Source organism: Salvelinus fontinalis, chromosome 5 (genome assembly GCF_029448725.1).
Source record: "Salvelinus fontinalis isolate EN_2023a chromosome 5, ASM2944872v1, whole genome shotgun sequence".
Lineage (NCBI taxonomy): Eukaryota > Metazoa > Chordata > Actinopteri > Salmoniformes > Salmonidae > Salvelinus > Salvelinus fontinalis.
In genome coordinates, this window is record NC_074669.1 from 38,684,173 (window position 1) to 38,755,758 (window position 71,586).

The 71,586-nt window shown below is 45.7% G+C and overlaps 2 protein-coding genes across 4 annotated transcripts in view; both read right to left on the minus strand.

Moving 5' to 3' along the window:
- Positions 1-3,359: 3,359 nt before the first annotated feature.
- Positions 3,360-34,616, minus strand: fbxl8 (F-box and leucine-rich repeat protein 8). Its single transcript, XM_055923345.1, has 5 exons — positions 34,072-34,616; positions 24,134-24,339; positions 8,950-9,214; positions 8,049-8,199; positions 3,360-4,057 (listed from the first exon to the last, which is right to left on the minus strand). Exons 1-5 carry the CDS (start codon positions 34,206-34,208, stop codon positions 3,692-3,694), a joined length of 1,125 nt encoding a protein of 374 aa, XP_055779320.1. The 5' UTR covers positions 34,209-34,616; the 3' UTR covers positions 3,360-3,691.
- A 10,895-nt stretch (positions 34,617-45,511) lies between these two features.
- Positions 45,512-71,586, minus strand: part of mccc2 (methylcrotonyl-CoA carboxylase subunit 2) — a 47,013-nt gene continuing 20,938 nt past the window's right edge. The window contains exons 10-18 of one of the 3 annotated variants that reach the window (XR_008759525.1): positions 70,778-70,873; positions 70,529-70,601; positions 65,229-65,305; positions 65,044-65,110; positions 63,939-64,095; positions 63,307-63,421; positions 48,158-48,243; positions 47,212-47,412; positions 45,512-47,169 (exon numbers count right to left, since the gene is read on the minus strand). Coding sequence is in view for 1 of the 3 variants with exons in the window: in XM_055923347.1 (XP_055779322.1) it covers positions 47,295-47,412; positions 48,158-48,243; positions 63,307-63,421; positions 63,939-64,095; positions 65,044-65,110; positions 65,229-65,305; positions 70,529-70,601; positions 70,778-70,873 (789 nt within the window). In the remaining 2 variants the exon portion in view is untranslated. Of the gene's footprint in view, positions 47,413-48,157; positions 48,244-63,306; positions 63,422-63,938; positions 64,096-65,043; positions 65,111-65,228; positions 65,306-70,528; positions 70,602-70,777; positions 70,874-71,586 lie in introns of all 3 variants that reach the window. The other 2 variants (XR_008759526.1, XM_055923347.1) reach the window with 2 other exon arrangements.

Here is a 71,586-nt window from a genome sequence, read left to right on the forward strand (position 1 = left end):
AGAGGAAACAGGTACAAAAGTATCTATTTCCACAACAACAACAAAAAAAGAGTCCTATATCGACAACCTGAAATTCCGCTCAGCAAGGAAGAAGCCACTGCTCCAAAACTACCATAAAAAAGCCAGACTACGGTTTGCGTCTGCACATGGGGACAAGGATCGTACTTTTTGGAGAAATGTCCTCTGGTCTGATGAAACAAAAATAGAACTGTTTGGCCATAATGACCATCGTTATGTTTGGAGGAAAAAGGGGGAGGCTTGCAAGCCGAAGAACACCATCCCAACCGTGAAGCACAGGGGTGGCACCATCAGGTTGTGGGGGTGCTTTGCTGCAGGAGGGACTGGTGCACTTCACAAAATAGATGGCATCATGAGGAAAGGAAAATTAGGTGGATATATTGAAGTAACATCTCAAGACATCAGTCAGGAAGTTAAAGCTTGGTCGCAGATGGGTGTTACAAATGGACAATGATCCAAACATACTTCCAAAATTGTGGCAAAATGGCTTAAGGACAACAAAGTCAAGGTACTGGAGTGGCCATCACAAAGCCCTGACCTCAATCCTATAGAACATTTGTGGGCAGAACTGAAAAAGCGTGTGCGAGCAAGGAGGCCTACAAACCTGACTCAGTTACACCAGCTCTGTCAGGAGGAATGGGCCAAAATTCACCCAACTTATTGTGGGAAGCTTGTGGAAGGCTCCCGGAAACGTTTGACCCAAGTTAAACAATTTAAAGGGAATGCTACCAAATACTAATTGAGTGTATGTAAACTTCTGACCCACTGGGAATGTGATGAAAGAAATAAAAGCTGAAATAAATCACTCTACTATTATTCTGACATTTCACATTCTTAAAATAAAGTGGTGATCCTAACTGACCTAAGACAGGGAATTTTTAAAAGTATGAAATGTCAGGAATTGTGAAAAACAGTTTAAATGTATTTGGCTAAGGTGTATGTAAACTTCCGACTTCAACTGTAGCTGCACACACATAGTTGGGCATAAGAGATTTACACAACCGGTCAAAAGTTATAGAACACCTACTAATTCCAGGATTTTATCTTTATTTTTTACTATTTTCTATTGTAGAATAGCAGTGGTCCCGTGTGGCTCAGTTGGTAGAGCATGGTGCTTGCAACGCCAGGGTTGTGAGTTCAATTCCCACGGGGGGACCAGGGTTCAATTCCCACGGGGGGACCAGGATGAATATGTATGAACTTTCCAATTTGTAAGTCGCTCTGGATAAGAGCGTCTGCTAAATGACTTAAATGTAAATGTAATGAAGCCATCAAAACTATGAAATAACACATGGAATCATGTAGTAACCAAAAAAGTGTTAATCAAAATACATATTAAATTTTAGATTTTTCAAATAGCCACCCTTTGCCTTGATGACAGCTTTGCACACTCTCAACCAGCTTCACCTGGAATGCTTTTCCAACAGTCATGAAGGAGTTCCCACATATGCTGAGCACTTGTTGGCTGCTTTTCCTTCACTCTGCGGTCCAACTCATCCCAAACCATCTCAATTGGGTTGAGGTCGGGGGATTGTGGAGGCCAGGTCATCTGATGCAGCGCTCCATCACTCTCCTACTTGGTGAAATAGCCCTTACACAGCCTGGAGGTGTGATGGGTCATTGTCCTGTTTAAAAACAAATGATAGTCCCACTAAGCACAAACCAGATGGGATGGTGTATTGCTGCAGAATGCTGTGGTAGCCATGCTGGTTAAGTGTGACTTGAATTATAAATAAATCACAGACAGTGTCACCAGCAAAGCACCCCCACACCATCACACCATCACACCTCCTCCTCCATGCTTCACGGTGGGAACCACACATGCGGAGATCATCCCTTCACCTACTCTGCATCTCTCTGCAAACACATAGCTGTTGGAACCAAAAATCTCAAATTTGGACTCATCAAACCAAAGGACAGATTTCCACCGGTCTAATGTTCATTGCTTGTGTTTCTTGCCCACAGCAAGTCTCTTCTTATTATTGGTGTCCTTTAGTAGTGGTTTCTTTGCAACAATTCAACCATGAAGGCCTGATTCACACAGTCTACTCTCAACAGTTGATGTTGAGATGTGTCTGTTACTTGAACTCTGTGAAGCATTTATTTGGGCTGCAATTTCTGAGGCTGATAACTCCAATGAACCTTTCGTCTGCAGCAGAGAAAACTCTGGGTCTTCCTTTCCTGTGGCGGTCCTCATGAGAGCCAGTTCCATCATAGCACTTGATGGTTTTTGCGACTGACCTTAAAGAAACTTTCAAAGTTCTTGAAATGTTCCATATTGACTGACCTTCATGTCTTAAAGTAATGATGGACTGTCGTTTTTCTTTGCTTATTTGAGCTGTTCTTGCCATAATATGGACTTGGTCTTTTACCAAATAGGGCTATCTTCTGTATACCAACCCTATCTTGTCACAACACAACTGATTGGCTCAAACGCATTAAGGAAAAATATTCCGCAAATTAACTTTTAAGAAGGCACACCTGTTAAATGCAATGCATTCCAGGTGACTACCTCATGAAGCTGGTTGAGAGAATGCCAAGAGTGTGCAAAGCTGTCATGAAGGCAAAGGGTGGCTACTTTGAAGAATCTCAAATTAAAATTATTTATATTTAGATTTGTTTAACACTTTTTTGGATACTACATGATTCCATATGTGTTATTGCATAGTTTTGATGTCTTCACTATTATTCTACAATGTAGAAAATACTAAAAATAAAGAAAAACCTTTGAATGAGTAGGTGTTCTAAAACTTTTGACAGGTAGTGTAAATCTTTTTTTTTTAACAGGACAAATCTGAGGGGGCATGTGTTTTAACAGTGGCTGGTGTAACATGTCTGATTATAATAACAGGTAACGTGTCTGATTATAATAACAGGTAACGTGTCTGATTATAATAACAGTCTGGTGTAACATGTCTGATTATAATAACAGTCTGGTGTAACATTGTCTGATTATAATAACAGTCTGATTATAATAACAGTCTGGTGTAACATGTCTGATTATAATAACAGTCTGATTATAATAACAGTCTGGTGTAACATGTCTGATTATAATAACAGTCTGGTGTAACATGTCTGATTATAATAACAGTCTGATTATAATAACAGTCTGATTATAATAACAGTCTGATTATAATAACAGTCTAATTATAATAACAGTCTAATTATAATAACAGTCTGGTGTAACATGTCTGATTATAATAACAGTGCATCTCCAGTGGTGTGATTGGTTGTCATTTAATAACAGTGGATCTCCAGTGGTGTGATTGGTTGTCATTTAATAACAGTGGATCTCCAGGGGTGTGATTGGTTGTCATTTAATAACAGTGCATCTCCAGCGGTGTGATTGGTTGTCATTTAATAACAGTGCATCTCCAGTGGTGTGATTGGTTGTCATTTAATAACAGTGCATCTCCAGGGGTGTGATTGGTTGTCATTTAATAACAGTGCATCTCCAGGGGTGTGATTGGTTGTCATTTAATAACAGTGCATCTCCAGGGGTGTGATTGGTTGTCATTTAATAACAGTGGATCTCCAGGTGTGTGATTGGTTGTCATTTAATAACAGTGCATCTCCAGGTGTGTGATTGGTTGTCATTTAATAACAGTGCATCTCCAGGGGTGTGATTGGTTGTCATTTAATAACAGTGGATCTCCAGGTGTGTGATTGGTTGTCATTTAATAACAGTGCATCTCCAGGGGTGTGGCTCTTTGCGTGTCTTCAGTGTGTATCTCCACAGCAGAGGGCAGCAGTCTTTAAAGGTCCTGATGACATCACACGACACCACACAGTAACAGTGGACCTCTCTGAGGAGGCTGCAGGCTGCGGCCAGGGAGCGCAGGGCGGCGTCCAGCTCTGGAGACGAGGTGGTCTGCAGTATGATTGTCTCCAGGGCGTGGCTGTAGCTCTGGGTGACCAGGTGTGTCTGCTGGACCAGGTCAGTAAATGTGAGGAGTTCCAGGTGCTGCAGAGGAACGCTGGGCTGCAATACGGAGCTGAAATGATCCATGGGAAGAGTGTGGTCCAATATCAGGCTGACCTGGAATATAATACACACATTAATAGAACATAATACTACAACATAATACACATTACTACAACAGACATTACTACAACATATTACACATTAATACAACATAATACACATTAATACAACATATTACATATTACTACAACATAATACACATTACTACAACATAATACTACAACATATTACACATTACTACAACAGACATTAATACAACATAATACACATTAATACAACATATTACACATTACTACAACAGACATTAATACAACATATTACACATTAATACAACATATTACACATTAATACAACATATTACACATTAATACAACATATTACTACAACATATTACACATTAATACAACATATTACACATTAATACAACATATTACACATTACTACAACATATTACACATTAATACAACATAATACACATTAATACAACATATTACACATTAATACAACATATTACTACAACATATTACACATTAATACAACATATTACACATTAATACAACATATTACACATTACTACAACATATTACACATTACTACAACATATTACACATTAATACAACATAATACACATTAATACAACATATTACTACAACATATTACACATTAATACAACATAATACACATTAATACAACATATTACTACAACATATTACACATTAATACAACATAATACACATTAATACAACATATTACACATTAATACAACATATTACACATTACTACAACATATTACACATTACTACAACATATTACACATTAATACAACATAATACACATTAATACAACATATTACTACAACATATTACACATTAATACAACATAACACATATACAGTTCATTCAGAAAGTATTCAGACCCCTTGACTTTTTCCACATTGTTACATTACAGCCTTAATCTAAATGATTCAATTGTTTTTTTCCTCATCAATCTACACACAATACCCCATAATGAGCAAGCAAAAACAGGTTTAGATATTTTTGCAAATGTAAAAAAAAAAAAAAAGAAATATCACATTTACATAAGTATTCAGACCCTTTACTCTGTACTTTGTTGAAGCACCTTTGGCAGCGAATACAGGCACACCTGTATTTGGTGAGTTTCTCCCATTCTTCTCTGCAGATCCTCTCAAGCTCTGTCAGGTTGGATGGGGAGCTATTTGCAGGTTTCTACAGAGATGTTCGATCGGGTTCAAGTCCGGGCTCTGGCTGGGCCACTCAAGGACATTCATAGACTTGTCCCGAAGCCACTCCTGCGTTGTCTTGGCTGTGTGCTTAGGTTCGATGTCCTGTTGGAGAGTGAACTTTTGCCCCAGTCTGAAGTCCTGAGTGCTCTGGAGCAGGTTTTTATCAAGGATCTCTCTGTACTTCTCTCCATTCATCTTTCCATCGATCCTGATTAGTCTCCCAGTCCCTGCCACTGAAAAACATCCCCACAGCATGATACTGCCACCACCATGCTTCACCGTAGGAATGGTTTCAGGTTCCCGCCAGACGTGATGCTTGGCATTCAGGCCAGAGGTCAATCTTGGTTTCATCAGACCAGAGAATCTTGTTTCTGATGGTCTGAGAGTCTTTAGGTGCCTTTTGGCACAAACTCCAAGCAGGCTGTCGTGTGCCTTTTACTACACTGCTCAAAAAAATAAAGGGAACACTTAAACAACACAATGTAACTCCAAGTCAATCACACTTCTGTGAAATCAAACTGTCCACTTAGGAAGCAACACTGATTGACAATAAATTTCACATGCTGTTGTGCAAATGGAATAGACAAAAGGTGGAAATTATAGGCAATTAGCAAGATACCCCCCGAAACAGGAGTGATTCTGCAGGTGGTGACCACAGACCACTTCTCAGTTCCTATGCTTCCTGGCTGATGTTTTGGTCACTTTTGAATGCTGGCGGTGCTCTCACTCTAGTGGTAGCATGAGACGGAGTCTACAACCCACACAAGTGGCTCAGGTAGTGCAGTTCATCCACGATGGCACATCAACGCGAACTGTGGCAAAAAGGTTTGCTGTGTCTGTCAGCGTAGTGTCCAGAGCATGCAGGCGCTACCAGGAGACAGGCCAGTACATCAGGAGATGTGGAGGAGGCCGTAGAAGGGCAACAACCCAGCAGCAGGACCGCTACCTCCGCCTTTGTGCAAGGAGGAGCACTACCAGAGCCCTGCAAAATGACCTCCAGCAGGCCACAGGTTACATTGTGTTGTTTAAGTGTTCCCTTTATTTTTTTGAGCAGTGTATATATATATATATTAGGGGTTACTTAGAAATGTCCTTGTTTTGGAAAGAAAAGCACATTTTTTGTTAATTAAAATAATACAAAATTGATCAGAAATACAGTGTAGACATTGTTAATGTTGTAAATGACTATTGTAGCTGGATATACAGTGTATATACTACACATTCTAATAGAATATACTACACACTCTAATAGAATATACTACACATTCTAATAGAATATACTACACACTCTAATAGAATATACTACACATTCTAATAGAATATAAAACACATTCTAATAGAATATACTACACATTCTAATAGAATATACTACACATTCTAATAGAATATAAAACACATTCTAATAGAATATACTACACATTCTAATAGAATATACTACACACTCTAATAGAATATACTACACACTCTAATAGAATATACTACACATTCTAATAGAATATACTACACATTCTAATAGAATATACTACACATTCTAATAGAATATACTACACATTCTAATAGAATATACTACACATTCTAATAAAATATACTACACATTCTAATAGAATATACTACACATTCTAATAGAATATAAAACACATTCTAATAGAATATACTACACATTCTAATAGAATATACTACACATTCTAATAGAATATACTACACATTCTAATAGAATATACTACACATTCTAATAGAATATAAAACACATTCTAATAGAATATAAAACACATTCTAATAGAATATACTACACATTCTAATAGAATATAAAACACATTCTAATAGAATATACTAGACATTCTAATAGAATATACTAGACATTCTAATAGAATATACTAGACATTCTAATAGAATATACTAGACATTCTAATAGAATATACTAGACATTCTAATAGAATATACTACACATTCTAATAGAATATAAAACACATTCTAATAGAATATAAAACACATTCTAATAGAATATACTACACATTCTAATAGAATATACTACACATTCTAATAGAATATACTACACACTCTAATAGAATATAAAACACATTCTAATAGAATATACTACACATTCTAATAGAATATAAAACACATTCTAATAGAATATAAAACACATTCTAATAGAATATAAAACACATTCTAATAGAATATAAAACACATTCTAATAGAATATACTACACATTCTAATAGAATATACTAGACATTCTAATAGAATATACTACACACTAATAGAATATACTACACACTCTAATAGAATATACTACACACTCTAATAGAATATACTAGACATTCTAATAGAATATACTACACATTCTAATAGAATATACTACACACTCTAATAGAATATACTACACATTCTAATAGAATATACTACACATTCTAATAGAATATACTACACATTCTAATAGAATATACTACACACTCTAATAGAATATAAAACACATTCTAATATAATATAAAACAACTTATCAGACATTAGTCTTCAAACATGGCTGGGTGCGGGGATCCTTGTTAGTAAAACCCATAGAAAAAAAACCCGGACAGACAGCATTCCAAAGGACCATCTTCAATCACTCATGGTCCCAGATCTGTTTGTCTCTCCACAATAACTATAGGAGTTGGCATTGTCACACCAGAATAACCATATGAGTTGACAAGCCAGCACCCACAGATGTGAGACGAGGCTACCATCACGTTACATTTTCATTTCCCAATAAATTAATGATATAAATGATTGTTTGGAGTTTCCTCCTCAAGGCACCTTTAACTGACCTTTAACCCCGGGTGTCTGTGCTTCAGCCCAGCCCACACGCTGTCCTCCAGAGAGGGGATGTATTTGGCAAAGCGCTCGCAGTACAGCTCCATGGCCAGGAGGGGGCAGCGTTGAGGCAACAGCAGCTCATCCACCACCTTCTGGGACAGGCTGGAGAAGAAGAATGTAGCTACAATTATACACTTAGAATCAAGGGAGTGCCTGGTCTCTTTTTCATTTCTGATGGGATCAACTGTTGACTTCAAGCATCCTTCATTCATTTACACATGAGGATAAGCCTGCGTCCCAAATGACCAGAGCCATTGTCTAAAGTAGTGCACTACATAGGGAATAGGGGCCCTGGTCTAAAGTAGTGCACTATATAGGGAATAAGGGCTCTGGTCTATAGTAGTGCACTATATAGGGAATAGGGGCTCTGGTCTAAAATAGTGCACTACATAGGAAATAGGGCTCTGGTCTAAAGTAGTGCACTACATAGGGAATAGGGCTCTGGTCTAAAGTAGTGCACTATATAGGGAATAGGGCTCTGGTCTAAAGTAGTGCACTATATAGGGAATAGGGCTCTGGTCTAAAGCAGTGCACTATATAGGGAATAGGGCTCTGGTCTATAGTAGTGCACTATATAGGGAATAGGGCTCTGGTCTAAAGCAGTGCACTATATAGGGAATAGGGCTCTGGTCTATAGTAGTGCACTATATAGGGAATAGGGCTCTGATCTAAAGTAGTGCACTATATAGGGAATAGGGCTCTGATCTAAAGTAGTGCACTATATAGGGAATAGGGCTCTGGTCTAAAGTAGTGCACTATATAGGGAATAGGGCTGTAGTATAAAGTAGTGCACTATATAGGGAATAGGGGGCCATTTGGAACGCAGCCCAAGCACCATGGTTCTCTCCATACCTGGTATAGAACAGCCCTAGTGTGTTGAGAAGTGGACACAGTCCCAGTACCTCCACCACAGCCTCTGGCTCCACCTTACACACCAGTGTCTGATTGTTGACCAATAGACTCCTCAGGTTGGGGCTCTGCCGGGCCAAGACCCTCACCAGGGATTGGCTGAGGGTGAAGGGCACGCCCCTCAGGTCCAGGTGGGAGAGGAAGGCTCCTCCCACGTGTTCCGGCGCTGCAGTAAGAGCAGCCTCTAACCCTTCCTCCAGGTCGTGACCTATAGTCACATCAGTGTCATTTAGCATGGTGGTTCTAAACTCAAGGCCTCCCAACAGTACTCATTCTTGTTGTAGTCCCAGACTTACTGTAGCCGATTTGAAATGGCTAGCTAGTTAGCGGTGCGCTAGTAGCGTTCAAATCAGTGACGTCATTCGCTCGGAGACCTCTTGAAGTAGTTGATTTTCGTCGAGCGGTCTAAACCACTGCCTTGCTGCAGCATGGCTTCCAAAACAGTTATCTTATAAAATGTCTGTGTTCCGTTGCAGGTGGTTCCACAAACACCGGAGAAAACTCAGAAAGAAAATACATCCATGTTTTTGTATTGTGTGAGATATGCCTCTTGCATGTGTGTAGACGTTGGTATTGGTAGCACTGTGTGTGACGAGCTGTCATCTATTTCTGCATGTGTCCGCATCACATAGAAAACGACTAGTTCCTGTAAAGATGCTGGGAAATGCAAGATGTGCGACAGCTAAGATGGCGAGGAATGCAAGATGTGCGACAGCTAAGATGGCGAAAAACCTCCTTGGTGTGGTACACATTTTGTATTTACGTTCTTTCTGATTTCTCTGTTTGTAGAACCACCTGCAACTGGACATGGACATTTTATAAAGATAACTGTTTTATAAAGATAACTGTTTTATAAAGATAACTGTTTTATAAAGATAACTGTTTTATAAAGGTAACTATTTTATAAAGGTAACTATTTTATAAGGTAACTATTTTATAAAGATAACTATTTTATAAAGATAACTATTTTATAAAGATAACTATTTTATAAAGATAACTGTTTTATAAGGTAACTATTTTATAAAGATAACTGTTTTCCAGAATCGAGAAGGAAGAGAGTACTGCCAATACCAGGTTAGTTGAAGAATCTATGACTGCGTTTTGGCAAACCTGTAACGTCCAGTAATGTATACCAGACATCTTTGGTTATAACATATTATCTGGTGTACAAACTGTAGCTACCCTCATGAAGAACTACTACTGAACTTGTGCAGTAGAGACTTGCAGTGAATGTCTAGTTGATGCACTACTCAACTAGAGTGTTATAGTGTTCAGTAGGAAAACAGTAGTGTTTCTGTAGTAATCAGGTAGTTTTATAGTGTTTCTGTAGTAATCAGGTAGTTTTATAGTGTTTCTGTAGTAATCAGGTAGTTTTATAGTGTTCAGTAGGAAAACAGTAGTGTTTCTGTAGTAATCAGGTAGTTTTATAGTGTTTCTGTAGTAATCAGGTAGTTTTATAGTGTTTCTGTAGTAATCAGGTAGTTTTATAGTGTTCAGTAGGAAAACAGTAGTGTTTCCAGTAGTAATCAGGTAGTTTTATAGTGTTTCTGTAGTAATCAGGTAGTTTTATAGTGTTTCTGTAGTAATCAGGTAGTTTTATAGTGTTTCTGTAGTAATCAGGTAGTTTTATAGTGTTTCTGTAGTAATCAGGTAGTTTTATAGTGTTCAGTAGGAAAACAGTAGTGTTTCCTGTAGTAATCAGGTAGTTTTATAGTGTTTCCTGTAGTAATCAGGTAGTTTTACAGTGTTTCTGTAGTAATCAGGTAGTTTTACAGTGTTTCTGTAGTAATCAGGTAGTTTTATAGTGTTTCTGTAGTAATCAGGTAGTTTTATAGTGTTTCTGTAGTAATCAGGTAGTTTTATAGTGTTTCTGTAGTAATCAGGTAGTTTTATAGTGTTTCTGTAGTAATCAGGTAGTTTTATAGTGTTTCTGTAGTAATCAGGTAGTTTTATAGTGTTTCTGTAGTAATCAGGTAGTTTTATAGTGTTTCTGTAGTAATCAGGTAGTTTTATAGTGTTTCTGTAGTAATCAGGTAGTTTTATAGTGTTCAGTAGGAAAACAGTAGTGTTTCTGTAGTAATCAGGTAGTTTTATAGTGTTTCTGTAGTAATCAGGTAGTTTTATAGTGTTCAGTAGGAAAACAGTAGTGTTTCCTGTAGTAATCAGGTAGTTTTATAGTGTTTCCTGTAGTAATCAGGTAGTTTTACAGTGTTTCTGTAGTAATCAGGTAGTTTTACAGTGTTTCTGTAGTAATCAGGTAGTTTTATAGTGTTTCTGTAGTAATCAGGTAGTTTTATAGTGTTTCTGTAGTAATCAGGTAGTTTTATAGTGTTTCTGTAGTAATCAGGTAGTTTTATAGTGTTTCTGTAGTAATCAGGTAGTTTTATAGTGTTTCTGTAGTAATCAGGTAGTTTTATAGTGTTTCTGTAGTAATCAGGTAGTTTTATAGTGTTTCTGTAGTAATCAGGTAGTTTTATAGTGTTTCTGTAGTAATCAGGTAGTTTTATAGTGTTCAGTAGGAAAACAGTAGTGTTTCTGTAGTAATCAGGTAGTTTTATAGTGTTCAGTAGGAAGACAGTAGTGTTTCTGTAGTAATCAGGTAGTTTTATAGTGTTTCTGTAGTAATCAGGTAGTTTTATAGTGTTTCTGTAGTAATCAGGTAGTTTTATAGTGTTTCCTGTAGTAATCAGGTAGTTTTATAGTGTTCAGTAGGAAGACAGTAGTGTTTCTGTAGTAATCAGGTAGTTTTATAGTGTTTCTGTAGTAATCAGGTAGTTTTATAGAGTTTCTGTAGTAATCAGGTAGTTTTATAGTGTTCAGTAGGAAAACAGTAGTGTTTCTGTAGTAATCAGGTAGTTTTATAGTGTTTCTGTAGTAATCAGGTAGTTTTATAGTGTTTCCTGTAGTAATCAGGTAGTTTTATAGTGTTTCTGTAGTAATCAGGTAGTTTTATAGTGTTTCTGTAGTAATCAGGTAGTTTTATAGTGTTTCTGTAGTAATCAGGTAGTTTTATAGTGTTTCTGTAGTAATCAGGTAGTTTTATAGTGTTCAGTAGGAAAACAGTAGTGTTTCTGTAGTAATCAGGTAGTTTTATAGTGTTTCTGTAGTAATCAGGTAGTTTTATAGTGTTTCTGTAGTAATCAGGTAGTTTTATAGTGTTTCTGTAGCAATCAGGTAGTTTTATAGTGTTTCCTGTAGTAATCAGGTAGTTTTATAGTGTTCAGTAGGAAAACAGTAGTGTTTCTGTAGTAATCAGGTAGTTTTATAGTGTTTCTGTAGTAATCAGGTAGTTTTATAGTGTTTCTGTAGTAATCTGGTAGTTTTACAGTGTTTCTGTAGTAATCAGGTAGTTTTATAGTGTTTCTGTAGTAATCAGGTAGTTTTATAGTGTTTCTGTAGTAATCAGGTAGTTTTATAGTGTTCAGTAGGAAAACAGTAGTGTTTCTGTAGTAATCAGGTAGTTTTATAGTGTTTCTGTAGTAATCTGGTAGTTTTACAGTGTTTCTGTAGTAATCAGGTAGTTTTATAGTGTTTCTGTAGTAATCAGGTAGTTTTATAGTGTTTCTGTAGTAATCAGGTAGTTTTATAGTGTTCAGTAGGAAAACAGTAGTGTTTCTGTAGTAATCAGGTAGTTTTATAGTGTTTCTGTAGTAATCAGGTAGTTTTATAGTGTTTCTGTAGTAATCAGGTAGTTTTATAGTGTTCAGTAGGAAAACAGTAGTGTTTCTGTAGTAATCAGGTAGTTTTATAGTGTTTCTGTAGTAATCAGGTAGTTTTATAGTGTTCAGTAGGAAAACAGTAGTGTTTCTGTAGTAATCAGGTAGTTTTATAGTGTTTCTGTAGTAATCAGGTAGTTTTATAGTGTTCAGTAGGAAAACAGTAGTGTTTCCTGTAGTAATCAGGTAGTTTTATAGTGTTTCCTGTAGTAATCAGGTAGTTTTACAGTGTTTCTGTAGTAATCAGGTAGTTTTACAGTGTTTCTGTAGTAATCAGGTAGTTTTATAGTGTTTCTGTAGTAATCAGGTAGTTTTATAGTGTTTCTGTAGTAATCAGGTAGTTTTATAGTGTTCAGTAGGAAAACAGTAGTGTTTCTGTAGTAATCAGGTAGTTTTATAGTGTTCAGTAGGAAGACAGTAGTGTTTCTGTAGTAATCAGGTAGTTTTATAGTGTTTCTGTAGTAATCAGGTAGTTTTATAGTGTTTCTGTAGTAATCAGGTAGTTTTATAGTGTTTCCTGTAGTAATCAGGTAGTTTTATAGTGTTCAGTAGGAAGACAGTAGTGTTTCTGTAGTAATCAGGTAGTTTTATAGTGTTTCTGTAGTAATCAGGTAGTTTTATAGTGTTTCTGTAGCAATCAGGTAGTTTTATAGTGTTCAGTAGGAAAACAGTAGTGTTTCTGTAGTAATCAGGTAGTTTTATAGTGTTTCTGTAGTAATCAGGTAGTTTTATAGTGTTTCCTGTAGTAATCAGGTAGTTTTATAGTGTTTCTGTAGTAATCAGGTAGTTTTATAGTGTTTCTGTAGTAATCAGGTAGTTTTATAGTGTTTCTGTAGTAATCAGGTAGTTTTATAGTGTTCAGTAGGAAAACAGTAGTGTTTCCTGTAGTAATCAGGTAGTTTTATAGTGTTTCTGTAGTAATCAGGTAGTTTTATAGTGTTTCTGTAGTAATCAGGTAGTTTTATAGTGTTTCTGTAGTAATCAGGTAGTTTTATAGTGTTTCCTGTAGTAATCAGGTAGTTTTATAGTGTTCAGTAGGAAAACAGTAGTGTTTCTGTAGTAATCAGGTAGTTTTATAGTGTTTCTGTAGTAATCAGGTAGTTTTATAGTGTTTCTGTAGTAATCTGGTAGTTTTACAGTGTTTCTGTAGTAATCAGGTAGTTTTATAGTGTTTCTGTAGTAATCAGGTAGTTTTATAGTGTTTCTGTAGTAATCAGGTAGTTTTATAGTGTTCAGTAGGAAAACAGTAGTGTTTCTGTAGTAATCAGGTAGTTTTATAGTGTTTCTGTAGTAATCTGGTAGTTTTACAGTGTTTCTGTAGTAATCAGGTAGTTTTATAGTGTTTCTGTAGTAATCAGGTAGTTTTATAGTGTTTCTGTAGTAATCAGGTAGTTTTATAGTGTTCAGTAGGAAAACAGTAGTGTTTCTGTAGTAATCAGGTAGTTTTATAGTGTTTCTGTAGTAATCAGGTAGTTTTATAGTGTTTCTGTAGTAATCAGGTAGTTTTATAGTGTTCAGTAGGAAAACAGTAGTGTTTCTGTAGTAATCAGGTAGTTTTATAGTGTTTCTGTAGTAATCAGGTAGTTTTATAGTGTTCAGTAGGAAAACAGTAGTCTTTCTGTAGTAATCAGGTAGTTTTATAGTGTTTCTGTAGTAATCAGGTAGTTTTAGTGTTCAGTAGGAAGACAGTAGTGTTTCTGTAGTAATCAGGTAGTTTTATAGTGTTTCTGTAGTAATCAGGTAGTTTTATAGTGTTTCCTGTAGTAATCAGGTAGTATTATAGTGTTTCTGTAGTAATCAGGTAGTTTTATAGTGTTTCCTGTAGTAATCAGGTAGTATTATAGTGTTTCTGTAGTAATCAGGTAGTTTTATAGTGTTTCCTGTAGTAATCAGGTAGTTTTATAGTGTTTCTGCAGTAATCAGGTAGTTTTATAGTGTTTCTGTAGTAATCAGGTAGTTTTATAGTGTTTCTGTAGTAATCAGGTAGTTTTATAGTGTTTCTGTAGTAATCAGGTAGTTTTATAGTGTTTCTGTAGTAATCTGGTAGTTTTATAGTGTTTCTGTAGTAATCTGGTAGTTTTACAGTGTTTCTGTAGTAATCAGGTAGTTTTATAGTGTTTCTGTAGTAATCAGGTAGTTTTATAGTGTTTCTGTAGTAATCAGGTAGTTTTATAGTGTTTCTGTAGTAATCAGGTAGTTTTATAGTGTTTCTGTAGTAATCAGGTAGTTTTAGTGTTTCTGTAGTAATCAGGTAGTTTTATAGTGTTCCTGTAGTAATCAGGTAGTTTTATAGTGTTTCTGTAGTAATCAGGTAGTTTTATAGTGTTCCTGTAGTAATCTGGTAGTTTTATAGTGTTTCTGTAGTAATCTGGTAGTTTTACAGTGTTTCTGTAGTAATCAGGTAGTTTTATAGTGTTTCTGTAGTAATCAGGTAGTTTTATAGTGTTTCTGTAGTAATCAGGTAGTTTTATAGTGTTTCTGTAGTAATCAGGTAGTTTTATAGTGTTTCTGTAGTAATCAGGTAGTTTTATAGTGTTTCTGTAGTAATCAGGTAGTTTTATAGTGTTTCTGTAGTAATCAGGTAGTTTTATAGTGTTTCTGTAGTAATCAGGTAGTTTTATAGTGTTCCTGTAGTAATCAGGTAGTTTTATAGTGTTCCTGTAGTAATCAGGTAGTTTTATAGTATTTCCAGTAGAGAACAGGTAGAGTAAATAAGTAGTCACAACACTACAGACAGACTACACCAGCGTTTTGTGACCGCAGAAGACAAAACAGGAAGTAGCTGGTTGTTGTTAGCTAGCTCGTGTTTCTGACAATCCTCTGCCACTCTTCTTCATCCTGTCTTTTATAGCCCTTTATGCTGGAACCATCTGGAAGTTTAACTTTCTTTTACGATTTATGAAAACTTTCATGTCGTCGTCTAGCCGTTTATATAACTTTTTACCACGTCGAAAAGATTGCTAGCCAAAACGCCCCGTTGAAATGTAACTACGTCACCTCTGTTTTCATCACGCTAGCTAATAAGTATTCATGTTCGTATGCAAATATACAGTACGTTCACATTGGTATACCCACTCTAATTACCTCTTTTGACCCGTTGCCAAGGTGACACTGTAATTGACGAAATGCTCAAATTTATCAGTGTTTTAGAATGAGTTGCTTATTAGGCTATATGTATATATGTATATATATGTTTATATGTATATATTATATATATATATATATCAATGTGTGACCGATGCCGAACCCTCATCTCTGATTCTTCCCTGGACACGCAATATCAAGTGCCACTATCGGCTATTTAGTGTGGTCTCAAACAAATGATCCAAAGCCTATAGGCTACGAAGTGCATGCTGGGAGAAGCACAGGAGAAAAAGTTATATTTTTAAGATAGCTGCCGGGATGGTGTTAATAAAACTAGGCTGCATTAATGAATATTCCAACCCTGAGCGCCGCCTGCTATGGTGTGCTGGGTAGGACTACGGTGGCCTATTTGTTCATATTTAAGAAATAAGAGGTGGGCCTACCTGTTTGACAGACTAAATTAGGCTATAGGATGCTATACGTAGATATGCCGGGCCATTCCTCCATCTACTCTTTAAATAGCCTACCTCCGTATCAATTAAGAGCTATACAGTTAAAACCAGGCTATAGGGCTACCTTTTATTAACGAAAAAATGGCACATAGACCTCTAGATTGAAGAAAATAAAACCGTTCTGATTATATAAAGCGATCTTTAACAGCGCTTTGGTTCCGCGATGCTTTATGCTAGAAACAAGCTGTGAAATACCCGGGAAAGACGTGACTCCGATGAATTGTGGGAATATCTTTATTTAGTTTCTATGACATTCATTAACGGATCTACAACCTTCTATAGCCGAAGAGACAACACATCGACGTTGCTTGGGAAGTCAGCAAATTCTGTCACTATTAATTAAGCTATTCACTTCCCGTATAATAGATGTTTAAATCCCAGGCAGCTTTTAGGGAAACACCTGTGACCTTCTCTCATTGGGTTAAACCACAGAAGAAGAGTATACAGCGGTTAAATCTGAAAATGTTCCGCGTCGGTAGACCCTACTCTGTCTGGGGTGGAAAGGTAGGTCTACTCTGTCTGGGGTGGAAAGGTAGGTCCTACTCTGTCTGGGGTGGAAAGGTAGGTCCTACTCTGTCTGGGGTGGAAAGGTAGGTCCTACTCTGTCTGGGGTGGAAAGGTAGACCCTACTCTGTCTGGGGTGGAAAGGTAGAGCCTACTCTGTCTGGGGTGGAAAGGTAGGCCCTACTCTGTCTGGGGTGGAAAGGTAGGTCCTACTCTGTCTGGGGTGGAAAGGTAGAGCCTACTCTGTCTGGGGTGGAAAGGTAGACCCTACTCTGTCTGGGGTGGAAAGGTAGGCCCTACTCTGTCTGGGGTGGAAAGGTAGGCCCTACTCTGTCTGGGGTGGAAAGGTAGAGCCTACTCTGTCTGGGGTGGAAAGGTAGGCCCTACTCTGTCTGGGGTGGAAAGGTAGACCCTACTCTGTCTGGGGTGGAAAGGTAGACCCTACTCTGTCTGGGGTGGAAAGGTAGACCCTACTCTGTCTGGGGTGGAAAGGTAGACCCTACTCTGTCTGGGGTGGAAAGGTAGACCCTACTCTGTCTGGGGTGGAAAGGTAGAGCCTACTCTGTCTGGGGTGGAAAGGTAGAGCCTACTCTGTCTGGGGTGGAAAGGTAGAGCCTACTCTGTCTGGGGTGGAAAGGTAGGTCCTACTCTGTCTGGGGTGGAAAGGTAGAGCCTACTCTGTCTGGGGTGGAAAGGTAGAGCCTACTCTGTCTGGGGTGGAAAGGTAGGACTACTCTGTCTGGGGTGGAAAGGTAGACCCTACTCTGTCTGGGGTGGAAAGGTAGGTCCTACTCCGTCTGGGGTGGAAAGGTAGACCCTACTCTGTCTGGGGTGGAAAGGTAGAGCCTACTCTGTCTGGGGTGGAAAGGTAGACCCTACTCTGTCTGGGGTGGAAAGGTAGACCCTACTCTGTCTGGGGTGGAAAGGTAGACCCTACTCTGTCTGGGGTGGAAAGGTAGACCCTACTCTGTCTGGGGTGGAAAGGTAGAGCCTACTCTGTCTGGGGTGGAAAGGTAGGTCCTACTCTGTCTGGGGTGGAAAGGTAGGTCCTACTCTGTCTGGGGTGGAAAGGTAGGTCCTACTCTGTCTGGGGTGGAAAGGTAGACCCTACTCTGTCTGGGGTGGAAAGGTAGGCCTACTCTGTCTGGGGTGGAAAGGTAGGACTACTCTGTCTGGGGTGGAAAGGTAGACCCTACTCTGTCTGGGGTGGAAAGGTAGGCCTACTCTGTCTGGGGTGGAAAGGTAGGACTACTCTGTCTGGGGTGGAAAGGTAGGTCTACTCTGTCTGGGGTGGAAAGGTAGACCCTACTCTGTCTGGGGTGGAAAGGTAGGTCTACTCTGTCTGGGGTGGAAAGGTAGGTCCTACTCTGTCTGGGGTGGAAAGGTAGGTCCTACTCTGTCTGGGGTGGAAAGGTAGGCCCTACTCTGTCTGGGGTGGAAAGGTAGGTCCTACTCTGTCTGGGGTGGAAAGGTAGAGCCTACTCTGTCTGGGGTGGAAAGGTAGGCCCTACTCTGTCTGGGGTGGAAAGGTAGGCCCTACTCTGTCTGGGGTGGAAAGGTCGAGCCTACTCTGTCTGGGGTGGAAAGGTAGGCCCTACTCTGTCTGGGGTGGAAAGGTAGAGCCTACTCTGTCTGGGGTGGAAAGGTAGAGCCTACTCTGTCTGGGGTGGAAAGGTAGGCCCTACTCTGTCTGGGGTGGAAAGGTAGAGCCTACTCTGTCTGGGGTGGAAAGGTAGGCCCTACTCTGTCTGGGGTGGAAAGGTAGGCCCTACTCTGTCTGGGGTGGAAAGGTAGACCCTACTCTGTCTGGGGTGGAAAGGTAGAGCCTACTCTGTCTGGGGTGGAAAGGTAGACCCTACTCTGTCTGGGGTGGAAAGGTAGACCCTACTCTGTCTGGGGTGGAAAGGTAGACCCTACTCTGTCTGGGGTGGAAAGGTAGACCCTACTCTGTCTGGGGTGGAAAGGTAGACCCTACTCTGTCTGGGGTGGAAAGGTAGACCCTACTCCGTCTGGGGTGGAAAGGTAGACCCTACTCCGTCTGGGGTGGAAAGGTAGACCCTACTCCGTCTGGGGTGGAAAGGTAGACCCTACTCCGTCTGGGGTGGAAAGGTAGGTCCTACTCCGTCTGGGGTGGAAAGGTAGGTCCTACTCCGTCTGGGGTGGAAAGGTAGGTCCTACTCCGTCTGGGGTGGAAAGGTAGGTCTACTCTGTCTGGGGTGGAAAGGTAGGTCTACTCTGTCTGGGGTGGAAAGGTAGGCCTACTCTGTCTGGGGTGGAAAGGTAGGTCCTACTCTGTCTGGGGTGGAAAGGTAGGTCTACTCTGTCTGGGGTGGAAAGGTAGACCTACTCTGTCTGGGGTGGAAAGGTAGGCCTACTCTGTCTGGGGTGGAAAGGTAGGTCCTACTCTGTCTGGGGTGGAAAGGTAGGTCCTACTCTGTCTGGGGTGGAAAGGTAGGTCCTACTCTGTCTGGGGTGGAAAGGTAGGTCCTACTCTGTCTGGGGTGGAAAGGTAGGTCCTACTCTGTCTGGGGTGGAAAGGTAGGTCCTACTCTGTCTGGGGTGGAAAGGTAGGTCCTACTCTGTCTGGGGTGGAAAGGTAGGCCTACTCTGTCTGGGGTGGAAAGGTAGGTCTACTCTGTCTGGGGTGGAAAGGTAGGTCCTACTCTGTCTGGGGTGGAGAGGTAGGTCCTACTCTGTCTGGGGTGGAAAGGTAGGTCCTACTCTGTCTGGGGTGGAAAGGTAGGTCTACTCTGTCTGGGGTGGAAAGGTAGGTCTACTCTGTCTGGGGTGGAAAGGTAGGCCTACTCTGTCTGGGGTGGAAAGGTAGGTCCTACTCTGTCTGGGGTGGAAAGGTAGGACTACTCTGTCTGGGGTGGAAAGGTAGGTCTACTCTGTCTGGGGTGGAAAGGTAGGTCCTACTCTGTCTGGGGTGGAAAGGTAGGTCTACTCTGTCTGGGGTGGAAAGGTAGGCCTACTCTGTCTGGGGTGTAAAGGTAGGTCCTACTCTGTCTGGGGTGGAAAGGTAGGACTACTCTGTCTGGGGTGGAAAGGTAGGTCTACTCTGTCTGGGGTGGAAAGGTAGGTCTACTCTGTCTGGTGTGGAAAGGTAGGTCTACTCTGTCTGGGGTGGAAAGGTAGGCCTACTCTGTCTGGGGTGGAAAGGTAGGTCCACTCTGTCTAGGGTGGAAAGGTAGACCCTACTCTGTCTGGGGTGGAAAGGTAGGCCTACTCTGTCTGGGGTGGAAAGGTAGGTCTACTCTGTCTGGGGTGGAAAGGTAGGTCCTACTCTGTCTGGGGTGGAAAGGTAGGTCCTACTCTGTCTGGGGTGGAAAGGTAGGTCTACTCTGTCTGGGGTAGAAAGGTAGGCCTACTCTGTCTGGGGTGGAAAGGTAGGTCCTACTCTGTCTGGGGTGGAAAGGTAGGTCCTACTCTGTCTGGGGTGGAAAGGTAGGTCCTACTCTGTCTGGGGTGGAAAGGTAGGTCCTACTCTGTCTGGGGTGGAAAGGTAGGTCCTACTCTGTCTGGGGTGGAAAGGTAGGTCCTACTCTGTCTGGGGTGGAAAGGTAGGTCCTACTCTGTCTGGGGTGGAAAGGTAGACCCTACTCTGTCTGGGGTGGAAAGGTAGGTCCTACTCTGTCTGGGGTGGAAAGGTAGGTCCTACTCTGTCTGGGGTGGAAAGGTAGGTCCTACTCTGTCTGGGGTGGAAAGGTAGGTCCTACTCTGTCTGGGGTGGAAAGGTAGGTCCTACTCTGTCTGGGGTGGAAAGGTAGGTCCTACTCTGTCTGGGGTGGAAAGGTAGACCCTACTCTGTCTGGGGTGGAAAGGTAGACCCTACTCTGTCTGGGGTGGAAAGGTAGGTCTACTCTGTCTGGGGTGGAAAGGTAGGTCCTACTCTGTCTGGGGTGGAAAGGTAGGTCCTACTCCGTCTGGGGTGGAAAGGTAGGTCCTACTCCGTCTGGGGTGGAAAGGTAGGTCCTACTCCGTCTGGGGTGGAAAGGTAGGTCCTACTCCGTCTGGGGTGGAAAGGTAGGTCCTACTCCGTCTGGGGTGGAAAGGTAGGTCCTACTCCGTCTGGGGTGGAAAGGTAGGTCTACTCCGTCTGGGGTGGAAAGGTAGGTCCTACTCTGTCTGGGGTGGAAAGGTAGGACTACTCTGTCTGGGGTGGAAAGGTAGGTCCTACTTTGTCTGGGGTGGAAAGGTAGGTCCTACTCTGTCTGGGGTGGAAAGGTAGGTCCTACTCTGTCTGGGGTGGAAAGGTAGGTCCTACTCTGTCTGGGGTGGAAAGGTAGGTCCTACTCTGTCTGGGGTGGAAAGGTAGGTCTACTCTGTCTGGGGTGGAAAGGTAGGTCCTACTCTGTCTGGGGTGGAAAGGTAGGTCCTACTCTGTCTGGGGTGGAAAGGTAGGTCCTACTCTGTCTGGGGTGGAAAGGTAGGTCCTACTCTGTCTGGGGTGGAAAGGTAGGACTACTCTGTCTGGGGTGGAAAGGTAGGTCTACTCTGTCTGGGGTGGAAAGGTAGGTCTACTCTGTCTGGGGTGGAAAGGTAGGTCCTACTCTGTCTGGGGTGGAAAGGTAGATCTACTCTGTCTGGGGTGGAAAGGTAGGTCCTACTCTGTCTGGGGTGGAAAGGTAGGTCTACTCTGTCTGGGGTAGAAAGGTAGGTCCTACTCTGTCTGGGGTGGAAAGGTAGGTCCTACTCTGTCTGGGGTGGAAAGGTAGGTCCTACTCTGTCTGGGGTGGAAAGGTAGGTCCTACTCTGTCTGGGGTGGAAAGGTAGGTCCTACTCTGTCTGGGGTGGAAAGGTAGGTCCTACTCTGTCTGGGGTGGAAAGGTAGGTCCTACTCTGTCTGGGGTGGAAAGGTAGGTCCTACTCTGTCTGGGGTGGAAAGGTAGGTCCTACTCTGTCTGGGGTGGAAAGGTAGGTCCTACTCTGTCTGGGGTGGAAAGGTAGGTCCTACTCTGTCTGGGGTGGAAAGGTAGGTCCTACTCTGTCTGGGGTGGAAAGGTAGGTCCTACTCTGTCTGGGGTGGAAAGGTAGGTCCTACTCTGTCTGGGGTGGAAAGGTAGACCCTACTCTGTCTGGGGTGGAAAGGTAGGTCCTACTCTGTCTGGGGTGGAAAGGTAGGTCCTACTCTGTCTGGGGTGGAAAGGTAGGTCCTACTCTGTCTGGGGTGGAAAGGTAGGTCCTACTCTGTCTGGGGTGGAAAGGTAGGTCCTACTCTGTCTGGGGTGGAAAGGTAGACCCTACTCTGTCTGGGGTGGAAAGGTAGACCCTACTCTGTCTGGGGTGGAAAGGTAGACCCTACTCTGTCTGGGGTGGAAAGGTAGGTCTACTCTGTCTGGGGTGGAAAGGTAGGTCCTACTCCGTCTGGGGTGGAAAGGTAGGTCCTACTCCGTCTGGGGTGGAAAGGTAGGTCCTACTCCGTCTGGGGTGGAAAGGTAGGTCCTACTCCGTCTGGGGTGGAAAGGTAGGTCCTACTCCGTCTGGGGTGGAAAGGTAGGTCCTACTCCGTCTGGGGTGGAAAGGTAGGTCTACTCCGTCTGGGGTGGAAAGGTAGGTCCTACTCTGTCTGGGGTGGAAAGGTAGGACTACTCTGTCTGGGGTGGAAAGGTAGGTCCTACTTTGTCTGGGGTGGAAAGGTAGGTCCTACTCTGTCTGGGGTGGAAAGGTAGGTCCTACTCTGTCTGGGGTGGAAAGGTAGGTCCTACTCTGTCTGGGGTGGAAAGGTAGGTCCTACTCTGTCTGGGGTGGAAAGGTAGGTCTACTCTGTCTGGGGTGGAAAGGTAGGTCCTACTCTGTCTGGGGTGGAAAGGTAGGTCCTACTCTGTCTGGGGTGGAAAGGTAGGTCCTACTCTGTCTGGGGTGGAAAGGTAGGTCCTACTCTGTCTGGGGTGGAAAGGTAGGACTACTCTGTCTGGGGTGGAAAGGTAGGTCCTACTTTGTCTGGGGTGGAAAGGTAGGTCCTACTCTGTCTGGGGTGGAAAGGTAGGTCCTACTCTGTCTGGGGTGGAAAGGTAGGTCCTACTCTGTCTGGGGTGGAAAGGTAGGTCCTACTCTGTCTGGGGTGGAAAGGTAGGTCCTACTCTGTCTGGGGTGGAAAGGTAGGTCCTACTCTGTCTGGGGTGGAAAGGTAGGTCCTACTCTGTCTGGGGTGGAAAGGTAGGTCCTACTCTGTCTGGGGTGGAAAGGTAGGTCCTACTCTGTCTGGGGTGGAAAGGTAGGTCCTACTCTGTCTGGGGTGGAAAGGTAGGACTACTCTGTCTGGGGTGGAAAGGTAGGTCTACTCTGTCTGGGGTGGAAAGGTAGGTCTACTCTGTCTGGGGTGGAAAGGTAGGTCCTACTCTGTCTGGGGTGGAAAGGTAGGTCCTACTCTGTCTGGGGTGGAAAGGTAGATCTACTCTGTCTGGGGTGGAAAGGTAGGTCCTACTCTGTCTGGGGTGGAAAGGTAGGTCTACTCTGTCTGGGGTAGAAAGGTAGGTCCTACTCTGTCTGGGGTGGAAAGGTAGGTCCTACTCTGTCTGGGGTGGAAAGGTAGGTCCTACTCTGTCTGGGGTGGAAAGGTAGGTCCTACTCTGTCTGGGGTGGAAAGGTAGGTCCTACTCTGTCTGGGGTGGAAAGGTAGGTCCTACTCTGTCTGGGGTGGAAAGGTAGGTCCTACTCTGTCTGGGGTGGAAAGGTAGGTCTACTCTGTCTGGGGTAGAAAGGTAGGTCCTACTCTGTCTGGGGTGGAAAGGTAGGTCCTACTCTGTCTGGGGTGGAAAGGTAGGTCTACTCTGTCTGGGGTAGAAAGGTAGGTCCTACTCTGTCTGGGGTGGAAAGGTAGGTCCTACTCTGTCTGGGGTGGAAAGGTAGGTCCTACTCTGTCTGGGGTGGAAAGGTAGCAGTGACACGTCTCAATGTATCTCTCATTACTACTAAAATCACAACTGATTTATTACACATCTCAGTAGCAAACCATTAGTGTAGATCCTGTGTAGTAATGATGATTCGGTAGTATTTTTACATGAGGGTGCAAGCCTAGGATGGGGATGGAAGCAATACTCCTGATTCAACTAACTAACTAACTTCAACCAACTAACTAATCATCAATCCCTTTGATGAGTTGAACCAGGTGAGTTAGTTTGGGGCGACAACAACAAAAGTGTGCTATCGGGAGAAACTTGAGGACCGGAGTTGAGAAACACTGATTTAGCAGACGCTCTTGTCTAGAGCGACTGAGGCTGCCCAGTTCTTTTGGTCTTTTGACCAATCACATCAGATTTATTTCTCATTAGATTTTGTTCAGAGCTGATCTGATTGGTTGTTGTTTACCTGAGTAGAAGAGAGGGACTCCTCCAGAGCAGGACAGGATCAGGGTCCGCAGGGGACCGCTGGTGGCCAGGCGGAGGACGGACAGGGCAGCGCTGCGATTGGCTGGATCGCTCAGCGAACTGACGGTGATCTTCAGGTGACGGACCAATGGCAGGAGAGAGGAGAAATGCTGCAGAGCAGGGTCCTCCTGTTCCCCGGTCTCACACCTGTAGAGAGAGAGAACAGGTTACTATCAGACTCACACCTGTAGAGAGAGAGAACAGGTTACTATCAGACTCACACCTGTAGAGAGAGAGAACAGGTTACTATCAGACTCACACCTGCAGAGAGAGAGAACAGGTTACTATCAGACTCACACCTGTAGAGAGAGAGAACAGGTTACTATCAGACTCACACCTGCAGAGAGAGAGAACAGGTTACTATCAGACTCACACCTGTAGAGAGAGAGAACAGGTTACTATCAGACTCACACCTGCAGAGAGAGAGAACAGGTTACTATCAGACTCACACCTGTAGAGAGAGAGAACAGGTTACTATCAGACTCACACCTGCAGAGAGAGAGAACAGGTTACTATCAGACTCACACCTGCAGAGAGAGAGAACAGGTTACTATCAGACTCACACCTGCAGAGAGAGAGAACAGGTTACTATCAGACTCACACCTGCAGAGAGAGACAGTTCTTTCAGAGAGAGACAGTTACTATCAGACTCGCACCTTTTTTAGATAGTTCTTTTTAGACAGGCCCTTTTTAGACAGGCCCTTTTTAGACCGTTCTTTTTTAGACCGTTCTTTTTTAGACCGTTCTTTTTTAGACCGTTCTTTTTTAGACCGTTCTTTTTTAGACCGTTCTTTTTTAGACCGTTCTTTTTTAGACCGTTCTTTTTAGACCGTTCTTTTTAGACCGTTCTTTTTAGACCGTTATTTTTAGACAGGCCTTTTTAGACAGGCCTTTTTAGACAGGCCTTTTTAGACAGGCCTTTTTAGACAGGCCTTTTTAGATAGTTATTTTTAGACAGGCCTTTTTAGACAGGCCTTTTTAGACAGGCCTTTTTAGACAGGCCTTTTTAGACAGGCCTTTTTAGACAGTTCTTTTTAGACAGGCCTTTTTAGACAGTTCTTTTTAGACAGGCCTTTTTAGACAGGCCTTTTTAGACAGGCCTTTTTAGACAGGCCTTTTTAGACAGTCATTTTTAGACAGGCCTTTTTAGACAGGCCTTTTTAGACAGTTCTTTTTAGACAGGCCTTTTTTAGATAGTTATTTTTAGACAGGCCTTTTTAGACAGGCCTTTTTAGACAGGCCTTTTTTAGATAGTTATTTTTAGACAGGCCTTTTTAGACAGGCCTTTTTTAGACAGTTCTTTTTAGACAGTTCTTTTTAGACAGTTCTTTTTAGACAGGCCTTTTTAGACAGGCCTTTTTAGACAGGCCTTTTTAGACAGGCCTTTTTAGACAGGCCTTTTTAGACAGGCCTTTTTAGACAGGCCTTTTTAGACAGTTCTTTTTAGACAGGCCTTTTTAGACAGGCCTTTTTAGACAGGCCTTTTTAGACAGGCCTTTTTAGACAGGCCTTTTTAGACAGGCCTTTTTAGACAGGCCTTTTTAGACAGTTCTTTTTAGACAGTTCTTTTTAGACAGTTCTTTTTAGACAGTTCTTTTTAGACAGTTCTTTTTTAGACAGTTCTTTTTAGACAGGCCTTTTTTAGATAGTTATTTTTAGACAGGCCTTTTTAGACAGGCCTTTTTAGACAGTTCTTTTTAGACAGTTCTTTTTAGACAGTTCTTTTTAGACAGTTCTTTTTTAGACAGTTCTTTTTAGACAGGCCTTTTTTAGACAGTTCTTTTTTAGACAGTTCTTTTTTAGACAGGCCTTTTTAGACAGGCCTTTTTAGACAGGCCTTTTTAGACAGGCCTTTTTAGACAGGCCTTTTTAGACAGGCCTTTTTAGACAGGCCTTTTTAGACAGGCCTTTTTAGACAGTTCTTTTTAGACAGTTCTTTTTAGACAGTTCTTTTTAGACAGTTCTTTTTAGACAGGCCTTTTTAGACAGGCCTTTTTAGACAGGCCTTTTTAGACAGGCCTTTTTAGACAGTTCTTTTTAGACAGTTCTTTTTAGACAGTTCTTTTTAGACAGGCCTTTTTTAGACAGGCCTTTTTTAGACAGGCCTTTTTTAGACAGGCCTTTTTTAGACAGGCCTTTTTAGACAGTTCTTTTTAGACAGTTCTTTTTAGACAGTTCTTTTTAGACAGTTCTTTTTAGACAGGCCTTTTTTAGACAGTTCTTTTTAGACAGTTCTTTTTAGACAGTTCTTTTTAGACAGTTCTTTTTAGACAGTTCTTTTTTAGACAGGCCTTTTTTAGATAGTTATTTTTAGACAGGCCTTTTTAGACAGGCCTTTTTTAGATAGTTATTTTTAGACAGGCCTTTATAGACAGGCCTTTTTAGACAGGCCTTTTTTAGATAGTTATTTTTAGACAGGCCTTTATAGACAGGCCTTTTTAGACAGGCCTTTTTAGACAGGCCTTTTTAGACAGGCCTTTTTAGACAGGCCTTTTTAGACAGGCCTTTTTAGACAGGCCTTTTTAGACAGTTCTTTTTAGACAGTTCTTTTTAGACAGGCCTTTTTAGACAGGCCTTTTTAGACAGGCCTTTTTAGACAGGCCTTTTTAGACAGGCCTTTTTAGACAGGCCTTTTTAGACAGGCCTTTTTAGACAGGCCTTTTTAGACAGGCCTTTTTAGACAGGCCTTTTTAGACAGGCCTTTTTTAGACAGGCCTTTTTTAGACAGGCCTTTTCAGACAGGCCTTTTCAGACAGGCCTTTTTAGACAGGCCTTTTTAGACAGTTCTTTTTAGACAGTTCTTTTTAGACAGTTCTTTTTAGACAGTTCTTTTTAGACAGTTCTTTTTAGACAGTTCTTTTTAGACAGTTCTTTTTAGACAGTTCTTTTTAGACAGTTCTTTTTAGACAGTTCTTTTTAGACAGTTCTTTTTAGACAGTTCTTTTTAGACAGTTCTTTTTTAGACAGTTCTTTTTAGACAGTTCTTTTTAGACAGTTCTTTTTAGACAGTTCTTTTTAGACAGTTCTTTTTAGACAGTTCTTTTTAGACAGTTCTTTTTAGACAGTTCTTTTTAGACAGTTCTTTTTAGACAGTTCTTTTTAGACAGTTCTTTTTAGACAGTTCTTTTTAGACAGTTCTTTTTAGACAGTTCTTTTTTAGACAGGCCTTTTTTAGACAGGCCTTTTTTAGACAGGCCTTTTTTAGACAGGCCTTTTTTAGACAGGCCTTTTTAGACAGGCCTTTTTAGACAGGCCTTTTTAGACAGGCCTTTTTAGACAGGCCTTTTTAGACAGGCCTTTTTAGACAGGCCTTTTTAGACAGGCCTTTTTAGACAGGCCTTTTTAGACAGGCCTTTTTAGACAGGCCTTTTTAGACAGGCCTTTTTAGACAGGCCTTTTTAGACAGGCCTTTTTAGACAGGCCTTTTTAGACAGGCCTTTTTAGACAGGCCTTTTTAGACAGGCCTTTTTAGACAGGCCTTTTTTAGACAGGCCTTTTTAGACAGGCCTTTTTTAGACAGGCCTTTTTTAGACAGTTCTTTTTAGACAGGCCTTTTTTAGACAGGCCTTTTTTAGATAGTTATTTTTAGACAGGCCTTTTTTAGACAGGCCTTTTTAGACAGGCCTTTTTAGACAGGCCTTTTTAGACAGGCCTTTTTAGACAGGCCTTTTTAGACAGGCCTTTTTAGACAGGCCTTTTTAGACAGGCCTTTTTAGACAGGCCTTTTTAGACAGGCCTTTTTTAGACAGGCCTTTTTTAGACAGGCCTTTTTTAGACAGGCCTTTTTTAGACAGGCCTTTTTTAGACAGGCCTTTTTTAGACAGGCCTTTTTTAGACAGGCCTTTTTTAGACAGACCTTTTTTAGACAGGCCTTTTTTAGACAGTTCTTTTTTAGACAGTTCTTTTTTAGACAGGCCTTTTTTAGACAGGCCTTTTTTAGACAGGCCTTTTTAGACAGGCCTTTTTTAGACAGGCCTTTTTAGACAGGCCTTTTTAGACAGGCATTTTTTAGACAGGCCTTTTTAGATAGTTATTTTTAGACAGGCCTTTTTTAGACAGGCCTTTTTAGATAGTTATTTTTAGACAGGCCTTTTTTAGACAGGCCTTTTTACACAGGCCTTTTTAGACAGGCCTTTTTTAGACAGGCCTTTTTTAGACAGGCCTTTTTTAGACAGGCCTTTTTTAGACAGGCCTTTTTAGACAGGCCTTTTTAGACAGGCCTTTTTAGACAGTTCTTTTTAGACAGTTCTTTTTAGACAGTTCTTTTTAGACAGTTCTTTTTAGACAGTTCTTTTTAGACAGTTCTTTTTAGACAGTTCTTTTTAGACAGTTCTTTTTAGACAGTTCTTTTTAGACAGGCCTTTTTTAGACAGGCCTTTTTTAGACAGGCCTTTTTAGACAGGCCTTTTTAGACAGGCCTTTTTAGACAGGCCTTTTTAGACAGGCCTTTTTAGACAGGCCTTTTTAGACAGGCCTTTTTAGACAGGCCTTTTTAGACAGGCCTTTTTAGACAGGCCTTTTTAGACAGGCCTTTTTAGACAGGCCTTTTTAGACAGGCCTTTTTTAGACAGGCCTTTTTTAGACAGGCCTTTTTAGACAGGCCTTTTTTAGACAGGCCTTTTTTAGACAGTTCTTTTTAGACAGGCCTTTTTTAGACAGGCCTTTTTAGACAGGCCTTTTTTAGACAGGCCTTTTTTAGACAGGCCTTTTTAGACAGGCCTTTTTAGACAGGCCTTTTTAGACAGGCCTTTTTAGACAGGCATTTTTTAGACAGGCCTTTTTAGATAGTTATTTTTAGACAGGCCTTTTTTAGACAGGCCTTTTTAGACAGGCCTTTTTAGATAGTTATTTTTAGACAGGCCTTTTTTAGACAGGCCTTTTTAGACAGGCCTTTTTAGACAGGCCTTTTTAGACAGGCCTTTTTTAGACAGGCCTTTTTTAGACAGGCCTTTTTTAGACAGGCCTTTTTTAGACAGGCCTTTTTAGATAGTTATTTTTAGACAGGCCTTTTTTAGACAGGCCTTTTTAGACAGGCCTTTTTAGATAGTTATTTTTAGACAGGCCTTTTTTAGACAGGCCTTTTTAGACAGGCCTTTTTAGACAGGCCTTTTTAGACAGGCCTTTTTTAGACAGGCCTTTTTTAGACAGGCCTTTTTTAGACAGGCCTTTTTTAGACAGGCCTTTTTTAGACAGGCCTTTTTTAGACAGACCTTTTTTAGACAGGCCTTTTTTAGACAGGCCTTTTTTAGACAGTTCTTTTTAGACAGGCCTTTTTAGACAGACCTTTTTTAGACAGACCTTTTTTAGACAGGCCTTTTTTAGACAGGCCTTTTTTAGACAGTTCTTTTTAGACAGTTCTTTTTTAGACAGTTCTTTTTTAGACAGTTCTTTTTTAGACAGGCCTTTTTTAGACAGGCCTTTTTTAGACAGAGCTTTTTTAGACAGGCCTTTTTAGACAGGCCTTTTTAGACAGGCCTTTTTAGATAGTTATTTTTAGACAGGCCTTTTTTAGACAGGCCTTTTTAGATAGTTATTTTTAGACAGGCATTTTTTAGACAGGCCTTTTTAGATAGTTATTTTTAGACAGGCCTTTTTTAGACAGGCCTTTTTAGACAGGCCTTTTTACACAGGCCTTTTTAGACAGGCCTTTTTTAGACAGGCCTTTTTTAGACAGGCCTTTTTTAGACAGGCCTTTTTTAGACAGGCCTTTTTAGACAGGCCTTTTTAGACAGGCCTTTTTAGACAGGCCTTTTTAGACAGGCCTTTTTAGACAGGCATTTTTTAGACAGGCCTTTTTAGATAGTTATTTTTAGACAGGCCTTTTTTAGACAGGCCTTTTTAGATAGTTATTTTTAGACAGGCCTTTTTTAGACAGGCCTTTTTACACAGGCCTTTTAAGACAGGCCTTTTTTAGACAGGCCTTTTTTAGACAGGCCTTTTTAGACAGGCCTTTTTAGACAGGCATTTTTTAGACAGGCCTTTTTTAGACAGTTCTTTTTTAGACAGTTCTTTTTTAGACAGTTCTTTTTTAGACAGTTCTTTTTAGACAGTTCTTTTTAGACAGTTCTTTTTAGACAGGCCTTTTTAGACAGGCCTTTTTAGACAGGCCTTTTTAGACAGGCCTTTTTAGACAGGCCTTTTTAGACAGGCCTTTTTAGACAGGCCTTTTTAGACAGGCCTTTTTTAGACAGGCCTTTTTAGACAGGCCTTTTTAGACAGGCCTTTTTAGACAGGCCTTTTTAGACAGGCCTTTTTAGACAGGCCTTTTTTAGACAGGCTTTTTTAGACAGTTCTTTGTTTCTGCTTATAATGTCCCACATTTTGGCTACTTGTTATTCAACTTCTCTATAATTAGATACAGTACAATCGGAAACAGGCTACTGTTCTGGTCCTCTCTTCTATAACATTAGACTACTGTTCTGGTCCTCTCTTCCATACCATCAGACTACTGTTCTGGTCCTCTCTACTATAACAGACTACTGTTCTGGTCATCTCTTCTATAACAGACTACTGTTCTGGTCCTCTCTTCTATAACAGACTACTGTTCTGGTCCTCTCTTCTATAACAGACTACTGTTCTGGTCCTCTCTTCTATACCATCAGACTACTGTTCTGGTCCTCTCTTCTATACCATCAGACTACTGTTCTGGTCCTCTCTTCTATAACATTAGACTACTGTTCTGGTCCTCCCTTCTATAACAGACTACTGTTCTGGTCCTCTCTTCTATAACATTAGACTACTGTTCTGGTCCTCTCTTCTATAACATTAGACTACTGTTCTGGTCCTCTCTTCTATAACATCAGACTACTGTTCTGGTCCTCTCTTCTATAACAGACTACTGTTCTGATCCTCTCTACTATAACAGACTACTGTTCTGGTCCTCTCTTCTATAACAGACTACTGTTCTGGTCCTCTCTTCTATAACAGACAACTGTTCTGGTCCTCTCTTCTATAACATTAGACTACTGTTCTGGTCCTCTCTTCTATAACATTAGACTACTGTTCTGGTCCTCTCTTCTATAACAGACTACTGTTCTGGTCCTCTCTTCTATAACAGACTACTGTTCTGGTCCTCTCTTCTATAACAGACTACTGTTCTGGTCCTCTCTACTATAACAGACTACTGTTCTGGTCCTCTCTTCTATAACAGACTACTGTTCTGGTCCTCTCTACTATAACAGACTACTGTTCTGGTCCTCTCTACTATAACAGACTACTGTTCTGGTCCTCTCTTCTATAACAGACTACTGTTCTGGTCCTCTCTACTATAACAGACTACTGTTCTGGTCCTCTCTTCTATAACAGACTACTGTTCTGGTCCTCTCTTCTATAACAGACTACTGTTCTGGTCCTCTCTTCTATAACAGACTACTGTTCTGGTCCTCTCTACTATAACAGACTACTGTTCTGGTCCCCTCTTCTATAACAGACTACTGTTCTGGTCCTCTCTTCTATAACAGACTACTGTTGTGGTCCTCTCTTCTATAACAGACTACTGTTGTGGTCCTCTCTTCTATAACAGACTACTGTTTTGGTCCTCTCTTCTATAACATTAGACTACTGTTCTGGTCCTCTCTTCTATAACATTAGACTACTGTCCTGGTCCTCTCTTCTATAACAGACTACTGTCCTGGTCCTCTCTTCTATAACAGACTACTGTTCTGGTCCTCTCTTCTATAACATTAGACTACTGTTCTGGTCCTCTCTTCTATAACATCAGACTACTGTTCTGGTCCTCTCTTCTATAACATTAGACTACTGTTCTGGTCCTCTCTACTATAACAGACTACTGTTCTGGTCCTCTCTACTATAACAGACTACTGTTCTGGTCCTCTCTACTATAACAGACTACTGTTCTGGTCCTCTCTTCTATAACAGACTACTGTTCTGGTCCTCTCTTCTATAACAGACTACTGTTCTGGTCCTCTCTTCTATAACAGACTACTGTTCTGGTCCTCTCTTCTATAACAGACTACTGTTCTGGTCCTCTCTTCTATAACAGACTACTGTTCTGGTCCTCCCTTCTATAACAGACTACTGTTCTGGTCCTCCCTTCTATAACAGACTACTGTTCTGGTCCTCTCTTCTATAACAGACTACTGTTCTGGTCCTCTCTTCTATAACAGACTACTGTTCTGGTCCTCTCTACTATAACAGACTACTGTTCTGGTCCCCTCTTCTATAACAGACTACTGTTCTGGTCCTCTCTTCTATAACAGACTACTGTTCTGGTCCTCCCTTCTATAACAGACTACTGTTCTGGTCCTCTCTTCTATAACATTAGACTACTGTTCTGGTCCTCTCTTCTATAACATTAGACTACTGTTCTGGTCCTCTCTTCTATAACATTAGACTACTGTTCTGGTCCTCTCTTCTATAACATTAGACTACTGTTCTGGTCCTCTCTTCTATAACATTAGACTACTGTTCTGGTCCTCTCTTCTATAACATTAGACTACTGTTCTGGTCCTCTCTTCTATAACAGACTACTGTTCTGGTCCTCTCTTCTATAACAGACTACTGTTCTGGTCCTCTCTTCTATACCATCAGACTACTGTTCTGGTCCTCTCTTCTATACCATCAGACTACTGTTCTGGTCCTCTCTTCTATACCATCAGACTACTGTTCTGGTCCTCTCTTCTATAACATTAGACTACTGTTCTGGTCCTCTCTTCTATAACAGACTACTGTTCTGGTCCTCTCTTCTATAACAGACTACTGTTCTGGTCCTCTCTTCTATAACAGACTACTGTTCTGGTCCTCTCTTCTATAACATTAGACTACTGTTCTGGTCCTCTCTTCTATAACATTAGACTACTGTTCTGGTCCTCTCTTCTATAACATTAGACTACTGTTCTGGTCCTCTCTTCTATAACAGACTACTGTTCTGGTCCTCTCTTCTATAACATTACACTACTGTTCTGGTCCTATCTTCTATAACAGACTACTGTTCTGGTCCTCTCTTCTATAACAGACTACTGTTCTGGTCCTCTCTTCTATAACAGACTACTGTTGTGGTCCTCTCTTCTATAACAGACTACTGTTGTGGTCCTCTCTTCTATAACATCAGACTACTGTTCTGGTCCTCTCTTCTATAACATTAGACTACTGTTCTGGTCCTCTCTTCTATAACAGACTACTGTTCTGGTCCTCTCTTCTATAACAGACTACTGTTCTGGTCCTCTCTTCTATAACAGACTACTGTTCTGGTCCTCTCTTCTATAACAGACTACTGTTCTGGTCCTCTCTTCTATAACAGACTACTGTTCTGGTCCTCTCTTCTATAACATCAGACTACTGTTCTGGTCCTCTCTTCTATAACAGACTACAGTTCTGGTCCTCTCTTCTATAACATTAGACTACTGTTCTGGTCCTCTCTTCTATAACATCAGACTACTGTTCTGGTCCTCTCTTCTATAACATCAGACTACTGTTCTGGTCCTCTCTTCTATAACATTAGACTACTGTTCTGGTCCTCTCTTCTATAACAGACTACTGTTCTGGTCCTCTCTTCTATAACAGACTACTGTTCTGGTCCTCTCTTCTATAACATTAGACTACTGTTCTGGTCCTCTCTTCTATAACAGACTACTGTTCTGGTCCTCTCTTCTATAACAGACTACTGTTCTGGTCCTCTCTTCTATAACATTAGACTGCTGTTCTGGTCCTCTCTTCATTAAATTTCAACTCTCCATTTCGCAGCTTTTCTCTTATTGAATTAAACTGCCCTTTTTGCCTCAGTGAATCAACGTGAACTTATTCTGCCCAAGTTACCAAAACCATTTGTCATTGTCGTGTATTTGTCGTGTTACGGGCCCTGCGTGCAGCGTCTGAGCAGGGCAACGTGATCACCGACATGTACAACTCTGAATCGCTCACCTTATTTCAGTGTACCGCCACACTCGCGGGTGGCTCATGGACTGCGACCACCTCCTACATACTGCTGACGCGCTATCCCGTTCCTTTACCGACAGGTAGGAGAATATGTGGGCGAGGACCTCCTCGGGAAACTCCATACCGCTGTCGACTGTCGATAAATAGTACAGTAGGCTATTTAACAGAACAACAGTTACATTTATATGTATAAGAACTGATCAATCCCTTGTGTGTGTTCGGTAAAACACGAAACGAGATAACTTTTTAAAACGGAGTCCGAACTAACTGAACTTGTCCAAATACGAATCGGTTCTCCGTTGCAAAAACGTTTCAACAATTCCCTTTGCCCTGTTCGTCACTAGATACCACAGCAGCCACATAGTCAGAAACACCATTTCTTCCTAAAATGTATATTCTTCAAATCTGTTTTTGTACCTAATCACACCGCAAAACTTAAATGAAGACAAAAAAGCAACATTTTGTTTTCATTAATTTTTACGATTTGGTCAATTTTGACTTTGTGGCTGTGCTATCTAGTGGAAACCCTTTGCCGGAAAACGTCACTTCCGGGTTGAGCTTCATAATGCTTCCAGATAGCAAAATAATCCCCAGCTTGTAGTGGTGTAAAGTACTTACATGAAAATACTACTTAAGTATTTTTTTTTAGGGTATCTGTACTTTACTATTTATATTTTTGATAACTTTTACCTCACTACATTCCTAAAGAAAATGTACTTTTTACTTTTTACAGGGTTTACCAAACCCTGACGATGCCGGGCCGAAACCCAGGCGACGCCGGGCCAAACCCTGACGCCGGGCCAAACCCTGACGACGCCGGGCCAAACCCTGACGACACTGGACCAATTGTGCGCCGCCCTATGGGACTCCCAATCACTGCCGAATGTGACGCAGCCTGGATTCGAACCAGGGACACAGTGATGTCTCTTGCACTGAGATGCAGTGCCCTAGACCACTGCGCCTCTTTGGGAGCCCAAAATTTAAAACCAAATTCTTTAAAACTTTTACTCAAGTAGTACTTTACTGGCTGACTTTCACTTTTACTTGGGTCATTTTCTATTAAGGTATCTATACTGTAATGACCTGACTAGATCATAAAAGAACGACTGTCCAGACAGAGGCTTGAGTTTACGAATGGACGGTTTATTAAACCAACTTTACACAGGCTACTGTTTGGCCGTAGCCCACGCCAAATAAATGAAAGATAACCCACAAGCCAATCGTGACCTTCTCTTGTGAAACCCAGACGTAAGAGAGAGAACAAAGGCAAAACCCGGTCTTAACTTCCAATGCTCCATCCCCCTGCCCAACCCCCCTCCACGCCACTCCGCCAACCGCCAGGATGCCCGGCATCAGAACATTCCAGGCATTCCCGTGATTGGCAGATAGCAGGTTGATTGACATGTCGGACCCCGCGAACACAACCACCTACTAGCCTAACACATAACACACAGCTGTCTGTGCGGGTCGCTACACAGCCCCCCCACCACAAAGTCCCTCGTCCCCGAGGGAACAAACAAAGTCTCTGAAGCGACCCGGAGGTCTCCTTTGCCTGCGTGGCCGTGATGGTCGCAGAGTGCCCCTCTGGGAACCAGGGGATGAAGGCAGGGATATGGGGGACAAGGAAGCGGGAACGGGTAATACAGTCCGTGGCTCTGGGGAACCACGCGGTGACACAGGGGGGGAGACAGGGGGAGTGGGCTGTCTGGAGCCTTGTCTGCGGCACCTGGGGGTGGGTGCCTGGAGAATGGCATTGCCAGTGGGGGTTCCTGGGGTTTGGGGAGAAGAGGCCCCTCTGTATGGGGCTAACCTGTCCCGGTGCAGTGCCACCTTTCTCCCCCTGGGAGGAAGCTGCACCCGGTAAACAACCTCCCCTACCCTCTCCAGGACCCTGCAGGGCCCCACCCAGTGACTGTCCAACTTGGGGCATCTGCCTTTTTTCCTTAGCGGGCTGTAGACCCAGACCAGCTCCCCAGCCACAAAGTGCCTTCCCCGGGTGTGCACGTCATAGTTCCTCTTCTGCCTCACACCTGCATTCACTAGCTGCTCTCTGGCGAAGGTGTGGGCTGTCTCCAGGCGGTCCTGGAGTCTCCGGGCATACTCCGGCCCCGGGGGAACATGAGGGCTATCCAGGGGCCGACCAAACGCCATCTCCGCAGGGGTGCGGATCTCTCTCCCCAGCATGAGGAGGGCAGGCGTGCAGGAGGTGGAGTCTTGGACAGCGGAGCGGCATGCCATGAGGACCATAGGCAGGTGCTTGTCCCAGTCACGCTGGTGTTTGGAAGAGACGATGGCCAGCTGCTGTCCAAGCGTTTTATTGAAGCGCTCTACGAGGCCATCACTTTGAGGATGGAGAGGAGTAGTGCGGGTCTTGTGCATATCCAGCCTCTCACACATGGTGGCGAACACACGGGACTCAAAGTTTCTGCCCTGGTCGCTGTGGATGGACTCTGCAGCTCCAAACCTGCTGAACATCCCCGCTGTCAGGGCGTCGACGATGGTCTCTGCCTCCTGGTCAGGCAGAGCATAGGCCTCGGGCCATTTTGTGAAATAGTCCATGGCCGTGAGCACCCAGCGGTTTCCACTGTCTGTGGTGGGGAACGGCCCAACTACATCCACTCCCATCCTCTCCATGGGAGCCCCCACTGGGAACTGTTGGAGCTGAGCATGAGAGCGGCCTGGGGAGCCCTTTCTCGCTGTGCAGTTGTCACAGCGGCGACAAAAGTCCTCCACATCCCTCTTGTGCTGCCCCCAGTAGAAGCCCTGACGGAGACGGCGCAGTGTTTTTGTGACCCCAAAGTGTCCAGTCCCCACCCCGCCATGAGTACTCTGGAGCACAGCCTCCCGCAATGCTTTTGGGACCACCACCTGCCACCTCTCCTCTCCCGTAGCTGACTCCTTCCATGCCCGCTGTAGCACGCCATCAGCCAGCCGCAGTCTCTCAAACTTTGACCACAACCCTTTGGTCGCGAGTGAGAGCGCTGTCACCTCTTCCCATGGTGGCCTCACCTGCGCCTCTACCCACTGTAGCACTGGCTGTAGGTCTGTGTCCCGTCCCTGCTGCTGCCGCCATTCAGCCACGTCGACAGTCTGCAGCTCACAGCAGACAGGCCCGCTCGCCCGACACAGTGGCACAGACCCCCTCTGCACACAGCTCTCTCTCTCGTCCCTCTCTCCGTTCACAGTGGCGGCAGCCGTCTGCAGTACAGGGCCGACGGGACATAGCGTCGGCGTTGGAGTGGCGTGCCCCTGCCCTGTGCACCACCGTGAAGTCATACGGCTGAAGCTCCTCCAACCAGCGTGCCACCTGCCCCTCTGGCTCTCTGAAAGACATGAGCCACTGGAGAGCAGAGTGGTCAGTCCTTACAGTAAAGGGCAGACCACCCAGGTAGTACTTGAAGTGTTTGACGGAAGCCACAACAGCCAAGAGCTCCCGCCGGGTGACACAGTAGCGGCGCTCATGTTTGTCAAATGTTTTGCTGAAGTACGCCACCACTCTCTCCCCCTCTGGCCCCACCTGGGCCAGCACCCCACCCATGCCCACATTGCTCGCGTCTGTGTCCAGGATAAAGGGCAAGGTGAGGTCAGGGGGGGCGAGCACGGGGGCCTCGATCAGTGCATGTTTGAGGGTGTTGAACGCTTCCTCACACTCCACTGTCCAAGTGAAAGCCTTGTCCTTCGGCAGCAGGGGGTTCAGTGGAGCAGCAACGCTTGAGAAGCCCCGTACAAACCTCCTGTAGTACGAGGCCAGGCCCAGGAAGCTCTTCAGCTGACGCTGGTCGGTGGGGGTGGGCCAGTCTCTGACAGCCGCTACCTTGTCCTCCATGGTGCTGATCCCCTCCTTCCCCACTCGGTGGCCTAAGAAGGACACTTCTCTCCTCATGAAGTGGCACTTCTCGGGGTGGAGCTTCAGACCTGCGGCAGCCACCCTCTCCAGCACACGCCGTAGCGCCCCCAGGGCTGACTGGAAGGAGCTGCCATGGGCCAGGATGTCATCGAGGTATACCAGACACTGCTGTCGGGGGATGCCATCCAGCACCCTGTCCATCAAACGCTCAAAAGTAGCTGGAGCGTTGCACAGGCCAAAGCACAGGACCTTGAACTGCCAGTGTCCTCTGTTAGTGGAGAATGCAGTTTTGGCTCTGGCCTCTGGGGAGAGGGGCACCTGCCAGTAGCCACTGCGGAGGTCTAGTGAGGAGAACCAGGAGGACCCCCTAACCAGGTCCAGCGACTCATCGATACGTGGTATGGGGTATGAGTCCTTCCTGGTTACCTCATTCAGCCGCCTGTAGTCCGCACAGAACCTCAGCTTGCCCCCCTTCTTCGGAACCATGACGACTGGCGCCGCCCAGGGGCTGTCTGAGGGCTCAATGAAGTCTGCCCGCTGCATCTCCAACACAGCCTTGTCTGCCGCCTCCTGGCGTGCCAGCGGGATACGGCGGGGACGCATCTTGATGGGCCGAGCATCACCTGTGTCGATCTCATGCTGCACCAGATGAGTCTGACCCACCTCTTCCTCACTCAGCGCAAAGCTGTCTCTGAATTCAAACAGCAACTGCCACAACCGTTCCTGCTGCTCGGGGTCAAGACCAACACAGTTCCTCCCCCATATCTCCCTCACTGCAGACAGTGTCCTCTCCTCTCCCATCTGGGGCAGCTGGGCTGGGGGGGCGCGGCCTGGGCTCACAGAGGGCTGTGTCATGGAGGTAGCTGGGGGAATGTAACACACCGCAGTAGGTGACAGGGGGGCTGGGGAAAAGTCACACACATCTGTGGGGGAGGGGGGGCAGCCATGAGTCTCTGCTGCTTTAACTGTTGGAGTAAAGGGTTTGTTGGGTTGAGTGATTGTGACATTAGGGGGGGCCATGGTGACTTCCGGCCCTCCCTGGAAGCTCAGTGTGCCCCTATTTAGGTCTAACTGGCAGCCTGTGCTCCTAAGAAAGTCCAACCCCAGGATACAAGGGTCCTGCACAGCCGCCACCCACACAGGATGACGCACAGTCCTGCCCCCTACTGTCAGAGTCATTATTCCCTTCCCTTTCATGGGTGCCAGCTCACCTGTGACTGTGCGGAGCTGCACAGTTGTGGGCTCACACTGAGTCCAACCTGGCACAATATCCGGCCTCACCAGGGTTACTGTGGACCCAGTGTCCACCAGGGCGGAGCAGGGCACCCCCTCCACAGTGACAGGGACATGACAAAAGTCCCCAACACAGGTCCGGCCCACCGCAACAACAGGCTCCATCCGCTTGCTCTCCTCTGCTTCTGGGGGAAGTGGAGCCTTGCTTCCCCGTCTGTGCCGGTGGGCTCCTCCTGAAGATGATGGTGGTTGGGATAGAAAGCCAGGGGTCCGCACTACCCGGTCTATGCGGACTACGAGCCGTTTCCCTGAGCTCTGGGGGACATGGGGCAATTTCGGCGCAGATGGCCTGGCTGGCCACAACCCCAGCAGACCCTGGGACCAGGGTGTGTGTTTTGTGCCGCCTGTAGCGACACAGCACGAATGAGTTCTGTCATTTCAGCCACCCATGCAGGCTTTTCCGGCTCCGGGCTGCTCTGCCCCCCAGCTCGCACAGAGGGTGTGTCTCCCTGCACCCCCACCAAAGCCCCAGCTGAAGTCCCAGCCCACACCAGCTCCCTCTCCAAAGCCATCTCCAAGGCTATCTGCAATGACTCAGGATGAGCCAGCTGGGTCTGTATGCGCAGCTCCGTAGGAGAGAGCGCCTGTATGAACTGGTCCCGTGCTAGCTCGCTCTGCACGGAGGGGGGCATGTGAGCATATGCCCGCCGAGAGAGGCTCTCAATGTCATTAGCTAACACCCGTAGAGGCTCTCCTGGCTGCCTGCGTCTATTACTCAGTTCGGAGCGCAGTAGCCCGGGCTGTACACACTGTCCATAGCGCCTCCTCAGTGCTCCCACTAAAGCGCCATAATCATGTCTGTCCTCGGGGCTAATCAATATCAAACAGGACAGAGCTTCATCCGTGAGGCATAAAGCCAACTGCAGTGCCCTTTCTTCATCCGACCACCCCCTAAAATGAGCTAACAGTTCAAACTGAGCATGAAAAGCTTCCCAATCCGCCTTACCGGAATACTTCGGGGTCTTAACAGATACGGACCCAGCCGGGAACTGGGCGCCGCCATGTTTGTTTACATCCTGAGCCCCAGATTCCTCGTCCCGCCGCGTCGACGTCACCACTTCGGCCCGCCCACCAGAATCCGCGCGAAACACAGTCGAAGAGGCTCTCATGCCCGCTTCAGTCGCCATCACTCTAGCGTCCTCCCTCAAGCGGCCTCTGCGCTCCGACGCCATGGCGATCTCCTCAGCCAGACCCACCGACGTCCATTCACACGTACCTCATTGGCCATAATCGTCCCCTACCTCCACCTTCACTTTCGGATTCCCTCGAAGCATTTTCAACCCCCGTTCTCACCTACGGTAGCTAGCCACAGAAGTCAGCTAGCTAGCTGGCTAACTTTTATCAACGTTTTTACTTCTGACACCAATGTAATGACCTGACTAGATCATAAAAGAACGACTGTCCAGACAGAGGATTGAGTTTACGAATGGACGGTTTATTAAACCAACTTTACACAGGCTACTGTTTGGCCGTAGCCCACGCCAAATAAATGAAAGATAACCCACAAGCCAATCGTGACCTTCTCTTGTGAAACCCAGACGTAAGAGAGAGAACAAAGGCAAAACCCGGTCTTAACTTCCAATGCTCCACCCCCCTGCCCAACCCCCCTCCACGCCACTCCGCCAACCGCCAGGATGCCCGGCATCAGAACATTCCAGGCATTCCCGTGATTGGCAGATAGCAGGTTGATTGACATGTCGGACCCCGCGAACACAACCACCTACTAGCCTAACACATAACACACAGCTGTCTGTGCGGGTCGCTACAATACTGTTCCTCAAGTATAACAATTGGGTACTTTTTCTACGCTTGCTATTTTCCGCGGGCGCTACGTCCAGTGGAGTTTGCCAGTAAAGACATGATTTGCATCCCTGTAGTATGATCTAAAATAAGAACGCACGACAACGAGGTTCTAGCTCCAGCCTGGTTTATTAACCTAACTCTCACATGTCATACATAGGTACGGATACCCCCAAGGGACATCCTACTACAGCCCCCACTCATTGGACCGCTATAAACCCTAGGCAAACCATTTAGCCATGAGTTAATTTGAAAGAAAATGGCAAAGAATTTCTCTAATCTCAAATTCAGCCTGCCACCTTCCAGCTAACCACAGCCAGGCAGAGTCTGCCACCTTCCAGCTAACCACAGCCAGGCAGTCTGCCACCTTCCAGCTAACCACAGCCAGGCAGAGTCTGCCACCTTCCAGCTAACCACAGCCAGGCAGAGTCTGCCACCTTCCAGCTAACCACAGCCAGGCAGAGTCTGCCACCTTCCAGCTAACCACAGCCAGGCAGAGTCTGCCACCTTCCAGCTAACCACAGCCAGGCAGAGTCTGCCACCTTCCAGCTAACCACAGCCAGGCAGTCTGCCACCTTCCAGCTAACCACAGCCAGGCAGAGTCTGCCACCTTCCAGCTAACCACAGCCAGGCAGTCTGCCACCTTCCAGCTAACCACAGCCAGGCAGTCTGCCACCTTCCAGCTAACCACAGCCAGGCAGTCTGCCACCTTCCAGCTAACCACAGCCAGGCAGAGTCTGCCACCTTCCAGCTAACCACAGCCAGGCAGAGTCTGCCACCTTCCAGCTAACCACAGCCAGGCAGAGTCTGCCACCTTCCAGCTAACCACAGCCAGGCAGAGTCTGCCACCTTCCAGCTAACCACAGCCAGGCAGAGTCTGCCACCTTCCAGCTAACCACAGCCAGGCAGAGTCTGCCACCTTCCAGCTAACCACAGCCAGGCAGTCTGCCACCTTCCAGCTAACCACAGCCAGGCAGTCTGCCACCTTCCAGCTAACCACAGCCAGGCAGTCTGCCACCTTCCAGCTAACCACAGCCAGGCAGTCTGCCACCTTCCAGCTAACCACAGCCAGGCAGTCTGCCACCTTCCAGCTAACCACAGCCAGGCAGTCTGCCACCTTCCAGCTAACCACAGCCAGGCAGAGTCTGCCACCTTCCAGCTAACCACAGCCAGGCAGTCTGCCACCTTCCAGCTAACCACAGCCAGGCAGAGGCTTCAAGATGTTTTTGTTGTTTCTATAAATACCTTACATTTGTTGGGATTTTAATTTATTTAATTTATTTGCTCTTTTAAAAACAATACAACCACACATGTTGATATAATCCATTTGCCGATGACACAAAAAGTGATAGATGTTGGCCTAATAATTTACAGTTTAAGTAGATTAATGATATATTGATTATGCCCCAAAATAGCCTACATTTTACCATTGCAACGGAGAGCGATTTAATATAAACTACTGTATATTTGGGGCAATACAAACGGTTCCTTTCTAGCAATAAAATACGCTCGCTTAACCGCTTCGCCATTTTGAAGAAGTTGATCACAACGGCCAGTAGGTGGCGGCACCTCTTAAACCCCACAGAAGAAGCGGGAAAGCCTGAACAGGAAGTTTCTCTTAGCTACATCCTCCCTGGTCGTCACTAGTTACCACAGCCAAATCTCGCCTATTTCTACTTTTTTTTTTTTCTTAAAATGTGATTTTAAACGTAACCCTAAGCGTAAACACATTCATAACCTTAAATTAAGACTCAAAAGCTAATTGTGTTTTTTTCCTATATTTTTTTTACAACGTAACCAATTTTGACTTTGTGGCTGTGGTAACTAACGTTAGTTGAAACCATCCTCCATGGGAGTTTCCAAACCTCTTATAAGGGAGAAACACGCAGGGAAGAAAATAGTTGAATGAATGAGTAGAGAGGAGATGGTAGCGGATGTCCCACAGTCTGCAGGAGAATGCCATGCAGGAGAATGATCATGGCATACTAATAGTGGTGGACTTTGTTGTGTTTATAGCGCAAGTGATACTAATAAAAATATATATTTTTAAATCTACGAAGCTAGACATCATTGTGAAGGCAGCAAATAGATTTCTGGATCTCCAGGACTTCACAGCTGAAATATTACAGGGAGAACTGAATGAGGAGGTCCCCTCTCCCAGGTCCCTGAACCTGTGTAGGGATCTGAAGAGTACAGTTATTGTTTGAAATTCAGGGTAGTGGAGTGAATTTGGTTCGTGTTTATTATTATTTTGGTAATTAGTAGGAATTTTTAGTATTAGTATTTGTTACTACCCCGTAGGTGGCGGCAATTTTTTTATTGAGTACATTTGGTGAAGAAGAATGTTCTGAGTGGACAACAGTAGTATCGAAAACTGGAACTAAAATGAAATCGTCTGAAATTGGAGTGGATGATACGTGTATGAATGATAATGAATCGCTTCTTGTTGGGGTGCGTTTGTTGAGTAAAGATGCATATGTGGGAAACCTCCCTGAGGTGTGAAGTATGCACTTGGAAAAGGAGTCTGTCAGAGTGACCAGGGGGGGTCATATTTTTGATTCATTGTATTTCTGAAGAACAGATTGCAGTGAACTTCAAAAGAATCCGGACAACAGAAGTTTTGTGTTTTGAACTGTGGAGTAGAGACACCCGTCAAAGGAGTCGTTTCAGGGGCGACGGCGGATGTCCAGGTTGTAACCCTGACGACGGATGTCCAGGTTGTAACCCTGACGACGGATGTCCAGGTTGTAACCCTGACGACGGATGTCCAGGCTGTAACCCTGACGACGGATGTCCAGGTTGTAACCCTGACGACGGATGTCCAGGCTGTAACCCTGACGACGGATGTCCAGGTTGAATACCCTGAAGAGAATTCCTGGTGTGGTTGGTGCCCCGGCGTCTGACCCGCTGGGTGACTGGAGGAACAGAAGCGTCTGTCGGTCCTGTTGTTTTTTGATAAAGAGCAAATAAATGTGAAGCTTGGTTATGTACGACACGCTGTACTCCCGGGTGGCGCAGTGGTCTAGGGCACTGCATCGCAGTGCTAGCTGCGCCACCAGAGTCTCTGGGTTCGAGCCCAGGCTCTGTCGCAGCCGGCCGCAACCGGGAGGTCCGTGGGGCGACGCACAATTGGCATAGCGTCGTCCGGGTTAGGGAGGGATTGGCCGGTAGGGATATCCTTGTCTCAGTATGTAAAAAAAATTATAAAAATGTATGCACTCTACTGTAAGTCGCTCTGGATAAGAGCGTCTGCTAAATGACTAAAATGTCAAATGTAAAAAATGTAAGAGTTTATGTCCCTAAACCACTGAAGTGTAAGAACTGTTAAGGATTTGGTCATGTTTCACAGACAGACGGACGGAGTATACTGAAGAACTATGGGTACAAGGACGACGGTGTTGCAACTGAGGTGGGGGATCATGATGAGTTCCTGCAGTGTCCTGTAAGGGTGAAGGAGATTGAGGTGGGGGATCATGATCTGAGTTCCTGCAGTGTCCTGTAAGGGTGAAGGAGATTGAGGTGGGGGATCATGATCTGAGTTCCTGCAGTGTCCTGTAAGGGTGAAGGAGATTGAGGTGGGGGATCATGATCTGAGTTCCTGCAGTGTCCTGTAAGGGTGAAGGAGATTGAGGTGGGGGATCATGATCTGAGTTCCTGCAGTGTCCTGTAAGGGTGAAGGAGATTGAGGTGGGGGATCATGATCTGAGTTCCTGCAGTGTCCTGTAAGGGTGAAGGAGATTGAGGTGGGGGATCATGATCTGAGTTCCTGCAGTATCCTGTAAGGGTGAAGGAGATTGAGGTGGGGGATCATGATCTGAGTTCCTGCAGTGTCCTGTAAGGGTGAAGGAGATTGAGGTGGGGGATCATGATCTGAGTTCCTGCGGTGTCCTGTAAGGGTGAAGGAGACTTGAGGTGGGGGATCATGATCTGAGTTCCTGCGGTGTCCTGTAAGGGTGAAGGAGATTGAGGTGGGGGATCATGATCTGAGTTCCTGCGGTGTCCTGTAAGGGTGAAGGAGATTGAGGTGGGGGATCATGATCTGAGTTCCTGCAGTGTCCTGTAAGGGTGAAGGAGACTTGAGGTGGGGGATCATGATCTGAGTTCCTGCGGTGTCCTGTAAGGGTGAAGGAGATTGAGGTGGGGGATCATGATCTGAGTTCCTGCAGTGTCCTGTAAGGGTGAAGGAGATTGAGGTGGCAGAAGTTAGAACGACCACCCGATTTCTCAATGCGAACTGGGAAGTCCTTGTGACACGGTGAAATTCTACAGTACATTACAATTTTCAATAAATATCCATTGATCGTTTAATATTTCACTGTTCTGTTTCAATCAAATAAAATGGAGATTTAACAAACATTGGCCAGCATCAATACAGGCCGTTTCAAAACATGTTACCAAGTGTTCAAAAAACCTCAACAATTAAAAGATATTAATATGGGGGAAAACAATGTTTCTGTAAATACATAATGAAACAAAAAACACAGGTTTCCATGTGTGGCCAGTTCATTTAATTGGTGAACACCAGAATGTTAATCCAAAATCTGGAGAAAATAGAAGCAACAAACACACAAAAAGACAGAGTTCGAAAGAAAGAGACGCCCAGAGAGGCAGAGTGATATGATGTTTGACCATATCAGAAGAAGTAGAGAGGCACTGAGTGTGATCAGGAGGACACTTTACTATTCTGGCTCGATTACTTTATCTCAGACTTTTAAAACACAAGTCTCCTTATTGACACTGATTCATGATTTATGCTGAAGTCAAGAGTTGTGTGTAAATGTCCCCCTTTACAGGATACGGATTCAGTTGGAACAAAGGTGACAGTTTAATACATTTTCCAGAACAAAAATCTTCTTCTATTGTCAGGCACCACACACTACTGACAACGCTACCTGGGGTTGTGCAATATACTGTTTCTACAAAATACACTATTGTCCCAAATGCCTCCCTATTCCCTTTATAGTGCACTAGATTTGATCAGGGCCCATGGGGTAGTAGTGCACTATATAGGGAATAGGGTTCCGTTTTGGTCGCCCTATTCAGGATACAGTACAGACTGGCTCCAGAGTCTGTCCTCTAGTGGGCCTGTGGATGTTTAGTCTGTCCTCTAGTGGACCTGTGGATGTTTAGTCTGTCCTCTAGTGGACCTCTAGTGGGCCTGTGGATGTTTAGTCTGTCCTCTAGTGGGCCTGTGGATGTTTAGTCTGTCCTCTAGTGGGCCTGTGGATGTTTAGTCTGTCCTCTAGTGGGCCTGTGGATGTTTAGTCTGTCCTCTAGTGGACCTGTGGATGTTTAGTCTGTCCTCTAGTGGACCTGTGGATGTTTAGTCTGTCCTCTAGTGGACCTCTAGTGGGCCTGTGGATGTTTAGTCTGTCCTCTAGTGGGCCTGTGGATGTTTAGTCTGTCCTCTAGTGGGCCTGTGGATGTTTAGTCTGTCCTCTAGTGGGCCTGTGGATGTTTAGTCTGTCCTCTAGTGGACCTGTGGATGTTTAGTCTGTCCTCTAGTGGGCCTGTGGATGTTTAGTCTGTCCTCTAGTGGGCCTGTGGATGTTTAGTCTGTCCTCTAGTGGACCTGTGGATGTTTAGTCTGTCCTCTAGTGGGCCTGTGGATGTTTAGTCTGTCCTCTAGTGGGCCTGTGGATGTTTAGTCTGTCCTCTAGTGGGCCTGTGGATGTTTAGTCTGTCCTCTAGTGGACCTGTGGATGTTTAGTCTGTCCTCTAGTGGGCCTCTAGTGGACCCGTGGATGTTTAGTCTGTCCTCTAGTGGACCTGTGGATGTTTAGTCTGTCCTCTAGTGGACCTGTGGATGTTTAGTCTGTCCTCTAGTGGGCCTCTAGTGGACCCGTGGATGTTTAGTCTGTCCTCTAGTGGGCCTGTGGATGTTTAGTCTGTCCTCTAGTGGACCTGTGGATGTTTAGTCTGTCCTCTAGTGGACCTGTGGATGTTTAGTCTGTCCTCTAGTGGACCTCTAGTGGGCCTGTGGATGTTTAGTCTGTCCTCTAGTGGGCCTGTGGATGTTTAGTCTGTCCTCTAGTGGGCCTGTGGATGTTTAGTCTGTCCTCTAGTGGACCTGTGGATGTTTAGTCTGTCCTCTAGTGGGCCTCTAGTGGACCCGTGGATGTTTAGTCTGTCCTCTAGTGGACCTGTGGATGTTTAGTCTGTCCTCTAGTGGGCCTCTAGTGGACCCGTGGATGTTTAGTCTGTCCTCTAGTGGACCTGTGGATGTTTAGTCTGTCCTCTAGTGGGCCTCTAGTGGACCCGTGGATGTTTACATCCGGAACACTCCGAAGCGTGTCCTCTGTGTCGGGGCATTGAGTGTAGCACTGAGACTCATTCCCAGAACCAGACGTGTGTCAGCCGGGTCGATGATACCGTCATCCCACAGCCTACACAGATGGGCAGAAAGACGGAACCACATGGAAGATAAAACACAAGGTACAACTCACAATAGATCATATTTTATTTATTTAAAATGTTCTTTTGTATTTTATATTTTTTAAACTGCATTGTCGGTTAGAGCCTGTAAGTCAGTATTACACTGTGATGTCTACGACTGTTGTATTTGGCACATGTGACTAATACAATTTGATTTGAGATACTCTTCATAATTCATTATAAGCACATTAATAATGCATCACAGACCGCCTTATGAACTATGCATCATAGACCGCCTTATGAACTATGCATCATAGACCGCCTTATGAACTATGCATCATAGACCGCCTTATGAACTATGCATCATAGACCGCCTTATGAACTATGCATCACAGACCGCCTTATGAACTATGCATCATAGACCGCCTTACGAACTATGCATCATAGACCGCCTTATGAACTATGCATCACAGACCGCCTTATGAACTATGCATCATAGACCGCCTTATGAACTATGCATCACAGACCGCCTTATGAACTATGCATCATAGACCGCCTTATGAACTATGCATCACAGACCGCCTTATGAACTATGCATCATAGACCGCCTTATGAACTATGCATCACAGACCGCCTTATGAACTATGCATCACAGACCGCCTTATGAACTATGCATCATAGACCGCCTTATGAACTATGCATCACAGGCCGCCTTATGAACTATGCATCATAGACTGGGTGATGCCGATATCTCACCTAGCGCTGGAGAAGTAGGGGCTTCCTTCCTCTTCAAACCGTTTGACGATGGGTTCCTTCATGGCGGCCTCCTGCTCTGCTGTGAACTGAACACGGAACATTGGTTATATTAGTTAGTCCTGTAACAGCCTAGATCAGCCCTTTCCAACCCTCTCCTCTGGGACCCCCAGCCGATCCAACCCTCTCCTCCGGGACCCCCAGCCGATCCAACCCTCTCCTCCGGGACCCCCAGCCGATCCAACCCTCTCCTCCGGGACCCCCAGCCGATCCAACCCTCTCCTCTGGGACCCCCAGCCGATCCAACCCTCTCCTCCGGGACCCCCAGCCGATCCAACCCTCTCCTCTGGGACCCCCAGCCGATCCAACCGTCTCCTCTGGGACCCCCAACCGATCCAACCTCTCCTCCGGGACCCCCAGCCGATCCAACCCTCTCCTCCGGGACCCCCAGCCGATCCAACCCTCTCCTCCGGGACCCCCAGCCGATCCAAACCTCTCCTCTGGGACCCCCAGCCGATCTAACCTCTCCTCTGGGACCCCCAGCCGATCCAACCCTCTCCTCTGGGACACCCAGCCGATCCAACCCTCTCCTCTGGGACACCCAGCCGATCCAACCCTCTCCTCTGGGACCCCCAGCCGATCCAACCCTCTCCTCTGGGACCCCCAGCCGATCTAACCTCTCCTCTGGGACCCCCAGCCGATCCAACCCTCTCCTCTGGGACCCCCAGCCGATCCAACCCTCTCCTCTGGGACCCCCAGCCGATCCAACCGTCTCCTCTGGGACCCCCAGCCGATCCAACCGTCTCCTCTGGGACCCCCAGCCGATCCAACCTCTCCTCTGGGACCCCCAGCCAATCCAACCGTCTCCTCTGGGACCCCCAACCGATCCAACCTCTCCTCCGGGACCCCCAGCCGATCCAACCCTCTCCTCTGGGACCCCAAGCCGATCCAACCCTCTCCTCTGGGACCCCCAGCCGATCCAACCCTCTCCTCTGGGACCCCCAGCCGATCCAACCCTCTCCTCTGGGACCCCCAGCCGATCCAACCCTCTCCTCTGGGACCCCCAGCCGATCCAACCCTCTCCTCTGGGACCCCCAGCCGATCCAACCCTCTCCTCTGGGACCCCCAGCCGATCCAACCCTCTCCTCCGGGACCCCCAGCCGATCCAACCCTCTCCTCCGGGACCCCCAGCCGATCCAACCCTCTTCTCCGGGACCCCCAGCCAATCCAACCCTCTCCTCTCTATTCCGCTGGTCTGTAGTCTAGATGTTAACCCACTGAGATATGGTGTAATACTGACCTCCTGTCCTCTCTAGTCCGCTGGTCTGTAGTCTAGATGTTAACCCACTGAGATATGGAGTAATACTGACCTCCTGACCTCTCTAGTCCGCTGGTCTGTAGTCTAGATGTTAACCCACTGAGATATGGTGTAATACTGACCTCCTGTCCTCTCTAGTCCGCTGGTCTGTAGTCTAGATGTTAACCCACTGAGATATGGAGTAATACTGACCTCCTGACCTCTCTAGTCCGCTGGTCTGTAGTCTAGATGTTAACCCACTGAGATATGGTGTAATACTGACCTCTCTAGTCCGCTGGTCTGTAGTCTAGATGTTAACCCACTGAGATATGGAGTAATACTGACCTCCTGACCTCTCTAGTCCGCTGGTCTGTAGTCTAGATGTTAACCCACTGAGATATGGTGTAATACTGACCTCTCTAGTCCGCTGGTCTGTAGTCTAGATGTTAACCCACTGAGATATGGTGTAATACTGACCTCCTGACCTCTCTAGTCCGCTGGTCTGTAGTCTAGATGTTAACCCACTGAGATATGGTGTAATACTGACCTCCTGACCTCTCTAGTCCGCTGGTCTGTAGTCTAGATGTTAACCCACTGAGATATGGTGTAATACTGACCTCTCTAGTCCGCTGGTCTGTAGTCTAGATGTTAACCCACTGAGATATGGTGTAATACTGACCTCCTGTCCTCTCTAGTCCGCTGGTCTGTAGTCTAGATGTTAACCCACTGAGATATGGAGTAATACTGACCTCCTGACCTCTCTAGTCCGCTGGTCTGTAGTCTAGATGTTAACCCACTGAGATATGGAGTAATACTGACCTCCTGACCTCTCTAGTCCGCTGGTCTGTAGTCTAGATGTTAACCCACTGAGATATGGAGTAATACTGACCTCCTGACCTCTCTAGTCCGCTGGTCTGTAGTCTAGATGTTAACCCACTGAGATATGGTGTAATACTGACCTCTCTAGTCCGCTAGTCTGTAGTCTAGATGTTAACCCACTGAGATATGGAGTAATACTGACCTCCTGACCTCTCTAGTCCGCTGGTCTGTAGTCTAGATGTTAACCCACTGAGATATGGGGTAATACTGACCTCTCTAGTCCGCTGGTCTGTAGTCTAGATGTTAACCCACTGAGATATGGTGTAATACTGACCTCCTGTCCTCTCTAGTCCGCTGGTCTGTAGTCTAGATGTTAACCCACTGAGATATGGTGTAATACTGACCTCCTGACCTCTCTAGTCCGCTGGTCTGTAGTCTAGATGTTAACCCACTGAGATATGGAGTAATACTGACCTCCTGACCTCTCTAGTCCGCTGGTCTGTAGTCTAGATGTTAACCCACTGAGATATGGAGTAATACTGACCTCCTGACCTCTCTAGTCCGCTGGTCTGTAGTCTAGATGTTAACCCACTGAGATATGGAGTAATACTGACCTCCTGACCTCTCTAGTCCGCTGGTCTGTAGTCTAGATGTTAACCCACTGAGATATGGAGTAATACTGACCTCCTGACCTCTCTAGTCCGCTGGTCTGTAGTCTAGATGTTAACCCGCTGAGATATGGTGTAATACTGACCTCTCTAGTCCGCTGGTCTGTAGTCTAGATGTTAACCCACTGAGATATGGTGTAATACTGACCTCTCTAGTCCGCTGGTCTGTAGTCTAGATGTTAACCCACTGAGATATGGTGTAATACTGACCTCCTGACCTCTCTAGTCCGCTGGTCTGTAGTCTAGATGTTAACCCACTGAGATATGGAGTAATACTGACCTCCTGACCTCTCTAGTCCGCTGGTCTGTAGTCTAGATGTTAACCCACTGAGATATGGAGTAATACTGACCTCCTGACCTCTCTAGTCCGCTGGTCTGTAGTCTAGATGTTAACCCACTGAGATATGGAGTAATACTGACCTCCTGACCTCTCTAGCCCGCTGGTCTGTAGTCTAGATGTTAACCCACTGAGATATGGTGTAATACTGACCTCTCTAGTCCGCTGGTCTGTAGTCTAGATGTTAACCCACTGAGATATGGAGTAATACTGACCTCCTGACCTCTCTAGTCCGCTGGTCTGTAGTCTAGATGTTAACCCACTGAGATATGGTGTAATACTGACCTCTCTAGTCCGCTGGTCTGTAGTCTAGATGTTAACCCACTGAGATATGGAGTAATACTGACCTCCTGACCTCTCTAGTCCGCTGGTCTGTAGTCTAGATGTTAACCCACTGAGATATGGTGTAATACTGACCTCTCTAGTCCGCTGGTCTGTAGTCTAGATGTTAACCCACTGAGATATGGTGTAATACTGACCTCCTGACCTCTCTAGTCCGCTGGTCTGTAGTCTAGATGTTAACCCACTGAGATATGGTGTAATACTGACCTCTCTAGTCCGCTGGTCTGTAGTCTAGATGTTAACCCACTGAGATATGGTGTAATACTGACCTCCTGTCCTCTCTAGTCCGCTGGTCTGTAGTCTAGATGTTAACCCACTGAGATATGGAGTAATACTGACCTCCTGACCTCTCTAGTCCGCTGGTCTGTAGTCTAGATGTTAACCCACTGAGATATGGAGTAATACTGACCTCCTGACCTCTCTAGTCCGCTGGTCTGTAGTCTAGATGTTAACCCACTGAGATATGGAGTAATACTGACCTCCTGACCTCTCTAGTCCGCTGGTCTGTAGTCTAGATGTTAACCCACTGAGATATGGTGTAATACTGACCTCTCTAGTCCGCTAGTCTGTAGTCTAGATGTTAACCCACTGAGATATGGAGTAATACTGACCTCCTGACCTCTCTAGTCCGCTGGTCTGTAGTCTAGATGTTAACCCACTGAGATATGGGGTAATACTGACCTCTCTAGTCCGCTGGTCTGTAGTCTAGATGTTAACCCACTGAGATATGGTGTAATACTGACCTCCTGTCCTCTCTAGTCCGCTGGTCTGTAGTCTAGATGTTAACCCACTGAGATATGGAGTAATACTGACCTCCTGACCTCTCTAGTCCGCTGGTCTGTAGTCTAGATGTTAACCCACTGAGATATGGAGTAATACTGACCTCCTGACCTCTCTAGTCCGCTGGTCTGTAGTCTAGATGTTAACCCACTGAGATATGGAGTAATACTGACCTCCTGACCTCTCTAGTCCGCTGGTCTGTAGTCTAGATGTTAACCCACTGAGATATGGTGTAATACTGACCTCTCTAGTCCGCTGGTCTGTAGTCTAGATGTTAACCCACTGAGATATGGAGTAATACTGACCTCCTGACCTCTCTAGTCCGCTGGTCTGTAGTCTAGATGTTAACCCACTGAGATATGGTGTAATACTGACCTCTCTAGTCCGCTGGTCTGTAGTCTAGATGTTAACCCACTGAGATATGGTGTAATACTGACCTCCTGTCCTCTCTAGTCCGCTGGTCTGTAGTCTAGATGTTAACCCACTGAGATATGGTGTAATACTGACCTCCTGACCTCTCTAGTCCGCTGGTCTGTAGTCTAGATGTTAACCCACTGAGATATGGAGTAATACTGACCTCCTGACCTCTCTAGTCCGCTGGTCTGTAGTCTAGATGTTAACCCACTGAGATATGGAGTAATACTGACCTCCTGACCTCTCTAGTCCGCTGGTCTGTAGTCTAGATGTTAACCCACTGAGATATGGAGTAATACTGACCTCCTGACCTCTCTAGTCCGCTGGTCTGTAGTCTAGATGTTAACCCACTGAGATATGGAGTAATACTGACCTCCTGACCTCTCTAGTCCGCTGGTCTGTAGTCTAGATGTTAACCCACTGAGATATGGTGTAATACTGACCTCTCTAGTCCGCTGGTCTGTAGTCTAGATGTTAACCCACTGAGATATGGTGTAATACTGACCTCTCTAGTCCGCTGGTCTGTAGTCTAGATGTTAACCCACTGAGATATGGTGTAATACTGACCTCCTGACCTCTCTAGTCCGCTGGTCTGTAGTCTAGATGTTAACCCACTGAGATATGGAGTAATACTGACCTCCTGACCTCTCTAGTCCGCTGGTCTGTAGTCTAGATGTTAACCCACTGAGATATGGAGTAATACTGACCTCCTGACCTCTCTAGTCCGCTGGTCTGTAGTCTAGATGTTAACCCACTGAGATATGGAGTAATACTGACCTCCTGACCTCTCTAGTCCGCTGGTCTGTAGTCTAGATGTTAACCCACTGAGATATGGTGTAATACTGACCTCCTGCCTCTCTAGTCCGCTGGTCTGTAGTCTAGATGTTAACCCACTGAGATATGGAGTAATACTGACCTCCTGACCTCTCTAGTCCGCTGGTCTGTAGTCTAGATGTTAACCCACTGAGATATGGTGTAATACTGACCTCTCTAGTCCGCTGGTCTGTAGTCTAGATGTTAACCCACTGAGATATGGTGTAATACTGACCTCCTGACCTCTCTAGTCCGCTGGTCTGTAGTCTAGATGTTAACCCACTGAGATATGGTGTAATACTGACTCCTCCTCTAGTCCGCTGGTCTGTAGTCTAGATGTTAACCCACTGAGATATGGTGTAATACTGACCTCCTGACCTCTCTAGTCCGCTGGTCTGTAGTCTAGATGTTAACCCACTGAGATATGGAGTAATACTGACCTCCTGACCTCTCTAGTCCGCTGGTCTGTAGTCTAGATGTTAACCCACTGAGATATGGTGTAATACTGACCTCTCTAGTCCGCTGGTCTGTAGTCTAGATGTTAACCCACTGAGATATGGTGTAATACTGACCTCCTGACCTCTCTAGTCCGCTGGTCTGTAGTCTAGATGTTAACCCACTGAGATATGGTGTAATACTGACCTCCTGACCTCTCTAGTCCGCTGGTCTGTAGTCTAGATGTTAACCCACTGAGATATGGAGTAATACTGACCTCCTGACCTCTCTAGTCCGCTGGTCTGTAGTCTAGATGTTAACCCACTGAGATATGGAGTAATACTGACCTCCTGACCTCTCTAGTCCGCTGGTCTGTAGTCTAGATGTTAACCCACTGAGATATGGTGTAATACTGACCTCTCTAGTCCGCTGGTCTGTAGTCTAGATGTTAACCCACTGAGATATGGTGTAATACTGACCTCCTGACCTCTCTAGTCCGCTGGTCTGTAGTCTAGATGTTAACCCACTGAGATATGGTGTAATACTGACCTCTCTAGTCCGCTGGTCTGTAGTCTAGATGTTAACCCACTGAGATATGGTGTAATACTGACCTCCTGACCTCTCTAGTCCGCTGGTCTGTAGTCTAGATGTTAACCCACTGAGATATGGTGTAATACTGACCTCCTGACCTCTCTAGTCCGCTGGTCTGTAGTCTAGATGTTAACCCACTGAGATATGGTGTAATACTGACCTCCTGCCTCTCTAGTCCGCTGGTCTGTAGTCTAGATGTTAACCCACTGAGATATGGAGTAATACTGACCTCCTGACCTCTCTAGTCCGCTGGTCTGTAGTCTAGATGTTAACCCACTGAGATATGGTGTAATACTGACCTCTCTAGTCCGCTGGTCTGTAGTCTAGATGTTAACCCACTGAGATATGGTGTAATACTGACCTCCTGACCTCTCTAGTCCGCTGGTCTGTAGTCTAGATGTTAACCCACTGAGATATGGTGTAATACTGACCTCTCTAGTCCGCTGGTCTGTAGTCTAGATGTTAACCCACTGAGATATGGTGTAATACTGACCTCCTGCCTCTCTAGTCCGCTGGTCTGTAGTCTAGATGTTAACCCACTGAGATATGGTGTAATACTGACCTCCTGACCTCTCTAGTCCGCTGGTCTGTAGTCTAGATGTTAACCCACTGAGATATGGAGTAATACTGACCTCCTGACCTCTCTAGTCCGCTGGTCTGTAGTCTAGATGTTAACCCACTGAGATATGGTGTAATACTGACCTCTCTAGTCCGCTGGTCTGTAGTCTAGATGTTAACCCACTGAGATATGGAGTAATACTGACCTCCTGACCTCTCTAGTCCGCTGGTCTGTAGTCTAGATGTTAACCCACTGAGATATGGAGTAATACTGACCTCCTGACCTCTCTAGTCCGCTGGTCTGTAGTCTAGATGTTAACCCACTGAGATATGGTGTAATACTGACCTCCTGACCTCTCTAGTCCGCTGGTCTGTAGTCTAGATGTTAACCCACTGAGATATGGTGTAATACTGACCCTCCTCTAGTCCGCTGGTCTGTAGTCTAGATGTTAACCCACTGAGATATGGTGTAATACTGACCTCTCTAGTCCGCTGGTCTGTAGTCTAGATGTTAACCCACTGAGATATGGAGTAATACTGACCTCCTGACCTCTCTAGTCCGCTGGTCTGTAGTCTAGATGTTAACCCACTGAGATATGGAGTAATACTGACCTCCTGACCTCTCTAGTCCGCTGGTCTGTAGTCTAGATGTTAACCCACTGAGATATGGAGTAATACTGACCTCCTGACCTCTCTAGTCCGCTGGTCTGTAGTCTAGATGTTAACCCACTGAGATATGGTGTAATACTGACCTCTCTAGTCCGCTGGTCTGTAGTCTAGATGTTAACCCACTGAGATATGGTGTAATACTGACCCCCCTCTCTAGTCCGCTGGTCTGTAGTCTAGATGTTAACCCACTGAGATATGGTGTAATACTGACCTCCTGACCTCTCTAGTCCGCTGGTCTGTAGTCTAGATGTTAACCCACTGAGATATGGAGTAATACTGACCTCCTGACCTCTCTAGTCCGCTGGTCTGTAGTCTAGATGTTAACCCACTGAGATATGGTGTAATACTGACCTCCTGACCTCTCTAGTCCGCTGGTCTGTAGTCTAGATGTTAACCCACTGAGATATGGTGTAATACTGACCTCCTGACCTCTCTAGTCCGCTGGTCTGTAGTCTAGATGTTAACCCACTGAGATATGGTGTAATACTGACCTCCTGACCTCTCTAGTCCGCTGGTCTGTAGTCTAGATGTTAACCCACTGAGATATGGAGTAATACTGACCTCCTGACCTCTCTAGTCCGCTGGTCTGTAGTCTAGATGTTAACCCACTGAGATATGGAGTAATACTGACCTCCTGACCTCTCTAGTCCGCTGGTCTGTAGTCTAGATGTTAACCCACTGAGATATGGTGTAATACTGACCTCCTGACCTCTCTAGTCCGCTGGTCTGTAGTCTAGATGTTAACCCACTGAGATATGGTGTAATACTGACCTCCTGACCTCTCTAGTCCGCTGGTCTGTAGTCTAGATGTTAACCCACTGAGATATGGTGTAATACTGACCTCCTGCCTCTCTAGTCCGCTGGTCTGTAGTCTAGATGTTAACCCACTGAGATATGGTGTAATACTGACCTCCTGACCTCTCTAGTCCGCTGGTCTGTAGTCTAGATGTTAACCCACTGAGATATGGTGTAATACTGACCTCCTGACCTCTCTAGTCCGCTGGTCTGTAGTCTAGATGTTAACCCACTGAGATATGGTGTAATACTGACCTCCTGACCTCTCTAGTCCGCTGGTCTGTAGTCTAGATGTTAACCCACTGAGATATGGTGTAATACTGACCTCCTGACCTCTCTAGTCCGCTGGTCTGTAGTCTAGATGTTAACCCACTGAGATATGGTGTAATACTGACCTCTCTAGTCCGCTGGTCTGTAGTCTAGATGTTAACCCACTGAGATATGGTGTAATACTGACCTCCTGACCTCTCTAGTCCGCTGGTCTGTAGTCTAGATGTTAACCCACTGAGATATGGTGTAATACTGACCTCTCTAGTCCGCTGGTCTGTAGTCTAGATGTTAACCCACTGAGATATGGTGTAATACTGACCTCCTGACCTCTCTAGTCCGCTGGTCTGTAGTCTAGATGTTAACCCACTGAGATATGGTGTAATACTGACCTCCTGACCTCTCTAGTCCGCTGGTCTGTAGTCTAGATGTTAACCCACTGAGATATGGTGTAACTACCCCTGACCTCTCTAGTCCGCTGGTCTGTAGTCTAGATGTTAACCCACTGAGATATGGTGTAATACTGACCTCCTGACCTCTCTAGTCCGCTGGTCTGTAGTCTAGATGTTAACCCACTGAGATATGGTGTAATACTGACCTCCTGCCTCTCTAGTCCGCTGGTCTGTAGTCTAGATGTTAACCCACTGAGATATGGTGTAATACTGACCTCCTGACCTCTCTAGTCCGCTGGTCTGTAGTCTAGATGTTAACCCACTGAGATATGGTGTAATACTGACCTCCTGACCTCTCTAGTCCGCTGGTCTGTAGTCTAGATGTTAACCCACTGAGATATGGTGTAATACTGACCTCCTGCCTCTCTAGTCCGCTGGTCTGTAGTCTAGATGTTAACCCACTGAGATATGGTGTAATACTGACCTCCTGACCTCTCTAGTCCGCTGGTCTGTAGTCTAGATGTTAACCCACTGAGATATGGTGTAATACTGACCTCCTGACCTCTCTAGTCCGCTGGTCTGTAGTCTAGATGTTAACCCACTGAGATATGGTGTAATACTGACCTCCTGCCTCTCTAGTCCGCTGGTCTGTAGTCTAGATGTTAACCCACTGAGATATGGTGTAATACTGACCTCCTGACCTCTCTAGTCCGCTGGTCTGTAGTCTAGATGTTAACCCACTGAGATATGGTGTAATACTGACCTCCTGACCTCTCTAGTCCGCTGGTCTGTAGTCTAGATGTTAACCCACTGAGATATGGTGTAATACTGACCTCCTGACCTCTCTAGTCCGCTGGTCTGTAGTCTAGATGTTAACCCACTGAGATATGGTGTAATACTGACCTCCTGACCTCTCTAGTCCGCTGGTCTGTAGTCTAGATGTTAACCCACTGAGATATGGTGTAATACTGACCTCCTGACCTCTCTAGTCCGCTGGTCTGTAGTCTAGATGTTAACCCACTGAGATATGGTGTAATACTGACCTCCTGACCTCTCTAGTCCGCTGGTCTGTAGTCTAGATGTTAACCCACTGAGATATGGTGTAATACTGACCTCCTGACCTCTCTAGTCCGCTGGTCTGTAGTCTAGATGTTAACCCACTGAGATATGGTGTAATACTGACCTCCTGCCTCTCTAGTCCGCTGGTCTGTAGTCTAGATGTTAACCCACTGAGATATGGTGTAATACTGACCTCCTGACCTCTCTAGTCCGCTGGTCTGTAGTCTAGATGTTAACCCACTGAGATATGGTGTAATACTGACCTCTCTAGTCCGCTGGTCTGTAGTCTAGATGTTAACCCACTGAGATATGGTGTAATACTGACCTCTCTAGTCCGCTGGTCTGTAGTCTAGATGTTAACCCACTGAGATATGGTGTAATACTGACCTCCTGACCTCTCTAGTCCGCTGGTCTGTAGTCTAGATGTTAACCCACTGAGATATGGAGTAATACTGACCTCCTGACCTCTCTAGTCCGCTGGTCTGTAGTCTAGATGTTAACCCACTGAGATATGGTGTAATACTGATCCTCCTCTAGTCCGCTGGTCTGTAGTCTAGATGTTAACCCACTGAGATATGGTGTAATACTGACCTCCTGACCTCTCTAGTCCGCTGGTCTGTAGTCTAGATGTTAACCCACTGAGATATGGTGTAATACTGACCTCCTGACCTCTCTAGTCCGCTGGTCTGTAGTCTAGATGTTAACCCACTGAGATATGGAGTAATACTGACCCCTCCTCTCTAGTCCGCTGGTCTGTAGTCTAGATGTTAACCCACTGAGATATGGTGTAATACTGTCCTCTCTAGTCCGCTGGTCTGTAGTCTAGATGTTAACCCACTGAGATATGGTGTAATACTGACCTCTCTAGTCCGCTGGTCTGTAGTCTAGATGTTAACCCACTGAGATATGGAGTAATACTGTCCTCTCTAGTCCGCTGGTCTGTAGTCTAGATGTTAACCCACTGAGATATGGTGTAATACTGACCTCCTGCCTCTCTAGTCCGCTGGTCTGTAGTCTAGATGTTAACCCACTGAGATATGGTGTAACTACCCCTGACCTCTCTAGTCCGCTGGTCTGTAGTCTAGATGTTAACCCACTGAGATATGGAGTAATACTGACCTCCTGCCTCTCTAGTCCGCTGGTCTGTAGTCTAGATGTTAACCCACTGAGATATGGTGTAATACTGACCTCTCTAGTCCGCTGGTCTGTAGTCTAGATGTTAACCCACTGAGATATGGTGTAATACTGACCTCCTGACCTCTCTAGTCCGCTGGTCTGTAGTCTAGATGTTAACCCACTGAGATATGGTGTAATACTGACCTCCTGACCTCTCTAGTCCGCTGGTCTGTAGTCTAGATGTTAACCCACTGAGATATGGTGTAATACTGACCTCTCTAGTCCGCTGGTCTGTAGTCTAGATGTTAACCCACTGAGATATGGTGTAATACTGACCTCTCTAGTCCGCTGGTCTGTAGTCTAGATGTTAACCCACTGAGATATGGTGTAATACTGACCTCCTGACCTCTCTAGTCCGCTGGTCTGTAGTCTAGATGTTAACCCACTGAGATATGGTGTAATACTGACCTCTCTAGTCCGCTGGTCTGTAGTCTAGATGTTAACCCACTGAGATATGGTGTAATACTGACCTCCTGCCTCTCTAGTCCGCTGGTCTGTAGTCTAGATGTTAACCCACTGAGATATGGTGTAATACTGACCTCCTGACCTCTCTAGTCCGCTGGTCTGTAGTCTAGATGTTAACCCACTGAGATATGGTGTAATACTGATCCTCTCTAGTCCGCTGGTCTGTAGTCTAGATGTTAACCCACTGAGATATGGTGTAATACTGACCTCCTGACCTCTCTAGTCCGCTGGTCTGTAGTCTAGATGTTAACCCACTGAGATATGGTGTAATACTGACCTCCTGACCTCTCTAGTCCGCTGGTCTGTAGTCTAGATGTTAACCCACTGAGATATGGTGTAATACTGACCTCTCTAGTCCGCTGGTCTGTAGTCTAGATGTTAACCCACTGAGATATGGTGTAATACTGACCTCCTGACCTCTCTAGTCCGCTGGTCTGTAGTCTAGATGTTAACCCACTGAGATATGGTGTAATACTGACCTCCTGACCTCTCTAGTCCGCTGGTCTGTAGTCTAGATGTTAACCCACTGAGATATGGTGTAATACTGACCTCCTGCCTCTCTAGTCCGCTGGTCTGTAGTCTAGATGTTAACCCACTGAGATATGGAGTAATACTGACCTCCTGACCTCTCTAGTCCGCTGGTCTGTAGTCTAGATGTTAACCCACTGAGATATGGTGTAATACTGACCTCTCTAGTCCGCTGGTCTGTAGTCTAGATGTTAACCCACTGAGATATGGTGTAATACTGACCTCTCTAGTCCGCTGGTCTGTAGTCTAGATGTTAACCCACTGAGATATGGTGTAATACTGACCTCCTGACCTCTCTAGTCCGCTGGTCTGTAGTCTAGATGTTAACCCACTGAGATATGGTGTAATACTGACCTCTCTAGTCCGCTGGTCTGTAGTCTAGATGTTAACCCACTGAGATATGGTGTAATACTGACCTCTCTAGTCCGCTGGTCTGTAGTCTAGATGTTAACCCACTGAGATATGGTGTAATACTGACCTCCTGACCTCTCTAGTCCGCTGGTCTGTAGTCTAGATGTTAACCCACTGAGATATGGTGTAATACTGACCTCTCTAGTCCGCTGGTCTGTAGTCTAGATGTTAACCCACTGAGATATGGTGTAATACTGATCCTCTCTAGTCCGCTGGTCTGTAGTCTAGATGTTAACCCACTGAGATATGGTGTAATACTGACCTCCTGACCTCTCTAGTCCGCTGGTCTGTAGTCTAGATGTTAACCCACTGAGATATGGTGTAATACTGACCTCTCTAGTCCGCTGGTCTGTAGTCTAGATGTTAACCCACTGAGATATGGTGTAATACTGACCTCTCTAGTCCGCTGGTCTGTAGTCTAGATGTTAACCCACTGAGATATGGTGTAATACTGACCTCCTGACCTCTCTAGTCCGCTGGTCTGTAGTCTAGATGTTAACCCACTGAGATATGGTGTAATACTGACCTCTCTAGTCCGCTGGTCTGTAGTCTAGATGTTAACCCACTGAGATATGGTGTAATACTGACCTCCTGTCCTCTCTAGTCCGCTGGTCTGTAGTCTAGATGTTAACCCACTGAGATATGGTGTAATACTGACCTCCTGTCCTCTCTAGTCCGCTGGTCTGTAGTCTAGATGTTAACCCACTGAGATATGGTGTAATACTGACCTCCTGACCTCTCTAGTCCGCTGGTCTGTAGTCTAGATGTTAACCCACTGAGATATGGTGTAATACTGACCTCTCTAGTCCGCTGGTCTGTAGTCTAGATGTTAACCCACTGAGATATGGTGTAATACTGACCTCCTGCCTCTCTAGTCCGCTGGTCTGTAGTCTAGATGTTAACCCACTGAGATATGGTGTAATACTGACCTCCTGACCTCTCTAGTCCGCTGGTCTGTAGTCTAGATGTTAACCCACTGAGATATGGTGTAATACTGACCTCCTGACCTCTCTAGTCCGCTGGTCTGTAGTCTAGATGTTAACCCACTGAGATATGGAGTAATACTGTCCTCTCTAGTCCGCTGGTCTGTAGTCTAGATGTTAACCCACTGAGATATGGTGTAATACTGACCTCCTGACCTCTCTAGTCCGCTGGTCTGTAGTCTAGATGTTAACCCACTGAGATATGGAGTAATACTGACCTCCTGACCTCTCTAGTCCGCTGGTCTGTAGTCTAGATGTTAACCCACTGAGATATGGTGTAATACTGACCTCCTGACCTCTCTAGTCCGCTGGTCTGTAGTCTAGATGTTAACCCACTGAGATATGGTGTAATACTGACCTCTCTAGTCCGCTGGTCTGTAGTCTAGATGTTAACCCACTGAGATATGGTGTAATACTGACCTCTCTAGTCCGCTGGTCTGTAGTCTAGATGTTAACCCACTGAGATATGGTGTAATACTGACCTCTCTAGTCCGCTGGTCTGTAGTCTAGATGTTAACCCACTGAGATATGGTGTAATACTGACCTCTCTAGTCCGCTGGTCTGTAGTCTAGATGTTAACCCACTGAGATATGGAGTAATACTGACCTCCTGTCCTCTCTAGTCCGCTGGTCTGTAGTCTAGATGTTAACCCACTGAGATATGGTGTAATACTGACCTCCTGACCTCTCTAGTCCGCTGGTCTGTAGTCTAGATGTTAACCCACTGAGATATGGAGTAATACTGACCTCCTGTCCTCTCTAGTCCGCTGGTCTGTAGTCTAGATGTTAACCCACTGAGATATGGTGTAATACTGACCTCCTGACCTCTCTAGTCCGCTGGTCTGTAGTCTAGATGTTAACCCACTGAGATATGGTGTAATACTGACCTCCTGACCTCTCTAGTCCGCTGGTCTGTAGTCTAGATGTTAACCCACTGAGATATGGTGTAATACTGACCTCTCTAGTCCGCTGGTCTGTAGTCTAGATGTTAACCCACTGAGATATGGAGTAATACTGACCTCCTGTCCTCTCTAGTCCGCTGGTCTGTAGTCTAGATGTTAACCCACTGAGATATGGTGTAATACTGACCTCTCTAGTCCGCTGGTCTGTAGTCTAGATGTTAACCCACTGAGATATGGAGTAATACTGACCTCCTGACCTCTCTAGTCCGCTGGTCTGTAGTCTAGATGTTAACCCACTGAGATATGGTGTAATACTGACCTCTCTAGTCTGCTGGTCTGTAGTCTAGATGTTAACCCACTGAGATATGGTGTAATACTAACCTCCTTGCCCTCTCTAGTCCGCTGGTCTGTAGTCTAGATGTTAACCCACTGAGATATGGTGTAATACTAACCTCCTTGCCCTCTCTGGCCCGCTGGTCTTTAGTGATGGTAGCGAGTACGGTGGCAGCCTGCTCGCCACCCATCACAGAGATACGGGAGTTGGGCCACATGTACAGAAACCGGGGGCTGGTGGAGAGGAGGACACATGTTGTTTACTGTACATGAGGAACCACGGACAGGAAGGCCTAATCCTAGGACAACCCCCCCCGCCCCCCCCCCCCCCCCGTCCCCTGTCCCCTGTCCCCCCCCCCCTGTCCCCTGTCCCCTGTCCCCCCCCGTCCCCTGCCCCCCCCCCCCCCCCGGCCATACCACCCCCCCCTGTCCGCCCCCGGGCCATAACACCCCCCCCCCCCGTCCCCTGTCCCCTCCCGGGCCATACCACCCCCCTGTCGTCCCCCTGTCCCCCCCTGTCCCCTCCCGGGCCATACCACCCCCCTGTCCCCCCCCCCCCCCCGTCCCCTCCCGGGCCATACCACCCCCGTGTTCCCTGCCCCCCCCCCCCCCTGTCCCCTCCCGGGCCATACCACCCCCCCCTGATATAGGGTATACCCGTTGCCTTGACAGGCCATGTCATTAGGACCTGTATTGTCGGGTGGTGTAGTGTGTACTATGTAGTATACACTATGTAGTGTGTAGGGTATACCTGTATGCTCTGCCACACATGCCGTAGTTGCCCGCTCCATACGAGCCGCCGATGATCACCGTGATCTTGGGCACGTTGGCACACGCAACCGCCGTGACCATCTTAGCCCCGTCCTTGGCGATGCCGCCTGCCTCGTACTCCCTGCCCACCATGAAGCCTGCAGAGATAGAGACAGAGAGGGGATGAGGACAGAGAGGAGATGAGGACAGAGAGGAGATGAGGACAGAGGGGGGATGAGGACAGAGGGGGGATGAGGACAGAGAGGGGATGAGGACAGAGGGGGGATGAGGACAGAGGGGGGATGAGGACAGAGAGGGAGGAGGACAGAGAGGGGATGAGGACAGAGAGGGGATGAGGACAGAGGGGGGATGAGGACAGAGGGGGGATGAGGACAGAGGGGGGATGAGGACAGAGGGGGGATGAGGACAGAGGGGGGGATGAGGACAGAGGGGGGATGAGGACAGAGAGGGGATGAGGACAGAGAGGAGATGAGGACAGAGGGGGGATGAGGACAGAGGGGGGATGAGGACAGAGAGGGGATGAGGACAGAGGGGGGATGAGGACAGAGGGGGGATGAGGACAGAGAGGGAGGAGGACAGAGAGGGGATGAGGACAGAGAGGGGTGAGGACAGAGAGGGGTGAGGACAGAGGGGGATGAGGATAGAGAGGGGTGAGGACAGAGGGGGGATGAGGACAGAGAGGGGTGAGGACAGAGTGGGATGAGGACAGAGAGGGGTGAGGACAGAGAGGGGTGAGGACAGAGGAGATGAGGACAGAGGGAGATGAGGACAGAGGGAGATGAGGACAGAGGGCGATGAGGACAGAGGGAGATGAGGACAGAGAGGGGATGAGGACAGAGGGGGGATGAGGACAGAGGGGGGATGAGGACAGAGGGGGGATGAGGACAGAGGGAGGATGAGGACAGAGGGAGGATGAGGACAGAGGGAGGATGAGGACAGAGAGGGAGGAGGACAGAGAGGGGTGAGGACAGAGAGGGGTGAGGACAGAGGGAGATGAGGACAGAGGGAGAGAGCACAAAACAAAAAGGATGGAACATTGAACTTCATACACCCTGTCTTGTAGGAGGAACCTTGTCTGTACTGACCTGTGATGTTTTGTAGGAAGATGAGTGGAATGTTCCTCTGACAGCATAACTCTATGAAATGAGTTGCCTGGAACACAGTAATGCACGAGTCATTATGTACATAGTGGTTATTATACTGTCAACTAAAATATCCTACTTCTCTGCCGTCGTGTGTCAGATCACCTTCCTCAACGGCAGAAACTTACTTTCTTAGCAGACTCTGAGAACAGGACTCCATTGTTACCGATGATTCCAACAGGGTAACCAAATATCCTGGAGAAGCCTGCGAACAGACGTGAGACGCAATCAATCACACCTGTACTTCAACGACACACAGGTCTAATCACACCTGTACTTCAACAACACAGCATGGTCTCTCAAGACATGCTGGGTTATATCCACATACTGGATGTACTATAAGGTTCAGAACTGTAGATGTTCACCAGATGACTGGACATCTGCTAGTCCAACATCTCACTCCAAAATCATGGTGTTTAATATGGGTCAGGGCTCTGTGCAGGCCAGTCAAGTTCTTCCACACCGATCTTGACAAAGCATTTCTGTATGGACCTCGCTTTGGACCTCGCACGGGAGCATTGTCATGCTGAAACAGGAAGGGGCCTTCCACAAACTTTTGGCACAAAGTTGGAAGCACAGAATCATCTAGAATGTCATTGTATGCTGTAGCGTTAAGATTTCCCTTCACTGGAACTAAGGGGCCCGAACCATGAAATACAGCCCCATTATTCCTCCTCCACGAAACTTTACAGTTGGCACTATGCATTGGGGCAGGTAGCGTTCTCCTGGCATCCACCAAACCCAGATTCGTCCGTCGGACTGCCAGATGGTGAAGAGTGATTCATCACTCCAGAGAACACGTTTCCACTGCTCCAGAGTCCAATGGCGGCGAGCTTTACACCACTCCAGCCGACGCTTAGCTTTACGCATGGAGATCTTAGGCTTGCAGCTGCTTGGCCGCGGAAACCCATTTCATGAAGCTCCTGACGAACAGTTCTTGCTGAAGTTGCTTCCAGAGGCAGTTTTGAACTCGGTAGTGAGCGTTACAACCGAGGACAGACGATTTTTACGCGCTACTCGCTTCAGCTCTCGGCGGTCCTGTTCTGTGAGCTTGTGTGGCCTACCACTTCACGGCTGAGCCGTTGTTGCTCCTAGACGTTTCCACTTTGCAATAACAGCACTTACAGTTGACCGGGGCAGCTCTAGCAGGGCAGAAATTTGACAAACTGACTTGTTGGAAAGGTGGCATCCTATGACGGTGCCATATTGAAAGTCACTGAGCGCTTCAGTAAGGCCATTCTACTGCCAATGTTTGTCTATGGAGATTGCATGGCTGTGTGCTTGAATTAATACACCGGTCAGCAACGGGTGTGGCACACAGATGCGTACAAAGCTCTCCCTCGCCCTCCATTTGGCAAATCTGACCATAATTCTATCCTCCTGATTCCTGCTTACAAGCAAATACTAAACAGTAATTACCAGAGACTCGCTCAATACGGAAAGTGGTCAGATGACGGATGCTAAGCTACAGGACTGTTTTGCACAGACTAGAATATGTTCCGGGATTCATCCATTGAGGAGTACACCACCTCAGTCACCGGCTTCATCAATAAGTGCAGACGATGTCCCCACAGTGACCGTACGTACATATCCCAACCAGAAGCCATGGATTACAGGCAACATCCGTATCGAGCTAAAGGCTAGAGCTGCCGCTTTCAAGGAGCAGAACACTAATCCGGACACTTATAAGAAATCCCGCTATGCCCTCAGACGAACCAATAAACAGGCAAAGCGTCAATACAGGACTAAGATTGAATCCTACTACACCGGCTCTGACACTCGTCAGATCTGGCAGGACTTGCAAACTATTACGGGCTACAAAGGGAAACCCAGACGCGAGCTGCCCAGTGACGTGAGCCTACCAGATGAGTTGAATGCCTTTTATGCTCGCTTCGAGGCAAGCAACACTGAAGCATACATTAGAGCACCAGCTGTTCCGGACAACTGTGTAATCACGCTCTCCGTAGCCGATGTGAGCCCTTTAAAAGACCTTTAAACATTCACAAGGCCGCTGGGCCAGACGGATTACCAGGACGTGTACTCAGAGCATGCACGGACCAACTGGCAAGTGTCTTCACTGACATTTTTAACCTCTTCCTGACCAAGTCCGTAGTCCCTGTTCCCAAGAAAGCGAAGGTAACCTGCCTGATTACCGCCCCGTAGCACTCACGTCGGTAGCCATGAAGTGCTTTGAAAGGCTGGTCATGGCTCACATCAACACCATCATCCCAGAAACCTGGACCCACTCCAATTCGCATACTGCGCCAACAGATCCACAGATGACGCAATCTCAATCGCACTCCACACTGCCCTTTCTCACCTGGACAAAAGGAACACCTATGTGAGAATGCTATTAATTGACTACAGCTCAGCGTTCAACACCATATTGCCCACAAAGCTCATCACTAAGCTAAGGACCCTGGGACTAAACACCTCCCTCTGCTACTGTATCCTGGACTTCCTGACGGGCCGCCCCCCAGGTGGTGAGGGCAGGCAACAACACATCCGCCAGCTTACTGCTATGCGTTGGCGCCAACTACCGTTGCGGCGATGAAAGCATGTGCTGGCACGTAAGTGTTCTCGCTTAGTTCACTAAACGCTGTAGAAAACTACCTTCGTCGTAATGACGCCTTAGCTAAGGAGCCAGCTACAACATACAGTTAAAGTTGGAAGTTTGCTAACAAACTATAGTTTTTGGCAAGTCGGTTAGGACATCTACTTTGTGCATGACACAAGTCATTTTTCCAACAATTGTTTACAGACAGATTATTTCACTTATAATTCACTGTATCGCAATTCCAGTGGGTCAGAAGTTTACATACACTTAGTTGACTGTGCCATTAAACAGCTTGGAAAATTCCAGAAAATGATGTCATGGCTTTAGAAGCTTCTGATAGGCTAATTGACATCATTTGAGTCAATTGGAGGTGTACCTGTGGATGTATTTCAAGGCCTACCTTTAAACTCAGTGCCTCTTTGCTTGACATTATGGGCAAATCAAAATAAATCAGCCAAGACCTCATAAAAAAAATTGGAGACCTCCACAAGTCTGGTTCATCCTTGAGAGCAATTTCCAAATGCCTGAAGGTACCACATTCATCTGTACAAACAATAGTACGCAAGTATAAATACCATGGGACCACGCAGCCGTCATACCGCTCAGGAACGAGACGCGTTCTGTCTCCTAAAGATGAACATACTTTGGTGCGAAAAGTGCAAATCAATCCCAGAACAACAGCAAAGGACCTTGTGAAGATGCTGGAGGAAACCGGTACAAAAGTATCTATATCCACAGTAAAACGAGTCCAATATCGACATAACCTGAAATGCCACTCAGCAAGGAAGAAGCCACTGCTCCAAAACCGCCATAAAAAAGCCAGACTACGGTTTGCATCTGCACATGGGGACAAATCGTACTTTTTGGAGAAATGTCCTCTGGTCTGATGAAACAAAAATACAATGGTTTGGCCATAATGACCATCATTATGTTTGGTGGAAAAAGGGGGAGGCTTGCAAGCCGAAGAACACCATCCCAACCGTGAAGCACGGGGGTGGCAGCATCATGTTGTGGGGGTGCTTTGCTGCAGGAGGGACTGGTGCACTTCCCAAAATAGATGGCATCATGAGGGAGGAAAACAGATGTGGATATATTGAAGCAACATCTCAAGACATCAGTCAGGAAGTTAAAGCTTGGTCACAAATGGGTCTTCCAAATGGACAATGACCCCAAAGCATACCTCCAAAGTTGTGGCAAAATGGCTTAAGGACAACAAAGTCAAGGTATTGGAGTGGCCATCACAAAGCCCTGACATCAATCCTATAGAAAATGTGTGGGCAGAACTGAAAAAGCGTGTGCAAGCAAGGAGGCCTACAAACCTGACTCAGTTACACCAGCTCTGTCAGGAGGAATGGGCCAAAATTCACCCAACTTATTTTGGGAAGCTTGTGGAAGGCTACCCGAAACTTTTGACCCACGTTAAACAATTTAAAGGCAATGCCACCAAATACTAATTGAGTATATGTAAACTTCTGACCCACTGGGAATGTGATGAAAGAAATAAAAGCTGAAATAAATCACTCTACTATTATTCTGACATTTCATTCTTAAAATAAAGTGGTGATCCTAACTGACCTAAGACAGGGAATTTTTACTAGGATTAAATATCAGGAATTGTGAAAAACTGAGTTTAAATGCATTTGGATAAGGTGTATGTAAACTTCCGACTTCAACATGAGTGGTTATACGCTTCATTAACATACAACACCTTCTCCTCACACATCAATTGTGTCAACGGAGGAAGTGGAGAGCTGCAACGCGAGGGAGGAAAATAGTACTACCTGGGGTTCACCAACCTACCGGGTATTAGAAACAGGCGACCAGCCTAAACCCCAGGTAGTATAAACTGATAGTGACCAGCTTAAACCCCAGGTAGTAGAAACTGACAGCGACCAGCTTAAACCCCAGATAGTATAAACTGATAGTGACCAGCCTAAACCCCAGGTAGTATAAACTGATAGTGACCAGCCTAAACCCCAGGTAGTATAAACTGATAGTGACCAGCCTAAACCCCAGGTAGTAGAAACTGATAGCGACCAGCCTAAACCCCAGGTAGTATAAACGGATAGTGACCAGCCTAAACCCCAGGTAGTATAAACTGATAGTGACCACCCTAAACCCCAGGTAGTAGAAACTGAGTGACCAGCCTAAACCCCCAGGTAGTAGAAACTGATAGCGACCAGCCTAAACCCCAGGTAGTAGAAACTGAGTGACCAGCCTAAACCCCCAGGTAGTATAAACTGAGTGACCAGCCTAAACCCCAGGTAGTAGAAACTGAGTGACCAGCCTAAACCCCAGGTAGTATAAACTGACAGCGACCAGCCTAAACCCCAGGTAGTATAAACTGATAGTGACCAGCCTAAACCCCCAGGTAGTATAAACTGACAGCGACCAGCCTAAACCCCAGGTAGTATAAACTGATAGTGACCAGCCTAAACCTCCAGGTAGTATAAACTGATAGTGACCAGCCTAAACCCCAGGTAGTATAAACTGATAGCGACCAGCCTAAACCCCAGGTAGTATAAACTGATAGTGACCAGCCTAAACCCCAGGTAGTATAAACTGATAGTGACCAGCCTAAACCCCAGGTAGTATAAACTGATAGCGACCAGCCTAAACCTCCAGGTAGTATAAACTGATAGTGACCAGCCTAAACCCCAGGTAGTAGAAACTGATAGTGACCAGCCTAAACCCCAGGTAGTATAAACTGACAGCGACCAGCCTAAACCCCAGGTAGTATAAACTGAGTGACCAGCCTAAACCCCAGGTAGTATAAACTGAGTGACCAGCCTAAACCCCAGTTAGTATAAACTGATAGTGACCAGCCTAAACCCCAGGTAGTAGAAACTGAGTGACCAGCCTAGTACTCACCTGTGACCACTGTATCTCCGTATAAGGCTTTGAATTCATCAAACCGGCTGCCATCGACAATCCTGGCTATCACCTGGCAATCACACAGTAGAACATATTAGATATATTATAACACAACAGTACATTTAAAATGACACTCTGGGACATGGACCCCCATAATAATAACAATGAACCAGTACAATAGGGTTTTAGCTCATCCAGGCCCCTTGGACCCCCATAATAAGTACATGAATAAACGTGGGGAAGTACCTCTCTGACATCAAAGTTGCGTTTGAGGTTGGCTCCTACGATGCCATACAGCTCCTCGGCTGGGTAGAGAGGAGCCTCGGGGGTCTCTGTGGTCACCTGGCAACACACCAGGTCCATAACGTCATGTCAATAGAGGGTTAGGAGAGGAGAAGAGCAACAAACGAAGTACAACATGTTTCAATGACTTATGTAGTGATGCCCAAGTCTGTTTTTGTTTTCTGAAAATAAAAATTAAAAAAAATCGAACAAACATTAGCTACGCAAGAAACCAACATAACTCCTTTGACGTCAGAAAACTTCTTTAATTTTCTTTATTTTCTTTCCAAAAACACTTGAGCGTTTTGTCTCGGACCAACTCTCTCAGAACGATCTCCTGGACCTTAACCAGTCAGGCTTCAAGACGGGTCACTCAACCCAGACCGGTCTCCCCTATCAAGACGGGTCACTCAACCCAGACTCCTCTCCTCTATCAAGACGGGTCACTCAACCCAGACTCCTCTCCTCTATCAAGACGGGTCACTCAACCCAGACTCCTCTCCTCTATCAAGACGGGTCACTCAACCCAGACCGCTCTCCTCTATCAAGACGGGTCACTCAACCCAGACCGCGCTCCTCTATCAAGACGGGTCACACAACCCAGACCGCTCTCCCCTATCAAGACGGGTCACTCAACCCAGACCGCTCTCCTCTATCAAGACGGGCCACTCACCCCAGACCGCTCTCCTCTATCAAGACGGGTCACTCAACCCAGAACGCTCTCCTCTATCAAGACGGGTCACTCAACCCAGACCGCTCTCCCCTATCAAGAC

Bases quoted from the DNA above. Each gene is read 5' to 3' on its own strand.
- fbxl8 (XM_055923345.1), bottom strand. From the start codon at position 34,208: ATGGAGTTTCCCGAGGAGGTCCTCGCCCACATATTCTCCTACCTGTCG. The intron at 24,340-34,071 runs GTGAGCGATTCA...CTCTCTCTACAG, and splicing joins TGGCGGTACACTGAAATAAG to GTGTGAGACCGGGGAACAGG. The intron at 4,058-8,048 runs GTCAGTTAAAGG...ATTATATTCCAG, and splicing joins ACAGACACCCGGGGTTAAAG to GTCAGCCTGATATTGGACCA.